At 39.6% G+C, this 72089-nt stretch overlaps 2 protein-coding genes across 6 annotated transcripts in view; one reads left to right on the forward strand and one right to left on the reverse strand.

The window, feature by feature from the left end:
* The first annotated feature begins 2079 nt into the window (after nucleotides 1-2079).
* LOC122063697 (hepatocyte growth factor-regulated tyrosine kinase substrate) lies at nucleotides 2080-60656 on the forward strand. Of its 3 annotated transcripts, none has more exons than XM_042627390.1 (10): nucleotides 2080-2289; nucleotides 5803-5859; nucleotides 5961-6028; nucleotides 40308-40503; nucleotides 40580-40680; nucleotides 56969-57044; nucleotides 57168-57227; nucleotides 57293-57343; nucleotides 57453-57531; nucleotides 58652-60089. In XM_042627390.1, exons 1-10 carry the CDS (start codon nucleotides 2209-2211, stop codon nucleotides 58675-58677), a joined length of 795 nt encoding a protein of 264 aa, XP_042483324.1. In that variant the 5' UTR covers nucleotides 2080-2208; the 3' UTR covers nucleotides 58678-60089. The 3 variants fall into 3 exon arrangements, with proteins under 3 accessions (XP_042483324.1, XP_042483323.1, XP_042483322.1); XM_042627389.1 differs by having other exon boundaries at nucleotides 2081-2289; nucleotides 56981-57044; nucleotides 60047-60656; XM_042627388.1 differs by having other exon boundaries at nucleotides 2085-2289; nucleotides 60047-60656.
* Nucleotides 60657-70936: 10280 nt separating this feature from the next.
* The window catches only part of LOC122063700 (protein TIFY 3-like), a 30421-nt gene continuing 29268 nt past the window's right edge, over nucleotides 70937-72089 (reverse strand). For all 3 annotated transcript variants that reach the window (XM_042627394.1, XM_042627391.1, XM_042627392.1), the window contains 3 exons: nucleotides 71827-72025; nucleotides 71632-71689; nucleotides 70937-71303 (listed from right to left, as the gene is read on the reverse strand). In XM_042627394.1, coding sequence (XP_042483328.1) covers nucleotides 71141-71303; nucleotides 71632-71689; nucleotides 71827-72025 — 420 coding nt within the window. In that variant the 3' untranslated portion in view covers nucleotides 70937-71140. The remainder of the gene's footprint in view (nucleotides 71304-71631; nucleotides 71690-71826; nucleotides 72026-72089) is intronic.

Consider the following 72089-nt stretch of genomic DNA (forward strand, 5'->3'; position numbering starts at 1 on the left):
CTTCAATCTTAGATCCGTAAACGTATATACAAATAAGGTGTACGTAGTTGTCTTTCATATTACTGTATAGTGTTTTATTCCAAAATCAATACATTATATCTATATATTTCAAATCCTACGGTGCAAAAGAAATCCCTCAAAAGATACCCATATGGGGTGTCCGACCATAAAACCCAAACCCTTATTATTATTATTTGTATTATTATTATTATTATATTTCCTTATGGCAGGGAAAGGGAAATAATGGGTATGTCTCTTCTGTCGCATAAGTGGCAAATATGGATGCATGCCAAAAAGAAATGAAAAATGAATTTGCAATTGCATCCTTAAAGGAAATGAACAATGGATTTGAAATTGTATCGTTATCCACTATTTAATATTCAAGAAAAATAACCTAATTGACGCTATATTCGCATGCCAATGAGAGCAAAAATAGGGGAGCATCTTCAGCGCACGTAAGAGGCAGCGCAGCCTTTTTGTGTTTGTTTCCATACGAGCTTTTCCTACCCTAAACCAACAGGGTTCTTTTCCCCTTAGTATTTATTATCATTTGTATTATTTTATCTCCTATTTTTCTGCTCAAATATTATTTTATCATTGGGTTTTTCTTATTAACCATCTTTCTTCTTCACAACCTTTCCCCACCTCTTAATATAACTTTTTTTTTTTTTATAAAATTTCTTCTAACTTAACATTATTATCATATAAAGGTGTCATTTCACAAACAAAATGTGCGAGATATGACAACGCTTGACAATGACATTATGGTAGACAACTTTATATTAGTTTAAAATTAAAAAAAAAAAAAAATCAACATATTAGTATGGAAACTTATTTGAGAAGAGGTTGGGCATGTTCATGGGGTTGATGGGGTTCTTAGGCTCGACCTATTTCACTCTCTCCCCCTCCCTTTTGGCAATGATCCCCATGCCCCTCTAATCCTAGTACCCCGACGATTGGTTGAGTCACTAGTTTCAAAAAATCTAGTAGCATATCCAACATCTGCCCAACTTAATTTTATATTTGATTTCAATAATTATTTTGAGAAGAAGACAATATACAATGAAATTAAGATCACAAAATCTAAATATACTAGACAACGCCTCTTATCTTAACATATTGAAGTATGCCGTTTGGGAATAAGATCAACCAACTGCCCTTCCCCTAATGATTAGTGCATGAAGGGTTCGAGATCCCACCTAATAGACTCATGGGTTTCCAGTCCATCATTAGTCCTAAGTCACTGTGGTGCTTGTGCGGCTGATTTCATTAGCCTTGCCTGTTGATGTAGTAACTGAGGAGTGAGGCTTTTGTCCGCTGCACTAGTAAGTCTAGTGACCATGTGCTACATAAGCATTTCACCATGGGCAAAATCAACTGATCCAAAACTAGATCGATGGAGCCACGTACTGTTCGACAAAGACAAAAGGAAAATATTTATCTTAAAAATGAGAAGAGAACAAAATTACACAAATAATAATATGTCTTACCAAAGCTAAATTTGATTGTAAGAGAATTAAAGGAATAGGAAGTGAAAAATTTCAAACTTTATAATAAGACTTCTATAATCGTTCTCTCATGTGGAATATATGATTGTCTATGCTACTTAATTGATGATCGAAATAATGGATTCCCTAAAGATACAAGGGGATTGCAAGTAAAACGAGGGGTGTGTTCTTAAAGACTTATGATGGGAGGAGACGAGAGCCAAGTTGTCTTCCTATATTGCATATCCTCTTGTTTTTCTCTCGTTCATTAGTGGATTTGATTATTGATTTGATTCAAACCCTTATAATCGAACCAATAATCAGAGATAGAAAAGAAAAAAAGGGTGAGATTGAGAGGTAATTTAGACATTTTGAAATACAAGGGAGAAGGAGAAAGGTAATAATTTATTTCCAGACTCCACTACGTATGCACACGCTCACGCACAAAAAAGAAAAAAAAGAAAAGAAAAAAAGGGTGAGATTGAGAGGTAATTTAGACATTTTGAAATACAAGGGAGAAGGAGAAAGGTAATAATTTATTTCCAGACTCCACTACGTATGCACACGCTCACGCACAAAAAAGAGGTAAACCAGTTTACCAAAAATAAAATAAAAGCAGAAAGCAGTGCATTGGCCTTTCCCTTTTAAACTTAAAATCAGCCCTTGACCCGGTGTTGGATCGAGAGTCGAGAGCGAGAAAAAAAATCGTACCGCTGGCTTAATGTCGTCGGAACCTCCACCTTTCCAGGAAGCAGCACGCTGTGACATCTGCAAATGTAGCTTCAACACATTCAAACGACGGGTATGCCGAATTGCAATTCCTGGGTAGCAATTTTACCTTTCCTTCAATTATTTGATCTGTATTCTCAAAGTTATTGAACAACGCCGAGGGAAATTGTGCGTAAGAACAATAAAACTACTCTCCAAAGAAGAAATATCACTTTTTCGTGAAGTGTTTATGTGTCTCTTGCTTGATAGAGAGATCAATTGCCACCGTGGATCCTCTTCTCAATTGGAAAAAAGAAATGAAAATTTCAATGAATATTATTTGTTCAAAAGTTTTGATCGTATTTCACTTCACATTCTTTTGAAAATTTATGCAGGTATCTAGAATCTTGCTCTTGCACTTCCAGGATATTATTTTGCGGCTACCGTTCCCGTGATGTTTTTTTTTTTTTTGGGGGGGGTGTTTTTACTTAAATGTCTTGCAAGGTCTGAACAGATTGCGGCAGTTGGATTTTCAGGCCCTGAACCAGCACAATATGTCTATTATAATATTATGGATCCCTATCATTGTCTGAATTTACTTTCTTATATACCCCCCTAGAACTGACTCGGTCATATTTTGTTGTTAGGAAGGTGTATTTGTCCACCTACCCATCACAACCCACCGGTGTTGGAAACTGATTTAAGTTGTTAGCTATCTCTCTCAATCCTGATCTCTACATTAACTTGCTTAAACAGACACTGTAAGAAGAAAACAAAGAAGAAGAATACAGAAGAAATAGTTAATCCCAAAAACAATTCCAGAGCTTGTGCTCTTGAATTCCTTATTCCTCATGATGCTTATACATCCAGTGATTTGCAAGATCTTTACAAGCTTGCCTTCGTGATTATAATATTCAGCAGTATTGAATTGCAAATCCAATTTCTTGTTCTAATGAGCTCCTTTTCTTATGCCACTCATTCCAGCTATAAATATTATATTCCTTTCTGACATGATTACCAATGTACTTCCTCATTCTTCTTTTGGAAGTTACTGAAATGACCCTGCTCAATTGGCTTGAAATTCATACTAGCCATTATCCTGCAAGAAGTGAGGGTCTAAACCTGTGCATCTATCATTGATTAATTTCCTCAGTTAATAATTTACCAATACTTTATTGTAAATGTCCCTCCATCAAGTACTGTTGTCAGTACCCGTACGCTTTGAAATTAACTCATCACTGTTACATCTCTTTTTCAATGGAATACATATCATTGTATTTATGGGTATTCTCTATCCCGGGATTTTATCATCATTGAAGCAAATCTCAGTTCATCCAAGGCTTATGCAACCACATGGAGTCACCTATGTCAATAATTTCCTTCCATTCCACACTATCTGGGACTTCTATTCATTGTTAATGGCTTTGGGATCGATTTTCACATTAGTTTAAGCAATCTGACTCATGATGGATCTGCCGATCCAAGGGTAGAAAAATTCAGACGCCAAAAGTTTTTCATAATTGGCAATATTATTCTGACAACCATTAGATGGAGTTTATTTGAAAAAAAAAAATGTTGAGCATATATATATGGAAAAATGTTTTTTGTGGAGGATAATGGCCTGCCTTGCACCCAAACACATTGGGGGGGGGGAGTCAATGACTCTTTTGTGGATGCTTCCTCGCGTGCTCCCATTCGCCCACACTCCCCCATAGGAAATACTATTTTTTTCAAAGACCCCAGTAATATTGTACTGACAATCATCAGATAGAGTTTCCTTGGTAAAAAGAAAAAAAAACATAAATCTAAAAAGAAAGAAAAAAAAAAAAAAAAGAGAGGAAGAAAAGTAAGGCCCCAACACTATAACAGCATTAGTAAAAACAGAATTGTTAATTAAGGGTTGTGGGAGGAGGGCAGCCCTACCTATAGTGAGGCAGGAACCATCAGAGCTGGGTTGCTCGCTGCCATAAGCTGCAACGTGGAAGACCATTTGATGGAGAGTCACTCGTGGATTCATTTCCATAATAATGCATATATAGATTTGTATTAGTATCCTGTGAATGGATGTTCCTATTTTATTTATTTTTTATATTTTTGGGCTTAGATTTAACTTTTTATTATTTTATTTTGTATTTTATTATTTTTTTTAAGGAGCAACGGTTAAGTTGCACTATTGCAGCATGTTGGTCACAGGTTTGAAACTTAGAAACAGCCCCTCCCGCGAAGCAATGGGTAAAGCTTCGTACATTTGCCCCTCCTAGACTCTACAGTAGCAGGAGCCTCGTGCATTGGGTTGCCTTTTTTTTTTTTAATGGGTCAGCCCAAGCCCATAAAGTTGTTTTTATTTAATTGATGTAGGCCCATATAAAGTAGAATGAGAGTTTATTGTTGCTTTTTGTCTCAACCATAGAAACCCAATTAGATGGATGGTTGAGATTGCCTTAGTAGGTTTCTTGGGTTTCTTTTAAATCTCTGTAGTTGAGTTTAGAATTAGTTTTTTGTCTATTGATTTATGAAATCTGAAGGAGATTCTCCTTTGTTGAAAGCCTGAAGAGTTCTAATCTTTTCCAAGCCAATAAAAGCTTGCAATTGTGCCTGGAAGAGAGCACCTGTTTCCTACATTCTATCGTTGTTGGAAGAGTTCGACAGTTGTTTGCATTTTCAAAGCTGTCCCATTCTCTGCAAGAGTGGACAGCTTCCTTCGCTTCTTGGGTCCTCTGTTTTTGTACTGATTAGAGATCTGCCCATAGCTTTGCTTCTAGTAACAGAGATCGTTTTGTTTAACCCCCACAAATGTTTAAGCTTGATGTAAAACTCTAAGTCGAAGTGCCCGATCAATGACAAGCAACATGAAAGTCGTTTGAGGTGGTATGATCATGTTCAATGGAGGCCTGAGGATGCCCCAATAAGGAGGAGTGACCTAATTTAGATTGAAGGGGCTAAAAGATCTAGGGGCATGCCTAAAATGACCATAGGCGAAGTGGTAAGGAATGACATGCATAGTCTCGGTGTCGTCCCAAGTATGACCTTGGATAACCCCAGTTAGCTGAGATTCTCTTGAATTGGTGGGCTGTGCATCTTTCCTCTTACTCTCATCTTTCATCTTTCTACTCACCTCTCTTCTTTTCATCTTTTTTTTTTTGATGGATCCATGTAGCCGACCCCATTAAGTTGGGATAGGGCTGAGTTTGTTGTTGTTATAAAACTCTAGTAGAGGCTAAGGTGTTTCCACTGACATAGAATGGCCTTTCTGCTTGAGACCTTCTGAGTTCTGACTACCAGAACAATTGAACCACTAGCCGTTCAGCTTTGCATCAATAAGACTGAAGAATGTGATAGCTACCTGTAACATGGGTTAGAGAGAGATTCTTGAAAAAATGGAATATCCATGGCTTGTTCCATCTCTTTTGGAGGTCAAGAAATGACCCTAAATTCCTTCCATGAAATACAGGGTTTAAACTATTGCTTATACTACATTATCACCTCTATTAGTATTTCTTGCTATTTACTGGTATAGTTTGTATTTCATAATAGCAAGTTTCCATGTTCATGTTATTCATTTGCTGTAATATGTTTTTGAATCTCTCTCTCTCTCTCTCTTCTACAGCATCACTGCCGTTGTTGTGGTAGGACATTTTGCCATGAACATTCATCAAATCAAATGGTATGAACCTTACTGTTTCCTTTATCTACATCTTGAATTTAATATTCACTGTGGGAGAGTAATTATATGTCCATCCCATGTTTTATTCTATATTGTTTCAGGCTTTACCTCAATTTGGCATTCAGTCATGTGTCAGAGTTTGCTCCGATTGTTTCAATACCTCATCTCGGTAAACCAATTTCTGTTATTTTTTTTCTCTGTAATTTATTAAGATATATATATATATATATATATTGGATGAATAAATAAATTAATTACCAAGCAAGAGGAAATATACAGGAAAAAGGGGCGGAGGGGGGAGGGGCCCGAAGGCTACAAACCAAAAGGAGAATACCTCGGGCTAGCAGCTAAGGGGGGAACTGCTAGACAAGGGGAACAACAAGGGAGGCTAAGACAAGATAGTTAGGGGGAGACCCTAGGATACAACAATTAGCTTATTGCTTGGGATATCTCTAACATTCCTGAGCCCGATTGAGACTAATTTGGAATTGATGTCTGAGTAGATGGCCTTCCAAATCTTATCAAAAGACCTGAAATTGGAAGTCCATCTCGCAGGTTGCGTTCCATCCAAATATGATTGATGGTGGCACAAAATGCGAGCTTTCCAATAATATCACAAATGGTAACTCCTGAAAAAGTCATGTCAACCCAAATCCATTCACAGCTCAAGGGGGAGAATAATTCTTTTAGAAGGCCAGCAGTGGCTGAGAACCCTTTTCCAAATAGAGGAGGAGAAGGCACATGAGAAGAAAAGATGATCTGCATCTTCGGAGGCATTCAAACATAGGCAACAAGAGTTTATATTTATATAAGATATTTCTAGCACTAAAGTTGAAATTTGCCTAATACATCTAGGTTGTGTTCCGTTGCGACCTGAAATGATATCATTTTATTTTGATTTTTGATCACTTTAGTAGTTGGATGCATGTGTTGATACTTGATACTTAATACTTAAAAGTAAAACTGAATTAAGGTCATTTTAGATTTTTACCAAATGAACTTGTATTTATTATAGTTAAACATGGTGATATGTTATTTTTTGGGGTGAACAAATAACTCGTTACTAAAGGAGAAGAAAATACATATAGCCCCGAAAAGGGGGGGGGGAGAAGGGAAAGAGAGCACACACCATAAACCCCAGGGGGAGTCATGATTCCTGATTACAGAGCTTGGCCAAGAAGAAACAATGTGATAATTCCTTGGGGGAGGGGAACAATTGGAAGAAACTTTTGAAATCTTTGCTTTGACATCAAAGAAGATGGAGTTCCAAATCTTTCCTAACGGCCGAGAGTTGGAGGTCCATTTCCTATGATTTCTCTCCATCCATATTTGATTGATAGTTACACAGAAGGTAAGTTTTCCCACATAGTCACAAATGGTCTTCCCTTGAAATGTCATATCCATCCAGATCCACTCCCTTTAAAGAGGAAGAATTCTTCGATTAACCGGCCAGCATTTGGAGAGAACACACATCCATATAAAGGAGGAGACAGGGCAAGAAAAGAAGAGATGGTCAATGTCTTCATGCTCTGAACCACATAGATAGCATAAAGGGGAGACCTGAATCCTTCTTTGGACGAGGAAGGCTTGTGTGGGGAGGCATTTCATGAAGACTCTCCAAGCAGTGAAACTTTGTCGAGGGATATGATGCTTGAACCAAATGAGCTTGTGCCAGGGGGAGGGGGCCCATGAGATCTGATAAAGTCCCAAGCAGACTTTGCACTGAATAGGCCATTTGGAGCATGGTTCCAAAGAATAGTATCAATCTTCCTAAGACCCTGACTGTGGATGACAGGCAAGGAATTCCAAATTTCAGCAATCTGATTAGAGGCAGGGGCAGGGGCAGGGGCAGGGGCAGGGGCAGGGGGAGCCCAAGAAATAGAGGATATAATGTCGGCAACCATAGCATGCCTTGGGAGCCTTGAATTATAGATACCTTTGGCACTGAGAACTTGAGAGAGGAGCCCTTTTGGTGAGATGTTATTGAAAAGTGACAATGAAATGATTTTGTTTAACGTGGCAACCAAATGCTGTGTTACAGGCTCACAACATGGTTTTAGATACAACTTTATGACTTCCTTTCCTTTCCAGCCTTTTGAAATTCTGGTTTATAAAGTGAAACAAGATTCTTCATCATTTACTTGATGTCTTCTTCCCTTTTTCATTGTTTTAAAAGATGTGGAGGGGCACTAAGAACCCTCATTTGTTTGGGGCTTATTTTGTCTTATTGATATTCCTAGTGATGCGGATCTGAGTTCCAAAAGCTGGAATCAGATCGCTTATAGGCCAAAAAAAAAAAAAAAAAAAATCAATCTAGGCAAACCAGGGGCAATATTGTAATTTCTGGTACAATTTAGGAGCTTTTTAGAGTGAAATAATGGACTAAGGACTTAACAGGAATTAAATTCAAAGAGAAGGATCAGTTCTGAAAATAAAAATAGTAGTGGGGCTAAACTGAAATAAAAAAATCAGGATGAGGGTTATTTTGAGAATGTCAGAGAATAGAGTTTAAGTGTAAATAGGAAGAAGTATCATCTTCTACCTTAGGTCACGATGGAGAACAAACCCAGCGGCAAGAGGGAAGGCTTGCGATGGTGAGAACTTCCTCCAGGTGCATCGATTCAGCCCCAGCTCTTGGGCGAGGCTTGGATACCCTATGGCCTGTTGATTCCAACAGGAAGACACTTCGAAACAACAATCAAAGTTGAGCAGTACCTTCTGTAATCAGATCTGGTTGGTAGCTTTGGGTAGCTTGAGTTGCAGATTTCGTTTGTTCACAGCAGAGATCACTTTCAGGTCTGAGATTCAAGGCTTAGGGTCGCCCTTCAATGGTGAACTAACCCCCAAAAGTTGGTGAAGATAGAAGATGAGATGAAGGAGATCTATCGATCTCCAAGGTGCTGCAACTGCTGCCCAAATCAGGGGCTGGGAGAGAGAACCAGCAAGAAGAAGGGGAAGACAAAAGAAGAGAGGAAAAAAAAATCAGAAAGAGAGAGTCACGGCAGCCAAGGTTTCAGCCAAACAAACATACTTTCAATTTCATTCAATTCTTCAAAAAAACTGAACTCTTCACTAGAGTATTACATGGCTATATAAGAAAATTCAAAGCATAAAATTGATAGCTAATTAAAAAAGGAAACTAACCTATATAAAAACTGAAATAAAATCTGCCAAACTAATTCTAAGTCTAAAAAGGAAAGTAAATAAGGAACCGTATCAAATATATTATTTCTAAACCCATCACCCAACTGCATCACTTAGGTTGAAAATGAGAGATCGGTGAATTATGGTCTTTGAAAGTTCTCCTGAAATTTTCTCGATACGGTTCCTGACACTTCTCTTTTTATCACCAACACTATACGATACTCACTAAACTTTGGCACTGTCACTGTCACTCTATTGATCACTGCACTGTTGGCATTGGCATTACCTCACTCAGGTAGATGACGACATACCTGACATTGTCTTAAATACGACACATACACAACTGTATGCACCTCCACCTTGCAACCACCAAGTGGCCAGGTCTACCTAATGGTGCACACTCATACTACAAGGATCCACAATACTTTTATATTCACATAATTGCACAAGCATCTATAACACATTATATACATGGTTCGGTAGTGTGCTTACTCCACGGGGTAATACCCTAACCAAGGTTTCATATTATACTTGAGACATCACACACTTTTGACCACTACAATGGTCCAAAGATGTAACCACTGCTTCAATCTTTGTATTACAAAGGCAAGTTTCCAACCCTGATGATGAATTCTAGCCACTAGAATAACTTGGGAGCACCCTCCAATGCTTCAACCAATGCGATGCAATGCAAATGCAAGGGTAACATCCTCAATTTCATTGTCATAGTTGTGGAGATGTTCACTTTACCCCTATGTCTAGTTCCCTACTAGACACCCCTAACTACTATGATAAAATGGCTTATAGAATGCCCAAATACAAGCACATGTGATTGCATGCAATCACGAAACAGATCTCCCAAAAATACAAGTGTTGGTTTAGTCAATTCACCAAAAGCTTGGTATACAGTCCACGACGTGTAGCACGATGTGTAGTGTTGTAGGTGTCATCCAAGACCTCTTCTATAACATTAACGGTGGGTGGCTTGAGTTGGGGCAACCTCGCCATCTATTCTGAATCTCCATCATCTGGGTGATGTCCCATATAAAGATGAAGATCCATTACATTGAAAACATTGATTATGGTCATATCATTGGGTAACTCGAGCACATAAGCATTATGTCCTATTTATTTCAACACCTTGTAGGAATCCGTCTTCCTTGGGTGGGGTTTAGTGTTAGCACCTGTTTTAAACCACTCGGGATTGATGCAAATTGTCACCATGGGCCCGGTTTGAATTCTACATAACACTGATAGTGATCAGTTGAAGCTTTATACACATCATTGTTCAAAGCAATGCCGCAAGAATTTGTTAGCCTCAAGGCTAGTTTGAGCTTGGGGTGGTAGTAGAATATGATCAATAGGTCGCCTCGACTAAACTCCATGCAATATTTCAAAAGGAGTGCGAACTGTCATCTGGTTCACTGAACTATTATTAGTAAATTTAGCAATGTCGAGGATGGAAGGCCACGTTTTCACATAATCTCAAACCAAACATCTCAACAAATTATCCAAGCTTCTGTTCACTACCTTCGATAGTCTATGGGTAGAATATAGTTGAAAACTTCAACTTTGTATTTGTTTTCAGCCACGACGTCTTCCAAAAGTAACTCATGAACTTGACGCCATGCAGCCTATGCAGTCGCACCACTTCCTTGAAGAATAACTATGCAACTTGATATGCATAAAAAATATTACGACAAGGTAGAAAATGGGCCATCCTAGAAAAGTGACTTACTACTACCTTGATGGAGTCGTATCACTTTCTAGTAGGGGGTAGTCCATGCACAAAATCCATGCTAATATCTAGCCATGGTGCGTGAGGGATAGGTGATGGTGAGTATAAACCTGTATTTTGCTTCCCTCCTTTAGCAAGTTGACATACGTGACACCTCTTGATCATATGATCGACAGTTCATACAATATGTGGCCGATAGTATCAATTTGTCACCTTTACAATAGTCTTTTCCTTTCCAAAATGCCCTCCCAAGCCTCCTTCGTGTAACTCTATGTAATGTGATGCCGTGGAGAAGAGTTTGGAATACATAACCGTGTTTTGAAGAATAAATACCCATCATGCACTGAGTATTTAGGATGTTGTCTGCCTTGCTGTAACTTTGAATACAATGTTGAAATTTGTATCAGATGTGTACTCACCAAGAATGTGATCGCTGCTAATGGCATGTGTTGAAAATGTGTTCAACATAAGCACTTTTCGGGTAAATGCATCAGCCACTGTGTTCTCCTTTCTAGCCTTGTACTTCATGACGAACATAAACTCTTGCTAGTAAGTTACAACCGACTTTTGGGATTAAAGGTGCTTAAGTGCCTCATGATCGGTGTACAAAATATATTCCTTACCAATAAGATAGTGTCTACAGTGGCGTAACACTTGGACGACAGAGCATTGGTTGAATAAGAGCGCTTGGCATCAGTTGAGTTTTTTGCTATAGAAAGTGATAGGGTGCCCACCTTGCATTAACACGCCTACCAGACCAATGTATAAAGCATCAATCGTTACCTCAAAAACACGGTCAAAGTTTGGTAGGTGTAGTATCGGTGCCTTTGTCATCTTCTTCTTGATAAGAAGAAAGGCCTTTGTTGCCACAGGTGTCCATTCAAACTTGCCTTCATTCGACTTCATACATTTGGTGATGGGTGCCGTAATAGCACTAAAATTCCAAATGAACCTTCTGTAAAGGAAGCTAAACCATAGAAATTGCGAACTTTAGTAATGGTCTTTGTACGGGCCAATCGGTGATGTTCTTGATCTTCTCTTGATCAATATCAACACCTTTAGATGATACAATAAAGCCAATGAATATGACCTTGGACAACATAAAAGAACACTTCTTGAGATTTATGTATTTCTCGGTGCGGAGTTCCCTCAAGACTTGTATTAAGTGGTTGATATGGTCTTTTGGATGCTTGCTGTAAATTAAAATATCGTCAAAGTAAACAACCAAGAATTGACCAATAAGGGGATGAAGTACTTGAGTCATAGCTCTCACGACATATGCGACACCTCTTGTCTCTCCTGTTATAAGAACCACGATGATGCAAGCCACAATCTCTACCAAAGGAATGCTTCCGAATGGTGCAAAATGCCAAAACCATTTTAGCACCTTCATGTCCATTGGAAACTTCCATATCATCTAATACATGGTTTAAAAATGTAAAAAATGGTGCCATACTTTTCTGACAAATAAGTAATGAAGGAAAAAAAGTGGTCAATAGATTCTCGATCCTTCTTATGCATAAATGAAATATAGGGAAGAACGAACAACCTTGGATATCTGTACTGATATTCTGATACAAATCACCGGTAAGTACACTTTATGAATAATTTCTCACAAAGAGTGCTGTACATTCTGTTGTAGCATTTTAGATTTCCAGAACACCGGTGAGGAAAAGGTCTTTGGGTGTCTTATCATCATCTTCTGTAAATACAATCTTACTTTATATTTTCCATTACTGTTAAGAACTTAAGAACACAAATCCTTTTGTCCAAATGAGCCAGAGAGCGAGAGAGAGAGAGAGGCGCATCCAGAAGTAATTCAATTAGTTATCAACACTCACTCTAGTTCCTTTTCCCTAAAAACCTTTTCTAAAAGTAAAAGTGGATTCCAATTCATCCCATTTGGTGAGATTTCTTTTAAAGAATCCATCTTTTGATTTTTGGTAGTGGAAATAGTGTATACAATCTACCATATGATTGAGTCCTTAGGTTTCCAAGATAGTGTAAAAAGGAGTGCTTCGAATCATTGCTATTTGATTAGGACCTGTTCTAAAAAAGTCGAGGTATTTCAAATTGTTTGTTGACACGAACAAAGTCAGGGAAAACCTTTGAAATGATTTCAATATTGGACCTTGGAGGTCTCTAAGGGACATGACACCATCATGAATCCCTTGGAAATCTCCATCTCTGGCTATTCCCTTCATTATATTTCACCCAAGTGAGTAGTTGGATAAAAGGCATATAATGCCCTTCCAAACTGACCTTAAGGTTGGTAATTGGCAACACTGTCCCACCCATGACCCATCTTGGTCTACCCTATATTTTGATTTAATTTGTTAGTGACCTCGGATATCTGGTTCATAATATCCATTGCAACTTTGCAAGTAGAGAGGTGTTCTGACGGATATATTCCCAACTCTTAGCCTTCACTCCTTTATTGGCAAAGTCACTGTCTCCCATAAACATCTCATTCATATAATTAAGAAAAAAAAAGTAAAAAAAAAAAAAAAAGAAAAGAAGAGAAATGCGAATGATAAAAATAAAATCCACGCCTGTAAAACACGATTCCAATACCCATACCACTGATCCAAACACACTGCTTTTTTCTTAATTAATGTAGTGTTTCATTTTTTTCCTTTTGAATTTGTTTAGGACGTAAGATGATCTGTAGTTACTTGTTAAAGCATCACATGTAAATAGGGGATTTGATCTTGGGTCTGAGGTACGTGATTCTGTTGATCAGACTATTATCCCCTATGGAAGCTTAGACATAAAGCTTTGGAGGCCCACAAGGTGTTGGTGGCATCCAATGGTCTGAAAAAATGCTTTGGGTAGTGATGTTATAGGTAGGGTAATGTAGGACTAGGTTTGACAAGTCAAACTAGACCCAAACAACAGGATCTTGTAAACCAAAGAACAACCATAATGGCGGCAATCAACAGTCCAGAAGTAATCAATCAACAGTCATTGAAAACCAGAATTCTCAAATCCAGAACCTGGAATTTCTGAGCATAGAGACTACACCAACAAGTAGACTAACCAGCAATAGGAATAGAGTATTGAATAAGACAATTAGTAGCAAACACCACAGGAACAGATAAACCAAACCAGAACTCAACTCTGGACAGCAGGTTCTGAAACCTTACAGTCAATCCCAGCAGTTTTAGGAAATTCAATAACAGAATATTAAAGAGCCTGTAATCAACTCAGATTACTAATTAGAAAGGTCCAGTCCATCGGAGAATAAAGGCAGCAGTCAAATACAACATAGATTAGACAAGAAAATCTGGGCAGAACTTCAATCGGACAGAACAGGGAGACTTCCCATAAGTCTCAATCCCCTGGTCAGATCCCTCTAAATTTTGGATCGCGTCTCCCATTCAGCAAGGGCAGCACTCGACCAGAATTTCAGATCCATCTGACGGCTGGTCTCTTAGATCGGTACAGGTATGTGGGAGAATCCAGAACTCTTAAAACCCAGAAAAATTCTGCAGAAAGTTCAGATTACTTGGGAAATTGAAGAAGATAACCACAATAAGAGAACCAGAAATAATAACAGCCCACTCGGACTTCTCGCCGCAGAGTGTCGCTTGGATCAAACACCAAACCCTTCTTCTTTGATCAAACACAAAGAACCCTCATAGAGGAGAAATGCAGTAGCATCTTTTTTTTGTTCATAAAATCGTTGTTCTACAAATGAGAGCTCTCCTTTATTTATAATAATGATGGGGAGGGTTTACAAGTAATAGTAACTCAGAGTTACTAAAAATTGATTACAAGAAGTTACTAAAAACTGGAAATTAGAATCTAATGAAAATAGAAACTAGTCTAGACAGAAATTAGAAACTAACAATGACTTGAATTTAGAAACTAATTTAGGTACTGAAATTAGAAACTAAATAACCCCATCTAAAAAGGAAACTAAAGAAAAAGGAAACAAATCACTGAATCCCGTATGCAACCTTAGAACCCCTAGTTTAGACCCATAAAAGTAGCCCAATATACTCCAAACCACATGGACTGAAGGCCCAACACGTATACAACCCAACCCTAAGCTTATTCCTAATAAAACAAGCCTAGTTTGGTGAAGAATCTGCATCAACTCTCCCCGGCTTGGAAACATTCGACTCTGACGAATGGATAAGGGACATGTAGCGCTTATACAAGTCGGGATCAAGCCTCTTTAAATCATCAGCATGAATCCAAGTACAGTCACTACGGGGACGACCTTTCCACTTGACAAGAAAAGTGTGATAACCGATGCCACGGCGGGAGGTCTTGTAATTATCATCCAAAACGTCTTCAATAACTTCAGAAGTGGGTGGCTTCAGTTGAGACAACCTCAGCATTTGCTCCGAGTCTCCATCATCTGAATGATGCCCAACATAAAGGTGAAGATCAGCCACATCAAACACGTTGCTTATGGTCATGTCATCAGGCAACTCAAGCACATAAGCATTAGGTCCTATACGTTTCAGCACCTTGTCGGGACCCATCTTTCGCGGATGTAGCTTGATATTGACACCTGTCTAAAACCGTTCAGGATTTACTCGAATCATCACCATGTCCCTGGGTTTGAACTCCACATAACACCGATGACGATCAGCAGAAGCCTTATACACTTCATTGTTCAAGGCAATACGCCGTCGGACGTTGGCATGCACCTCAGTGATATGACGTAAGAACTCATCAGCTTCAATACTAACTCGAGCCTGGGGTGGAAGTGACATAAGGTCAATAGGCCGCTTAAGTTGGACTCCAAGCAAGATCTCAAAAGGAGTACGACCTGTTGTCCTATTCACTGAGCTGTTGTAGGCAAATTCTGCAATGTCAAGAATAGAAGGCCATGTCTTCTCATAGTCTCGAACCAAACACCTCAACAAGTTTCCCAAGCTATGGTTCACCACCTCTGTCTGTCTGTCTGTGGATGAAATGCAGTTGAAAAGTTCAGCTTTGTATTTGTCTTCAACCACAATGTCTTCCAAAAATAACTCATAAACTTAACGTCACGGTCAGATACAATACTAGTTGGCAGCCATGTAGTCGTACTACTTCCTTGAAGAAGAGCTTTGCAACCTGATAAGCATCAAAAGTTTTACGACAAGGTATAAAATGAGCCATCTTAGAGAAACGATCCACAACCACCATAATGGAATCATATCGTTCTCTAGTAGGGGGTTGTCTAAGAACAAAATCCATGCTAACATCAAGCCACGGTGCATGAGGAACAGGTAGTGGAGAGTATAAACCTGTGTTCTGTTTTTCCCCTTTTGCCAACTGACATACATGGCATCTCTTGATCACATGATCGACATCTTTTGCAATGTATGGCCAATAATATCGATCAGTCACCTGTGCAAGAGTCTTATCTTTCCCAAAATGTCCTCCTAATCCTCCTCCATGTAACTCTCGTATGATGTGATGACGTAGGGAAGAGTTTGGGATACAAAGCCGCGTGCCAAAGAACAAGTACCCATCATGAATAGAGTACTTTAGGTGCTGCCCACCTTATTGTAACTCCATAAAGACAGTGCTGAAATCAGAATCAGATGTATACTCACCTCGTATCTGATTTATGTTAATAACCTGTGCTGAAAATGTGTTAAGTGTGAGCACTTTCCGGTTAAGTGCATCAGCCACTGTATTCTCTTTTCCCGCCTTGTACTTCATAGCAAATACAAACTCCTACAAGTAGGCTACCCATTTGGCATGTCTGTGGCTAATCGATTTCTGTGAGTGAAGGTGCTTCAAGGCCTCATGATCAGTGTACAAAATGAACTCCTTACCAATGAGGTAGTGCCTCCAATGGCGTAGCACTTGGACGACTGCATACAACTCCAAATCATAAGTCGAATAGCGCTTCTTGGCCTCATTCAATTTTTCGCTATAAAAAGCGATGGGGTGTCCTCCTTGCATTATCACTCCTCCTAGCCCAACATGTGAAGCATCTGTAGCTACCTCAAATACTTTGTCAAAATCTGGTAGGCGTAGGATGGGTGCCTCGGTTATCTTCCTCTTCACAAGAGTGAAGGCTTTGGTCGCTGCAGCTGTCCATTCAAACTTCCCTTTACTCGACTTCATACATTCAGTGATGGGTGCCATTACTGCACTGAAGTTTCGAATAAATCTCCTATAGAAGGAAGCCAACCCATGGAAGCTACGGACTTCTGTTAGAGTCTTAGGTGTGGGCCAATCAGTGATGCTCTTGATCTTCTCCGTATCAGCTTCAACCCCCTTTGATGACACTATAAATCTAAGGAATACAACCTTGGGCAGCATGAAGGAACACTTCTTGAGATTAATGTATAACTTCTCAGCACGGAGTACTCTCAAGACTTGCCTCAAGTGATCCTTATGCTCTTCTTGGTTCTTACTGTATACCAGAATGTCATCAAAATAAACAACCAAAAAGCGACCAATGAATGGACGAAGTACCTGTGTCATCACCCTCATAAAAGTACTAGGTGCATTTGTCAGACCGAATGGCATGACTTTCCACTCATATAAGCCATCCTTGGTCTTAAAGGCGGTCTTCCACTCATCCCCAGAACGAATGCGAATCTGATGATAGCCACTCCTCAGATCTAGCTTGGAAAAGACCTTTGCCCCGGACAGCATATCCAACATATCATCTAGTCGTGGTATAGGAAACCTATACTTCACTGTTATCTTGTTGATAGCACGGCTGTCCACACACATACGCCAAGAACCATCCTTCTTTGGCATGAGTAAAGCTGGTACTGCACAAGGACTTAAGCTCTCCTCAATGAAGCCCTTCTGTAGTAACCCATCCACTTGCCGTTTCAGCTCGGCATGCTCAGTAGGACTAAGTCTGTAAGCAGGAAGGTTGGGTAAAACCGAACCAGGTACCAAGTCAATTGCATGCTGTATGTCTCTCATGGGAGGCAACTCATCTGGGAGATCATCAGGGACTAAGTCAGAAAAATCAGACAGGAGCTCTCTGATAGGTGCACTATACGTTACCTCTGGTTGGGGGGTGACTTCCCTAGTAACAAGTGCCATAACCATTCCAGTCTCATGACTTGTGCGTAAGAACTATTTATGGGAAATAGTTAGCAACTCCTTTGTGGGCAGAGCTAATACCTTCTTCTCATTGACAATGCCCTTCTGATTTGACCTTAATGATCTCTTCCGCCGTATTTCAGCCGGCACATTTACCGGATAGAAAGTTATAGGAACACCCTTCCACATGAAAGTACACAGATTCTTCTTCCCTCCAACCATGGCATCATTATCATACATCCAGGGACGACCAAGCAATACATCTGTGAGTTTCATTGGGATCACATCACACCAAACTTTCTCTTCATATCGGTAAAGTTTCAAAGGAAATGAGCACCTCTTATTCACCTCTAAGGTATTACCATTCAGCAAGGATACCTTATAAGGCTGAGGATGTGGGTCAGCTTTCAAGGTTGCTTTCTTCACAAAGGCTTCAGAAACAATGTTGACACAACTGCCACTATCAATGATAATCTGACAAGTATGCTCACCTGACTTCATACGGCTGTAGAATATGCAGTTACGTCGCCAATCCTCTCCTTTGGTTTCAGCCACCAATATGCGAGTAACAATATTTATTCCCTGGGTATCATCCTCATTAGTGTTTTCCATATCATAGTCATATCCACCATCATCATCATCATCTAATGGATAGGGATAAAGAGCTGACTCATCCTCCTCATTGGAGTCTTCAACCTCAGCTACTGCATTAACCCTCTGCTTATGCGGACAAGACTTAGCAAAATGTCCATTCTCTTGACAATGGAAACACTGTACCTTATTACTACCTGTCATGGGCGCCTTCCCTTTATGATCAGCTCGTGGAGGAAAAGTGGATTTTGGAGGTGCTGAGCTACTAGGTTTAGTGGCTGGAAAATTCTTCTTTACCTCCTCAACTTGGAAACCAAACCTTCTAACTGGCTGTGCTAGAAGCTCTTCTGCTCGTAGGGCCTTGTCAAAACAATCCCTCACTGAGTGCACTTCAACAACTCCGATACCCCTGTTGATTTCAACGTGCAATCCCAGTCGAAACCGAGATAACAGTTGCCTTTCATTCTCCCTTATGCCTGTACGAGAATAAAGTGCGTCAAACTTGTTCATGTATTCGGCAACAGTCATAGACCCTTGACGAAGAGAGTTCAACTGGTCTTGTATGCGAGCTCTGAAGTTGCGTGGCAAGTATTTATTTGATAACTCAAGCTTCATCTCTTCCCAACTAGTAGGTTCTCTACCACGGTCTTCGAACACTAGCTCATAGGTCCTCCACCACTCACGAGCAGCCCCAACTAGCTTAGCTCGAGCTAGTTTCATCTTCCGTTCCTCAGGTAACTGATAATAGTCAAAATAGTCGTCTAGTGCCACTGCCCAATCATAGAACAATTGGGGGTCATATCTCCCATCAAACTCCTCTAGATCGCGCTTGACCTTCTGTGAATCTCCAGAATACCTCTGTTGCATGGAACGCTCAGTCTCAAAATATCCTCTTACATGCTCTTCAAAAGTAGGTTGTGCTACCGGAACCCTCTGTGGTGCTCTCAGATTAGGGTTTGCTCTCCTGTTAGTCAACTGAGTAACCACATTCATTGGAGTGTCCACTCGGGTGTTGTACGTGAACTGCCAGTAGGCTGTTGGGATGGGGTCTCTTCATTCAACAACCTGGCATCCAATTCAGCCTTTATTTCAGCTCTTATATTCTGTATCAACTCCATAATAGAAGCTAAGGTGGGGGTGTTGTTCTCAGCCATCCTCTGATACCACTTAATGTAGGACTAGGTTTGACAAGTCAAACTAGACCCAAACAACAGGATCTTGTAAACCAAAGAACAACCATAATTACCCAAACATTGGTGGCAATCAACAGTCTAGAAGTAATCAATCAACAGTCATTGAAAACCAGAATTCTCAAATCTAGAACCTGGAATTTCTGAGCATAGAGACTACACCAACAAGTTGACTAACCAGCAATAGGAATAGAGTATTGAATAAGACAATTAGTAGCAAACACCACAGGAACAGATAAACCAAACCAGAACTCAACTCTGGACAGCAGGTTCTGAAACCTTACAGTCAATCCCAGCAGTTTTAGGAAATTCAATAACAGAATATTAAAGAGCCTGTAATCAACTCAGATTACTAATTAGAAAGGTCCAGTCCATCGGAGAATAAAGGCAGCAGTCAAATACAACATAGATTAGACAAGAAAATCTGGGCAGAACTTCAATCGGACAGAACAGGGAGACTTCCCATAAGTCTCAATCCCCTGGTCAGATCCCTCTAAATTTTGGATCGCGTCTCCCATTCAGCAAGGGCAGCACTCGACCAGAATTTCAGATCCATCTGACGGCTGGTCTCTTAGATCGGTACAGGTATGTGGGAGAATCCAGAACTCTTAAAACCCAGAAAAATTCTGCAGAAAGTTCAGATTACTTGGGAAATTGAAGAAGATAACCACAATAAGAGAACCAGAAATAATAACAGCCCACTCGGACTTCTCGCCGCAGAGTGTCGCTTGGATCAAACACCAAACCCTTCTTCTTTGATCAAACACAAAGAACCCTCATAGAGGAGAAACGCAGTAGCATCTTTTTTTTGTTCATAAAATCGTTGTTCTACTAATGAGAGCTCTCCTTTATTTATAATAATGATGGGGAGGGTTTACAAGTAATAGTAACTCAGAGTTACTAAAAATTGATTGCAAGAAGTTACTAAAAACTGGAAATTAGAATCTAATGAAAATAGAAACTAGTCTAGACAGAAATTAGAAACTAACAATGACTTGAATTTAGAAACTAATTTAGGTACTGAAATTAGAAACTAAATAACCCCATCTAAAAAGGAAACTAAAGAAAAAGGAAACAAATCACTGAATCCCGTATGCAACCTTAGAACCCCTAGTTTAGACCCATAAAAGTAGCCCAATATACTCCAAACCACATGGACTGAAGGCCCAATGCGTATACAACCCAACCCTAAGCTTATTCCTAATAAAACAAGCCTATTCTGCTGAAGAATCTGCATCATTGGGCCTTTTGTTTTTTTATTTCATTGTAATGAGCCTAATTTATAAGCTATAAAGTGGGGTGAAGATAGTACATAGGTGATGGAGGGCCGGTAGGGGTAGGGAAGAAATCCCTGAGAAAGGGGGGGAAAAAGAATCACACACAGTCCTCAGGCTCTCAACACTCAAAACTCAATTCATCATTCTATTCTTTAATTACTCTATCAGTTACAAGTATATTAATAGGCAAATAAAAGACTCTAACATGGAAACAAATCTTGGAAGAAGAATCACACACACAACCCTCAGGCTCTCAACACTCAAAACTGAATTCATCATTATGTTATCTAATTACTCTATCATTTACAAGCATATTAAATAGGCAAATAAAAGACTCCAACATGGAAACAAATCCTGAAACGAAACTAGGAAACCAACTCTAAATAGCAAACTAACTCAATCTAAGAAACTAAAATAAATTAAGAAACTAATATCTCCCTATGTATCCTACTTAAAATAAAAGATTACATAATATTCCCAAATAAATAAGATTTACTAAAATCCTATTAGACCAAGTAACCAAATATGGATCGGCCTCATCTTCGTCTGGATACCTAGATGGGTTTGGATCGGTCAATGGGTGTGCATCTATATCAACTCCCCCGGTGTTGAGAAAAAATCGTCCACGAGTTTTGTAGAATGGGAGAATCAACACCAGTCGATCAACATCCATCCTTGCCTGTATGAATTCACCATCAAAACCATGATTGAATGCTATGAAATCCACGACGCGAAGTTCATTGGTGAAATAGTGACTCGGGAAAATAAAATCAATTGGTTCACTGAAGAGATCAACCGATTTAAAATTTTTCACAAGTTGATCTACAACTTCCAACGGTGCCATCTTATCTTCTACCATTGGTGATTCATCTTCTGGTTTGTCTACCTGTTGTTCAATGGCTGAGATCACATAATTGAAGGTAGAGTGTACTTGGGTTTTGATAGCCGCGAGCTTCTCTATGATCAATTACATTTGTTGACGGATATCTAGTAAAAGCTCTAGATCCATCACCTAGGTTTTTGGAATCACTATGGATGGATACTCAAAGCAAGGAGTGAGTGGTAGAATGGTAAATAACTCTATTTTTTTTTTTGTTTTTGCACGGATGGCAGAACTGTAAATACTGAAATTCAATTTAAGTTCCAAAAGATGTCATGTGTGGGTGCAGGGGTATACTTGGAAAGACAAGGTAAAATATGGACTAAAAGGAATTGAAGGAGAAAGAGGAGGGTATTTCAGGAAATATATCATAACTAAAGGAAAAAGGGCACAAAATGGAGATATCGTGGGGTGGGGTAGGGTTTACCGACAAAGGAGAGACTTCTCCTTTTGGAGACGAGAGACCAGCAAGGCTGTTTCTGCTCTGTCAAAGAAGTTGAGTCGATGGTACTTCGACGCTGGTACACTTCTTTCTCTCTTCTCGGCTTCTCTTCTTCTTCTTTTTTATTTTTTTTATTTTTCAATTGCTGCTGGTGGAAAAGGAAAGAGGAGGCGGTGGGGGTTCTCCTATTTGGGAATCGAAGGGAAAAAGGAGGGATTAGGACTGGGTTTCAACAGGTATTTTTGGGATTTTTTTTTTTGGTGTTCTTAGTCATGGTAGAACCTAGATAGAGAATGGGAAGGGAAGAAGAAGATGGAAGGAAGAAGGGGAATGGGGATCTTCGGCTCTACTACCAATTGATGGAGGGCCGGTAGGGGTAGGGAAGAAATCCCTGAGAGGGGTCTCAGAGTTGCAAGGGAGAGAGAGAAATCGCACTAAGAAAGGGGGGGAAGAAGAATCACACACATAGCCCTCAGGCTCTCAACACTCAAAACTCAAGTTATCATTCTATTCTCTAATTACTCTATCAGTTATAAGCATATTAAATAGGCAAATAAAAGACTCCAACATGGAAACAAATCCTAAAACGAAACTAGAAAACCAACTCTAAATAGGAAACTAACTCAATCTAAGAAACTAAAATAAATTAAGAAACTAATATCTCCCTCTGTATCCTACTTAAAATAAAAGATTATATAATATTCCCAAATAAATAAGATTTACTAAAATCCTACTAGACCAAGTAACCAAATATGGATCGGCCTCATCTCCGTTTGGATACCCAAATGGGTTTGGATCGGTCCATGGGTGTGCATCTACATCAATAGGATTAATAGTTAAGTGTTGAGTTAGATCATCATACTTAATAGCTTTTAAGAGTTTTATTTTGACTCTATTGTGAGAGTGATTAGGAGTCGTTTTATGAGTCAGTCTAGGAAATTTTTATGCGGTCTTTATGTTGTAATACACCCCAATCAAGTAAGGAGAATTTTGATTTTGTAAAGAGTTTTGGAGCTGTTGAACTGGCATATGGGATTGGTATTCCAGATCTGATCTCCTCCTTTCCTTTTTATCCTTTTACCTCTATTATTCTTATTCTATGATATCTACTTCTATTTGCTCTCAGTTGAGAACCATAGGTTTGAGAATGGTTTGACTTGTCAGTAATGACATAGGTCTTTCTTATTTATAAGAAAATTACAACCAAATATATAAGGAAAGTAGGGTAACACTAACTAAGCGTCCCTATCTACAAGACTTGCTATGGTAATTAGTAACTAACCAAGGTAAATAGTAAACTAACTATAGTTATCTTAATGCTCCCTCTCAAGTTGGTGCAAATATATCAAACATGGTCAACTTGGAGAGAAAAGGATGAAACGCCTTACAAAGAATAGCCTTGGTAAACACATCAGCTAACTGATTCTCAGAACAAACAAAGGGTATGCAGATTGTCCCCTGTTCGAGCTTCTCTTTGATGAAGTGTCTATCAATCTCAATGATGCAGATTAATAATCAAAATGGGCTTGTTTTATTAGGAATAAGCCTAGGGTTGGGTTGTATATGTGTTGGGCCTTCAGTCCATGTGGTTTGGAATGTATTGGACCACTTTTATGGGTCTAAAAGAGGGGTTCTAAGATTGAGTACGGGATTACTAGTTATTTTCCTTTTTCTTTAATTTCCTTTTTAGATGAGGATATTTAGTTTCTAATTTTCAGTCATAAGTTAGTTTCTAATTCCAGTTGTTTTATTTCCTAGTTTACTTTTCTAGATTTAGTAACTAGATGTTGGTAATCTTTATTTCAGTTTTTTGAAGTTACTAAATTGTAATCACCCCCCATCATTATTATAAATAAAAGAGAGCTCTCATCATTAGAGCGACGATTTATGAATGAAAAAAAGAAGCTTACTGCTATGTCTCTGCTGAGACTGCTGTGTGTTTGATCACAGTGGAAGGGAGTGGTGTTTGATCCATTCGACTTCTTACGGTGGGAAGCCCGGGAGGATCTACTACAAGTGTTTTCTTCTTCTTCAAGCTATTTCTCTCATCTTTTATAAAGTATATAAGGTAATAAAGTGCTGGTTTGCTTCACAGGTATTAGATCTGATCTTTCTTAAGTTCTGGTTCTGGAATTTCCAGATTTGCTCCCATTGCCCCTTCACTGATCTGAACATTCTGCCATCTGATGACTCACACAATCTGGTTGAGTGTTATACCCATGGAGAGGATGGTTCAATCCAGTTTATAGACCAATCAGACCTGGAATTTATTGATTAAGTGAAATCTCCCTATTCTGGTCGATCTCAGTAAACCCAAATCTGCCTAGAAATTTTGGATCGACTGTTCTGAAAGTTTGTGCATTATTTTGGTCACTGTTCTCCTATGATTCAGTCCCTGATATTGGTGTATTTAGTCCTTGATTTCCTGATTATTATCCAGCTACTGAACTACTGAAATATTGAGGTCGATACATGACAGTTACAGATCTGAGTTTTTTTTATTGTCTGAATTATTTTCTGTTGTTTCCCTTGGTCTGCGGTTCATGTTGTTAGATTGAATTGGACCTAAGTGAAGCTTTGAGAGACCTATTATTAGTTCTATTCTTTGTCCATATACCCTACTGGTTTGAGATCGATTATTTACTTCAGTTCTGCCCTGCTGATTATTGTAATCTGATTTGCTATATATTAAAGTGTGGGCTGGTTCTGGTTGTTCTTTGGTTAAAAGTTCCTGCAGATTGACACTTGATTAGACCCCTAACCTAGTCTACATTAAGTGGTATTAGAGTATGGCTGAGAACAACACCCCCTCCCTAGTTTCTATTATGGAAATGCTACAGAATATGAGAACTGAACTGAAGGCTGAACAAGTTTTGTGGACTGAACTGAATGCAAGGTTGTTGACTGTGGAGACCCAACCACAACAACCTACCCGTGGCTCTCATACGCCACCTGAGGTGGAAGCTCCATTGAGCATAGCTACTCAGTTAGCTAACAAAAGACCCATCTCGAATCTGAGAGCACCACAAAGGGTTCCTGTAGAGCAACCTACTTTTGAAGAATATATGAGAGGTTACTTTGACAATGAATGACCTACATATCATAGACACTCAAGAGATTCACAGAATGTCAAGCTTGACCTCAAGGAGTATGATGGTAGGTATGACCCTCAAATGTTTTATGATTGGATAGCTGCTTTGGATAACTACTTTGACTACTATGACCTATCTGAGGAATGAAAAATTAAACTAGCTCGTGGTAAGCTAGTTGAGGCTGCTCGTGATTGGTGGAGAACCTATGAGCGTGAACTGGAAGACTGTGGTAGGGAACCTGCTACATGGGAGGTGATGAAGCAAGAACTGTTTGACAAGTACTTGCCACGTAACTTTAAGGCTCGCATACATGACTAACTGAATTCTCTTCGTCAGGGGAATATGACTGTGGCAGAGTATATGAACAAATTTGATGCACTTTATTCTCGCACCGGCATTAGGGAGAGTGAAAGGCAATTACTTGGTTTCAACTGGGATTACGAGCTGAAATTAATGGAGGAATTGGTTTTGCTGATTTACTTGCATTTGTCTGTATCCAAAGCTTATCATAGCTTTCATAAACCGGCCAAACCATGCCCTAGGAGATTGTTTAAGACCATACAATGACTTCTTCAACTTACAGACACGCCCGACAGTCGAAGGAGATGCAATACCAAGAGGAACATATAGATTTCCTCTTCAAGGTCTCCATTGAGAAACACATTCTTGACATCCAACTGTTGAAGATTCCACCACGGATTGGCTGCAACAGATATCATTGCCTTGATAGAATTTGTTGAATCATGTAATTCATGTTGAAGGGCATTTTAGGCCGTTCCCCCTCCACTGACCCTAATTAATGAGGGGCAATGGATGAGGGGCGTTGTTGTATTTTTCCTTTTGTCTTGCTTATTATAAATAAAAGCTTAAGTGATCTCATTATTCACTCAAGCATTCTACCCTAATTTGGCTGTTATCATGGTATCAAAGCCACTTTTCTGATCTAGGGTTTTTTCAGTCTTCCCCTTCTCTTCTTCCTAAATTGCAAGCCTCCATCCCTTCTCAACCTCCACCTTCTTCTCAACCTCCATCTTCTTCTCTTCCTTTGTCTCCTTAATTCCCCATAGGGTAGCACTAATAAAGTGATTCATATGAATTTAGTTGTTTTCCTACACATTACCTCAATATGTTAAACCCTAAAATCTTGCTAGTTAGCAATTGGAGCACTTTTCCCTACCCTTCGATTTTTTTTCCTCTTCTTATAGTTTGATTCTTTCTTCTGTTGAGATCAAACCTCCTCTTGAAGATCAAACACTGCACCTTGAAGAAGTATCCATCATTGCTTTTGAAGACCACACACATCTGCGATTTCAGAAATCATGGTTTTCTCCAAAACCCTGACTACATTGATTTTTTGAATTCCACTCTCGGATACAGTTGATTTTTGGAGGAGATCATCCCTGCCCTAGAGAGGAGTTCAAACCTACTTGTGGCACTATCTGCCAAATTTTGGTGTGTGATCTCTCTTCTTCTCTAAAATTAGGGTTTTCTACATCTCACTAGTCCCTTATCAAAAGTGAGTTATATTTGGAGGAGTGATTCAATATCCCTACAAGGCAACTCAATCCAACTTTGAGCACTTTATGACTGCTGGTTTTGAATATTTTGGATTTCTCCCTATCATTGTCGATTTCTCCTTGGTGCCATCATGTCACGCAAATACTACAACCTCAGGATTTGATGCTCAAGGTTGCAATTAATATATACCTTTTGGTGCTTACTCTATGAAATTGGAGGGAGCTGATTACCTCGTCTAGTCTAGATCTACCTACCTCACTACTGCTGTCAGAGATCTCACTGGACACGGCACAGACAAATCAAAGAAACCCTCTGAAGAGGGTACCACTCATGACAAATGGATCATCAATGACTCTTTGGTAATGTCTTTTTTTATCAGCTCTATTTATCAGTCTATTTCTAGAGGATTCTTCTTGTTGGAAATTGCTTCTCAAATCTAGGCTGCTGCCAAGGAAACCTATGGACAAATAGGGAATGATGCTCAAGTATTTGATCTTCGCAAGAAAGTTCGTACCACTACTCAGCAAGACCTCTCTGTGTCCAAGTAGTAAGCTGAACTTCGAACTTTGTGGTATGAGTTTGATCACTTTGCAAACTATCAACCTTCTAGTGCTGAAGACATTGCTCCCTATACAAAGTGTATGGACAAAATCAGGTTGTGTGATCTCTTGGCTGGTTTGAATGTTGAGTGTGATAAGATTCGTGTCCGAGTACTTAGCAAATCTCCCCTCTCTACTCTGGAACAGTCCTTTGTGCTAGTTCATGTGGAGGATTGTCCTTTCAACTCTATGCTTCATCCTCCCACTACTGAAAAATCAGCCCTACAAACTGGTTCCACTTCTATTTTTGAAGGTGCAAATCGAACTGGTGAAACCACTAGGAGATTGTGAAATGTGAACATTGCAACAAGCATACCATACCTAGCAACATGTTGGAAGCTTCATTGAAAACTTGCTGATTTTGAGGTAAAGCGTGCTGCGCTTGGTCGATCTAAAACCAAAGCCAATCAGGTTGAGACTATAGACACCCCACCTGCAACTGATATAGGCCTCTTGTAAGAGGAACTCCAGGCTTTTATACGTATGCTAAAGGTTTCTAATTCATCAACTCCTGCCAATTCAGTCCCTTCAGATTCCAACTTTGCTCATTCAGGCTTTTGTTTGGTCGTCATTGTCCCTTGGTTGTCTCTAGTCCCTGGATCATTGACTCTGGTGCCACTGGTCACCTGACTATTTCCTCCAGCTTATTTCACCAGTATTTTCCTACCGCTGGGAGAAATAAAGTTAAGGTAGCAGATGGCACCCTACCATCTGTCTCGGGGGAGGGTTCTATTCAGTGTTCTTCCTCTATCACTTTATCATCAGTTTTACATATTTCTAATTTTACTACTAATTTATTATCCATTAGTAGAGTTACTAGGGACCTAAACTGATAAGTAACTTTTTTTCCTTCCTATTGTATCTTTCAGGATTTGGTAATGGGGAAGACGATTGGATGTGGTATGGTGTAGGGTGGTCTTTATTTACTTGATAATGGTTGTCTTCCTATGGTTGTAGTTTTTACTACCTCTCATCAGCTACACTTTGCTTCCTTTGATTTACATCAATGGCACTATCGTTTAGGACACCCACTAATTGGGACCTTATCTCTTTTATTTTTGCATTTAGTTAAATGCTATAATAGGGATTAATTTTTTTTTGTTAGGCTTATACTTTGGCTAAACAAAATCGTTCCAATTATTTACCTTTAAATAAAAGTTCTTCAATTTTTCATTTGGTTCATTCTAATGTGTGGGGTCCGTTTCGTCGGACATCTATTTCTAGGAAACGAGGGTTTGTGTCTTTCATTGTTTGTTACTTTAGAACTACTTGGGTGTATATGATGCAACACAAAAGTGAAGTTTTCATTTGTTTCAGCGGTTCCACAAGATGGTAAGATGGTTCAGACCCAGTTTAATACCACTTTGAAGATACTTCAGAGTGATAATGGAATAAAATGCATGGAGGTCAGTTTAAAAAATACATTGTTGACTAGGGGATCCTTCAGCATACAAGCTGCGTTGGTGCTCTTGCTTAGAATGGAGTGGCTAAAAGCAAGAACAAGCATTTATTGGATATTGCCCGAGTCAGGACGTTTGCCAGACATGTTCCCTCTCAGTACCGGAGTGATGCTGTCCTCAATGCTACTTAGTCAACCACATTCCTACTCAAGTTCTAGATTCTTGGACTTCTGTCGATGTTCTTCAAGGGGACTTTTGGGTGTACCTGGTATGCTAGGGATTATCACTCACTAGGAAAATTGGGTCCTCTCTGGGTTATCCTCCTACATATAATGGATACAAGTGTTACCATCCTCCTACTTGGCATACTTTAGTAACAATGGATGTTGTGTTTAATGAATCCGTTGATTACTACTCCTCGCCACTTCTTTAGGGTTGTCTGGTATTGATAGTGAAGAGGTGACTCTGAATCTGCTTGCTCCCCACTCGTGTATCCACCATTCTTCTTTGAAGGTCCTTTTGTTCAGAAAGAGAATAGGGGACAAAGACTGGTGTTCCAGCTCAGGGAGAGATAGAGACTACTATTGCGACTTAGGGGGTCATGACTCCTTTCCGAAGAACTACTGGTGAATTTCAGAGACAGATTGATGATTCAACTTTTCAGGTCTATCGTAGGGGCCACACCAGAAATAAGCAACTTCAGACCATCACCACCACTGTAACACCTTTACACATCCCCTCGCTAGCCCTGGATCCAGAGCTGACTGAGCCTGTTACTTCAGATATATTTTTTTTCTTTTAACCAACCTATTACTCTGAGAAAAGGCACTAAGACTTGTACTCAACACCCCATAACCTATGTTGTTTCGTATGATTCCCTTTCTCCCTCCTATCGTGCTTTTATGTCTTCTCTTTCCTCTATTCGTGTTCCTCAGAATTGGCAAGAAGCTCTTGTAGATGGAAATTGGAAGGCCCCAATGGTGGAAGAAATGGATGCCTTAAAAAGGTTACTACATGGGAACTTGTGACTCTTCCTCCTGGGAAAAAACCAGTTGGTTGTAAGTGAGTGTTTGTAGTGAAGCAGAAGATATATGGCTCTGTGGATAGGTACAAGGCAAGGCTTGTGGTTAATGGGTTCACTCAGACATATGGAATTGACTACTAGGAGACATTTGCACCTTCCCCCCTCCACCACAGGTGCATTTTAGGCCTTTCCCCCTCCACCGACCCTAATTAATGAGGGGCAGTGGATTGGGGGGGCATATTTGTATTTTTCCTTCTGTCTTGCTAATTATAAATAAAGGCTTGAGTGATCTCATTATTCACTCAAATATTCTACCCTAATTTGGCTGTTAATAGAATTCATCTTTGCAACCGGGGGCAAAGGTCTCTTGGTAATAAATCCCATATGTTTGGGTGAAACCTTTAGCCACTGAGTGTGCCATGTACTGCTCAATTGTCCCATCGGCCTTTTGCTTGATTGTGAACACCCACTTGCATCCAACCATTTTTTTTCCCTCGAAGAGGATGGACGAGTTCCCAGGTACCATTTTTGTCTAATGCCAGCATTTTCTCAACCATTGCAGACTTCCACTTCGGGATCATTTATGGCTTCTTTCCAAACCTGTGGAACTCCCTGTCTAACAGCAATAGGAAGATCGTCCACTGAGGGAGCAACAAGATTAGCAGGGACAATATCAAGTATGGTAGAAATATTATTTGATATTGGCGGATCCAATGGAGTTGCTTTAGAAGGGTACGGTTGGTAACCAATGGTATCTTGTTCTTTGAATCTCCGAGTGTAACTCATGGTTTAAAGTATCTCCGATACCGATACGATACCGTCCGATACGTATCTTAAATTTAGCCGACCGATACGATACACACCGATTTGATACATTGAATTTTTAAAATCCTTTTGTATCGATATATATCCTACAATACATACCGATATGCACCGATACACACTGATACGATACGATACGCATTGATACTCTATGAAAAATATAAAATCGAGGTGAAATGTATGTTTCTGTATGTATCGGTACGTATCGGTGAGTATCAATATGTATCGGTATGTACCGATACAGTGCGCTACGGTCATATAATGGCCAAGATGGGTAATTTTTCAGAAAAACACGATTTTTTTAGGGGTTTTTGTTCTAGAGTTGCTGCCAGCCATATTTCTCTCAAACTAAAGTGGAAATCAAGGTTGGGTTCAAGGATTTTACATTTATGGGACAACTACAAATCTTGAATTCTTAGTGCAATACCCTCAATTTATTGTTTATACGTAATACATGTTATCAATAGCTTTTTTTAACAAATTTTTTATGCAAAAGTGTTTAAAAAAGTATTTCCTATCCATTTATATAGGTATCTTTAGCGTATCTTAGCGTATCTCCGATACGATACGGTTCCCTCTGGTACGTATCTTCATTTTGGCTGCCGATACGGCGACCGATACTGATACTTTAATCCTTGAGTGTAAGTGATCACATCTCTTGCAGGATGATCTGGTGGCTTCCTCCTGAACATGATATATACCCTGAATAGGAGACATATCAATAACTAAAGAGTCTCTCCCACAAGACTCTCCCCCCAGAAGAGGTGACATGAAATATGCCTTAGTCTCATGAAAAGTGATATCCATGATTACATACAAGCGGCGAGTAGGAGGATGATAACACTTGTACCTCTTTTGGGTGGCTGAGTAACCAAGAAATACACACCTCAGAGCACAAGGGTCAAGTTTGGAGCGAGAGGGAGAAGAATTATGGGCAAAACAGACACATCTAAAGACCCGGGGAGGAAGACTGGAAGCAATAGTAGGATCAGGGAGATAAGAGATAGGAGGCTTGAAATTAAGCACACTAGAAGGAACCCGATTAATTAGGTGGGCAGCAGTCAGAACGACATTGCCCTAGAGGTATTTAGGAACACCGACAGCAAACATGAGAGCCCGATCGACGTCAAGGAGATGACGGTTCTTGTGCATAGGAATCCCGTTCTGTTCAGGTGTCTAAACATAAGAATCTTGGGAGATAATGCCATGAGGGTCAAAGTATTTCTAAAAGGTACCATCTATACACTCAGTGCCATTATCACTACGAAGGACCCGATCAGTGGCATTAAACTGGGTTCGAATTATGGCATGGAAAGACAGAAAATAAGAGAAGGCATCAGGCTTACTATGCAAGAGATACACCCACGTCAGATGAGTACAATTATCAGTAAAAGTAAAACCAATGGAAGCCATTCCTATCAATTGCCTTTGAAGGACCCCACAAATTAGGATGAATAATTGAAAAATGAACATTATTTTTATTATCAGTAAGGAAGTAAGAGGTCCATATTTGTTTAGCAAACTCACATACGTCGCACTTAAGTTGTTTCAAACCACAATGTTTAACTAAAGCAAGAAACATGCGACGTAAAATATGAGAAGGGTGTCCTAAACGACGGTGCCACTGGTGGGGTTAGAGAGAGAGCTGTCCGAACGAAGAGTGTGTGCTGCCACAAGAGGAGGCACAATCGATGGAGAGTCCAAGTAGTAGAGCCCATCACGGACCTGACCATACCCAATCGTTGCACTTGTTACCAGATCCTGAAAGAGACAGTGAGTAGAGAAAAAGTGAACAAAACAATTCAACTCCATAGTTAAATGGTAAATGGAAAGCAAGTTAGCACACAATTTATGGATATGTAAAACAGACGGAAGATAAATAGTGGAGGAATAGGACACTAAACTTTTATCGGAGATAGGGGACAAGGAACCATCAGCAACACATACCTTATCCCGACCAAAACCAATATTATAAGTACGAAAGACCTCAGAGCTACTTGTTATGTGATCGGTAGTACCCGAATTAAGTAACTATAAGGGAGAAGTATAGAAAGAAACTAGGAAATTACTTGATTGAGCTAGATTAGACACAGGAGAGGGGGCAAGAGGAGTGCCTAATGGTGTCATTAGTTGTTTGAGGGCAGCCATTCGACCCGGAGAGAACGGTGCAGTAGTAGGGGCACTGTCAGCAGTTTTGGACAGATGGCCCTGAGGGCCTTGTTTCCCAGGTTTGCTCTTATGCCCACCTTTGGGACCACTATGGAGCTTCTAGCTAGTTCCTCTAGTTTGGCGAGGGTGACCAAATAATCTTGTTGAACAGTATCACGAGGAGAGATAAGCCCCTTAGAGGAGTCCTCAGTGGTTGGAGTAGCCAGTAATGCAAACTGAATAGGAACTGTGGGGGGCATTATAACACATGACGATGATTCTCATAAAGAACCAAGTTATATGAATGGAGGAGAGTCAGAAAAGTGTCACGACCCAGAATCTGCACCCTGACTTGGTCATACTTAGGATTAAGGCCTACCAGAAAGTCATATACTCGATCCATTTCATGCTCCTTTTGAAAGGTACAACATTAGCTTGGCTTACCATAGGGACAGGGCGAAAGAAATCTAGTTGTTGCCACAGAGTGCATAAGGTGGAATATAGGCAATGAGAGACAATCCCTTCAGAGTGGTGGAACGAACATTACAACGGATGCCATAGATTTGAGCATAGTTAGTCGCCCTAAGAATAGGATTGGTTGACTGCATCCTAAGTCCTTAGCAGAGTTGAACAAGTGGAAGCTAGATTTGGAAGTTAGAGATATTAGGGTTAGAGATGAGGGAGAAGGGGAGAAGAGAGTAAGGAAGGAGAGAAGTTAAGAGGAGAAAGAGATAGAAGAGGGCAAATCATGGGAGAGCAATGAGAGTTCTTCCGCCTTTAAGTTCAAACTAATTAAAGGAAATCATATAGTCCTCCTTAGGAAGTAACTGAGAAGGAGGAAAACAACTTAAGACTACATAAGGTAGAACAGTTCCTAAAGTTCCTCTATTACATAACTTCTAACACTCTCCCTCAAGCTGGAGAATAAATTTCATACATTCCCATCTTGCATAAGACGGTACTGAACTGGTGAAGATGTCTGCCAATTGATCACTTGTCTTCATAAAAGGTGTGCAAATGTTGGCATAGTCAATCTTCTGTTTGAAGAAATGCTTGTCCACTTCACTGGTTCACAATGAAATGCATGAGAAGAAGGAAAAGATGCAAATAAAGAAGGTAACTGTTTCTTCAGAACAACAAAAGAGAGATGTCCCAAACACTGATGCCAAAGCATCACAGAGTCTATAGAACTACCATCACTACGGCCACATGCATAGCATTGTGGTATAGTAAAGAAAGATGATCGTGGCTCAAGACGGTAGAGGCTGCTCTCTTCATTTCCACTACCGATAATCCTCTTCGTCATCAAATCTTGAAAAAGGCAATGAAGGAAAAAATGATACAACAATTCAAAGATTTAGCCAAAGTGCATGGATATGAAGAACGAAATAAAGTGAAGTGGAAGAGGTAACAGGAATGTTGCCTTTAGCAGAAACAAAGGAGAGAGTACCATCAGCCACCCGAACCTTATCCTTACCAGAGCAAATGGAGTAAGAATCATAATAATGGGACATACCGATCATGTGGTCAGTGGTACCAGAGTTAATGACCCACAACGAAGCAATAGAAGGTGTAGATGTGGAGACATGCATAGCGGAAGGTGATGTATTATGTGAGGTAGATGGGCTGTCAAGTTGAGACATGAGCTAGAGAAGCACTGCAATATCATCCCTAGAGAAGGTGTCGATATCTGCCTGTGAGTGGTCTTTAGGGTCAGTCTCTGTCACAGTAGCATGGGCTGTAGCCTCTCTTATGTAGCCACCTCATGTGCTAGCAGATCCACCACGAGTATTGAGGGGACGACCATGAAGAACCCAACATTGCTCACGAGTGTGCCTAGGTTTCCCATGATGATCACACTATCGGGGTCTATCTCCGCCTCCACGCCATTCTCTATGGGTAGTGAAAGAAAGAGCAGAGCGCTCAAGTGATGGTGCAGAATCCATAGCACCTCTCCTGGCCTCCTCACTCAGTATGTAGCTACACACCTCATCAAGGGATGGATGAGGTGACCAGCCCAAAATTTGTGTCCGAAGTGGCTTATAGTTTGAATTCATCCCACCTAGTAAAATTATAATACACTCCTTTTCAAGGGATCTATAGACCTTGGCGTCATCTTCAGTATTGGACAATTGAAGGTCTCAACAATGATCATACTCCTCCCAGAGTCCTATAACAGGAGTATAGTAGTCAGAAATAGTCATATTCCCTTGCTTCATGGAGAGGGCTTGCTGAAGGAGCTGGTAGACCTTAGCAGAGTCACCTACCCTGTCATAGGTCTTAGAGACACTGTCCCAAATATCTTGAGCACTTTCTTTTTGGATCAATCTCCTTCCTATCTCAGGTTTCATGGAAAAAAGCAGCCAAGTTTTAATAGTAGAGTTCGTAGTTTCCCATTTCTGGTAGCTTGGATTAACGACAACAGGAGCCTTGATAGCCCCATTAATGTACCCTAGCTTCCCTCTACTCCGCAGGGATAACTTCACAGATTGTGACCAATCCAACTATTTGGTACTATCCAACTTCATAAGAGAAATTTGAGTATTGGGATTGTCAAAGACAATCGAACTGGGGTTGGTACGACCCAGCCGATGTAGCTTCTGTAGGTTTCATGAGATCAGACATGATGTAAGGATACCTCTAAAATAACACAAATGGTCATCCAAACCAAAAGGGAAACACAAGTCCTAAATATCTTGTTAGAACCCAAAAAAAAATTCTAACAAGCTAAAAACCATGAAATCTTGATGGAAAATCAATAAAACTCACTTCTAACTCTGGAGCTTCATCCCAATAGCATACACAGGTATCATTGAGTCCCGTGCATCCATCGCAAGCAACCAAATCACATAATGCTAACCATTACAGACCAAACGATTCACATAGAAGGAAAATGGCGATACCTGGCAGCAAGGAGGAGGAGTTGTGTTCCAACAACACAACCAATCACAAAACAATACTTAGGGGGTTGGACAAGAGGCCTTGGGTGACTTACATAGGCCCGGCCCCCACCCCCAACAACCACTTGAAGAGAGAGAGAGAGAGAGAGAGAGAGAGAGAGAGAGAGAGAGAACTTGAAGTGGTGGCTGGCGATAATGCTGGGGGAGCCATTTTTATTGGTTTGAGCTTCAATTAGTACCCAATTAGTACCCCTATGGCCCTATTCACTCTCCCTCCAGGAGAGAGAGAGAGAGAGAACTCTCCCACGACTCCAAGAGTCTTCAACTTGCTTCTAGAGCTCCATCAGGTCTTCTTGTTGAATCTTTTACATAAAATAGTCTATAATCGACCCCTTTGCTTTCTAGGGTTCCAAGAGAGACTCAAAGAATAGGAAGAAGAAGCCTTAGTCAGCTCTCAAACTCCTTTTGGCTTTGATACCAAGTTGGAAGTTAGAGATATTAGGGTTAGAGATGAGGGAGAAGGAGAGAATAGAGTAAGAGAGAAGGAGAGAAGTAGAGAGGAGAAAGAGATAGAAGAGGGCAAATCGTGGGAGAGCAATGAGCTCTTTAGTAGTAGCAGGATCCATGGGTTGGCTAGTCTCCTCCAGTGAGAAGACCAAAGATTGTTCCCACGGATTGTAAGTAGGCAGGCAGGCACGAGACCACGTGAAGTAGTTTTGACCATTAAGCTTGATGGGTCCAGGGTGGGTGGAGAGAGGACTTGTTGCTTACCATCTGAGACCTTGGAGGAGACAACACTACTGGCATCATCACCCACCGTAGTCATATCTCAGAAGAGAAGGATACGTGGAGGGAAGAGCACGGCAGTAACATAGGTCTCGGAGACACCTGCGCTGAGGCGCGACAACCAAGAGGGTCACAACGAGGAGGCACTAGGCGGTTGCTGTGTAGGGATGTGCAGAGACCCGTGGCAGTGCTGGACGGCAACGGTGGCGTTGAGGGCGCTAGGCAGCAATGGAAACAATGGAGGCGCGGCGGTGGAGGTAGCAACAATGCTAGGAGGCATGGTAGAGGAGGAGCAATGCAGGAGGAGGCGTGGCGGGAGGCTCTGGTTAGGGTAGGTTAAGGGTTGCATGGAACTTTGTTTAGTCTGCTATGTTAGACTAGGAGGCCAGGGCCCCCACGGGAGGAGAAGTAAACCAAAGAGAGAAAAAAAGAATATAGGGCTTTTGGCTTTGATACCAAGTTGAGAACCAGAGGTTTGAGAATGATTTGACTTGTTAGTAATGATAGAGATCTTTCTTATTTATAAGAAGATTGCAACCACATTAATAAGGAAAGTAGGGTAACGCTGACCAAGCATTCCTATATACAAGACTTACTACAGTAATTAGTAACTAACCAAGGTAAATAGTAAAATAACTAACGGTCATCTTAACACTCTCCAAATATTGATTTCTAGTTCTGGCTACATATTTCTTGAAGCTAAATTTCTTCTTGCAAATTTGAAAATATGTAATTTATTAGATTGATCCCAGATCTGATCTGATCTGATTTCAAGATTTCTAGCTCAATTGATAATCAATTCTGTCCTTTACTTGATCCTATTGACATATTTATTAATCCTGGTTGTAGTTCTTGCTTCTAGATTTATTCTTTAACCTCGAACTGCATTAGACCTGAACCAAACCTAAGGTCTTCACCATGGAGATTAATCCACGTATCTATGACTTGCTACTTTCAATAAAAGAAGATATTCACTCAATTGAAGAAGGAATGCGAGACATGGGAGCTACTTTGGTGGAGTTTATGTCATAGGAAGGCATCTGAAGAGTTCAATAAAAAAACGTTTCCTCTTTTTCAACCAAAGTCTCTAGAGATACTCCTCAACTTCAGTCGGATGATCATTTAATTCATCTTCAACTCATAGTTGATAATTGCTGATTTTGTGAGAAGCGATAAATTGCCATTTTCCCTTACTTTAAGACTAGGGGATGATTCTCCAACACCTGGGGGGTTGGGGGGATTGATGCAGATGCATATTTGCATCAGACTATTATCCGGTATGGAAGCTTAGACATAAGCTTGGGAATTGGGATGGCCACAAGGGTGCTGGTGGCAGTCTAATAGGATGAAAACAAGCTTTGGGTAGTTATGTTGTAGGTTGGGCCTTTTTATTTTGTTAGGTTTCATTGTAATGGGCTTAATTTAGAAGTCCATAAAGTTAGGGTGAAATTATTAACAAGATTAGTAGTTAAGTGTTTTAGATTGGGATAATGGGATATTTAATTGCTTCTAAGAGTTCTGTTTTGAGTATATTTACTTTCGAGTCTGTGTGTGAGAGTGATTTGGTGTCCCTTTATGAGTCAGTTTAGGAAATTTAAAAGGTCTTTATATATGTAATACACACTCATCTAGTTAGCATATTTTGGGTAAAGAATTTCGAACTTTTTCAAGAGTTTTGGAGCTATTGAGCTGGGTGTTCAGATTTAGCATTTTATATCTGATCTCCTTTCCTCTCACTATTCTAAGATCAGGTGTGATCTTTCTGCCCTCTTCTTCTGTGTTATTCTAATTCTCTAATATCTTCTTCTAGCTCCTCTAAATTCTTCTTTGATTTTCTTCTAATTCTCCTCTCTCTCCAAATATTGATTTCTAGTTCTGGCAACACATCTACTGGAAATGGCCATCTGCTAGAACTGAATTTCTTCTTGCAAATTTGAAGTTCTGCAATTTATTAGATTGATCCCAGATCTGTTATTCTAATCTGATTTTCAAGATTTTTAGATTAAATTGATAGTCAATACTCTCCATAACCTAATCCTATCAACTTCAATATTGATCCTGGTTGTAGTGCTTGCTTCTAGATTTCTTCTAGAACCTTGAACTGCATTAGTATTGCCTCCATATTTTGAAATTTTAACAGTGAAGCAGCTGGTGTTATCTTTTCCTTTGTTGTTTGTTTGATATAGTTGTTTTTGTGGTTGCCTGATATAATTGATATCTGCTTTTTTTAGAGGATCATCTTCTAATCTGTTTTCTTCCATGCTTTGAGGTGTTGGTGTTTCTCCGTGGATCTACTTGTGATCCTTATCATCTGGTCACTTCACTGTTTTGGCAATTTGCCTGAACGTCTACTTTTCTGGATTTTGGTTATCCCTTATTCCCTTAAACAGAAGCAGCATGGATTACCCTCATTTCCTAGGGAAAACGAAAATAACTTGTATAGTTCAGAGATATGCCAATTAGAGGGTTAAGGTGTCTATATCTGTAGCTTTCGAATGTGACCCATATGAGGGTTCCTCCAAAGTTAAGCAGCCAAATTGCTGATCAGTTTCAGTTTTCCACGTGGTACAGCATAAAGAGCACTTGTGAGTTGTGATGCAGAACCCGGGTTACAAAATGGGCCCACCCAAGTGTGCCATAGCCAAATATTTAAGAATGATTGCAATTCTGTAAATAAACTGAATTTGAAAAGGGGAAATGGCAATCTGGTATATAACCAGATATTTTAAGGTTCTACTTAGTAGACAGGGGTATGAAGGGGGATGAAGATTTATTATCTGAGGGCAGACTTTGAACAAACACAAAATGTAGGACAAAACTGGATTAAGTAAAGGAGGGGCAAAAGGGGATCATCACCCTTTTAAATATAATGTTGGGGGGGGGGGTTGGAGGTTGTCTTCAACAGTTCAACCTCTTGACAACCTTACCTAACAGTACAAACAGACCTACCTTTGAATGGCAGTTCTCACACATCAAGCCACGGACTAATCTGAAATCCCAGCTAAGAAATCGCAACTCCCTGCCCTCTTGAATGCACTCACTATTAATCCCAACAATCATAGAGAAAAGGATTAGACCATTCTGCAACAGGCCCTGGTGGTAAAAGAAGAAACAGTTTGCTGGTTTTAGTCTGCAATTCCTAATCAATCAAGGTGCCGTGGCTGAAAACCTGCAGGTTGGATCACTTAAAGGAGTCATTTAAAACTCCAAGACTTGAGGCTGAATGGACAATAACTGGGAGGGATCAGAGCTCATATAGATGGGACTGTTGAGTCAGCAAAACAGAGCAGTGCTTGCTGGTTCATCAATCCGGTACCTGTGTCAATATGGGAGGGGGGAAGAGAAACAAAGAAGAAGAACAGAATAAGATAGGGAAGGGGAACCAGATAGCAGGGAAGAGGGAAAGAGGAGAGAGAGGAGAGGGAGAGAGCACGCAATTACAAGCCACGTAGGGACACCTTAATTGATTTTCTATTTCATCATATCTGTCCAGTGAGTTGGGTACTTGGGTTACAAGCATATTTATAAAAACGAAATTGAAAGTTTCCTAATTGTAGTCTAACGCTGAATTAGAAGTAAAATTTTACTTGACCCAATCTAAATCTATAATGGAATCAAACTCTAACTAAAAATGGAATGGAACTCTAGGCCAAGTAAAAGATAACAAGATAAATCCAAATAATAAATAAATAAACTAATATTAACCTACTAGACCCAAATCCCAATTTGAGCCTGGTCCAAAGAACTGCTCCTGCATCAACTTGATTTGACCACTTTAAGATCACAGAATTTTCCATTATTTCTTGAGTTGCTGCTTGCCTTTCTAACTAATTCTGTTGTACTGTTCTGTGACATTTTCTTTGGTGTCCTCTAGACCTGATGATTCACGGGCTCCAATAAATAGCATTGATGCCGTGACAGATTTGATTCCCAGAATAGACAAAGCAACTCTCAATATGAAGGATGACCAAATGATGGGGCAGGACCTTACTGTGAATAATCAGGACTGCAGGTGTGGGATGCCTTTATGCATTTGTGAAGCCCCAGTCCCGGACCCTTCTCCATTGCAGGTATGATTTAGTAAAAAAAATTCATTACCATCATGAGGGCTTTCTGGAAATCTCTCCTATTTGATTTTTGTGGCAGATGCCAACTGCTTCCACTTCCACCGCACAGTCCAACCCGAGAGTAAGGAAGTCGGACCATGTTCCAAAGAATGCCCGTTCTGTTTTGAACAGCAATCCCAGGTTTGTTAAATCTCTGGTACTGGGTGTTATACTTTATTTCAAATTATATTATATTATTGTTGTATTCAATGATAAATGACCAAGTCCGTAATAACTGTGGAGCAGCATGACCTCCTAAATCAGCTGCAAGAAGGCCAACTAGAGGACAGGGGTTGAATAGGTGCAGCAATTCTCCTAGGATGAGGATGCACCAACCTGCATCTTCTAGTTGGTCATGTGGTTGGCCTGTCTGAAGACCTGAGGCACTAATATGCTCAAACTATCTTGCTAATGTGTAAATATCATCCAGTATCAAGGTCCATGGAGGGTTGAAATAACCACTGATGCTATCACTTTTAGGAATCTCCTTCAAAGTTCAATACCCAAATGCTGTTTTTAAATTTGTGGTTGTACTAACTGCATGTTTTTTTGCAAGAGCTTTGCTAAATGCTTGCCAGAATCATCTGGGGCTTATACACCTTATTTTCTTACTCCTGTCTGTAAGAATGAAGCATCAAAGTTGAGACTTTAATGCTGGGTTTATTGATAGTGAATGTTAAACATGGGTGATTTTGTATTTTCGTTTAGTTTTTCTTTTTGTTCAAATCAGCATTGAAGCTCTCCTTGTCCAAATATGATCCATCTAACCCACTAGCATGGAGCTCATCCTTGTTAAGGTTAATCGTTGGTGGCGAAGTACCATCAAACTGGCCCATTATATATATATATATATATATTTTTTTTGGGGGGGGGGATTGTAAATAGATACCTACTAGTCTTGGATGAGTAGGGGCGGTTTTGTCTTCTTGTTATTTTTCTGGACTGTTATTCCAGTTCTACCCCTGTAACCTTAAGGTTATTATATATGTGAGTGGAGTGGGAGTTACAATACACAAGTTGTACCTCCCAACTGGTTACACATCTATCGCCTCTCTCTCCTTCTCCTTCTCTTTTTCTTGCTTCTAATATTTACAGGGATGAATAAAAATTCATTACCAAAGGGAAATAAAAAATTGTGGGGGGGGGGGGAGCAAGGGAAATACAAACAAATTACAAGGGGAGGGAAGGGCCTGGTAAGAGGGGGTAAAAACCCTGATCAACCCAAAAACAATAAAAAGGGAGAGCCTAATCACATAAGGCAACCAGACCCTACCACAAAAAAAGTGTTGAGTTTATATAAAAAGGGTACTTTAGGGTCAAGTATATTTTTATTCTTGTCACTTATTGTAGTTCCTATTTTTCCCTTTTGCCTCCCTGGGGAGGTGTATGTAATTCTTTACATCTTGTTGGTGAAGTAATATATATGTGGTAGAGAATTCTTTTCTCGACACACAACATTCCACCATTCTCTTCTCTCTTCTCCTCCTTCCTCTTCTTCTCCAATCTTCCATTCCCTTGTTCTCTTCCCATCCTTATATTCTAACTTTGTATCAGAGGCTCATGGTGTTGGTTTGAGAGTCGTGCTACAAGCTTACCACTTCCTTCTCTCCTCCTTGGAACCCTAGGTTACAAAGGGCTTCCAAGGAAGGATATCTATATGAAAATTGAAGAAATCATGAGATAGGCATGTAAGGAGACCATGGAGACGCCAAGGGAAATTTCCGTTTTTGAAGAAAGAGGCACTTTTGGAGCTTGCATCAAGCAAAACCAGGCCTAGGCAGCATTACCGCCAGCCCTGAGTTATTCTCTCTCTCTCTTTCTCTCTCTCTCATCTGGCCAGCTTTGGAGCTGGAACCAGGCCTTTTTGGATTGACTAGGGTGAATTATCACCACTCTTGGACTCGCATCAAGCTCCTTCGAGTTGTTGCTTGACAACTCATTAGTCCTTGGATTATATGGTACCGCCAGCCCTGTTTTGGGTCTTTTTTGCTTTGAAATGCTATGTATTTGTAAGGTATGAGGTTTGAGATCCTTGAGCTCTTATGTTATGATGCTACGCAAGGATTAAAGTATCGGTATTGGTCGTTGTATCGGTCGGCCAAAATTAAGATATGTATCGGAGGTTATCGTATCGTATCGTATCGGAGATACGTTAAGATATGCTAAAGATACACACAAATGGATAAGAAACAATTTTTTAAACACTTTTGCATAAAGAATTTGTTAAAAAAAACTATTGATAACATGTATTATGCATAAACACTAAATTGAGGGTATCACACTAAGAATTCATGGTTTGTAGTTGTCCTATAAATGTAAAATCCTTGTTCCCAACCTTGATTTCCACTTTAGTTAGAGAGAAATATGGCTTGTAGCAACTTTGGAACAAAAACCACTCAAAAAATCGTATTTTTCTGAAAAATTACCCATCTTGGCCATTATATGTTCGTAGCGCACTGTATCGGTATATACCGATACTCACCGATACGTACCTATACTCACCGATACGTACCAATTGATACACACCGTTACTCACTGATACGTACTGATACTCACCGATACATATCGAAACGTACATTTCACCTCGATTTTATATGTTCCATAAAGTCGTATCGGTGCATATTGTATCGTATCGATGTGTATCGGTGGTGTATTGATGCATATCGGTATGTATCGTAGGATATATATCGGTACAAAAGGATTTTTAAAATTCCATGTATCGTATCGGTATCGGAGATACTTGAAACCATAGCCTACACTATGATGCTACACCTTGAAGAATGTGGTTCGTGAGAATTTCTTTGAGTTATATGCTTGGCTTGCTTGCTGGAATTCCTTTTTTTTTTTTTTTGGGTGTTCTAAGAAGACGATTTTGGGTATTGTGTTGCCCGCTTGGTTTGGATCTCAGCTGTGTTTGTTTAAGAGTATCCATACATTATGTCTGATCTCATTGCACCTATGGAAGCTACATCGGGTGGGTCGAGTAGTGCCAACCCCAACCCGATTGTCTTTGATAATCTCAACACTCAGATTTCCCTTGTCAAGTTGGATAGCACCAACTATTTGGATTGGTTACAATCTGTGAAGTTATACTTGAGGAGTCTAAGGGAAACTTGGGTATATTACTAGGGCTCTCAAGGCTCCTGCTGTCACTGATCCAACATACCATAAATAGGAAACTGTGAATTCAACTGTTATTACTTGGCTCCTCTTTTCGATGAAACCTAAGAGCTTTTTCTCTTCCTCCCAAGGTGTTTGGTTATGTTTGTTATATGCATGTTAACAAATACTCCTGCACCAAACTCGACGCCAAGTCTCTCAAATGCCTCTTGGGTATTCTTCCACTACCAAAGGCTACAAGTGTTACCACCCTTCTTCTCGCAGGCAATTTCTTTCCAAAGATGTCACCTTTCTTGAGTTTGTGCCTTTTTTTTTTTTTTTTTGGATGAATAAATAAATTCATTACCAAGGAGGAAAGAATATACAAGGGGGGATAAGAAAGGGGGGAGGATCACAAGCTACAAAGCACTGGACAAGGGCCTGGCACGACAAGCCACATTAGGGGGAAACATCAATGGTGGGAGATAATAGAGACAGGGAGACCCTAGGACACAACAGAGAGCTTGCTCCTTAGGGTGTCGGCAACAAGGTGATGCAGATGACCGACGCAACCAAGTTTGGAGGTAACATCAAAGTAGATGGCTTTCTAAATCTTATCAAACAAGCAAGAGTTCGGAGTCCATCTACGCAGATTGCACTCCATCCAAGTATGACTGATCGTAGCACAAAAGGTGAGCTTCTCGGTTGTATCACAAATAGAGGGCCCACAGAATGTCATGTCTACCCAGATCCACTCTTTGTTCAATGAAGGCTAGGTCTGCGGGAAGGCCAGCAGAGACTGAGGACTCTCTTCCAGATGGTGGAGGAGAAGGGGCAAGAGAAGAAAAGATGGTCGACATCTTCAATGCCATTCCAATAGAGACAGCAGGCATGGGGGACCTGGATGTGACGATGGAGGAGGAAGGATTGCTTGGGGAGGCAGTAGGAGAGGGCACGCCATGCAGTGAAGCTATGCCGGGGGATGTGGCCTTTAAACCAGACGATGTTTCTCCAAGGGATGAGAGGAGCTTTGAGCAAAATGAAGTCCCAGGCAGACGCAGACGAGAACCGCCCCAAAGAGGATGGGGTCCAGAGGATAAGATCGTCTCTACCTCTATGGCCTGAGCCTCGGGGGAATGGGGGTAGGGAGGTCCAGAGATCAGCAAGAGTGGGAGAAGAGGGGGGAGTTTAAATGCCCTGAGTTAGGATGGAGGAGACTTTGGCTGACCAGTTCAGATTTGAGAAGTAGATAAGCCTTAGAGAGACCAGGGGAAGGAGGATACCAGAAGGGTGCCAAGGGTCAAGCTAGAGGGAGGTCGTGGTACCATCACCGATGGAGCAAGAGATAACGCCCATAGAAGTAGGCTTAGAGGAGAGAATTTTACGCCAGATCCAAGAGGCATCAGGAGGAGGAGAGACAGACCAGATTGAGTTGTTTTTTAAGGAGGGTGGAGTAGACCCTAGACACCCAGATACTGGTGCTCTTGGAGGCAATCTTCCAAATGAGCTTGAGAATGCTAGCATTGTTGACATCTTTAAGTCTCTTGAGGCTAGGCCCACCTTCGGATTTTGGAAAACAGAATTTGTCCCAGCTCATAGGGTGAAGGAATTTGGAGGCTTTAGGTCCTTTTCAAAGGAAGGAGCAAAGGAGATTCTCGATGGATTTGGCGACGGAGGCCGGAAGCACAAAGATATCACTTCAATAAAGATACATGGATTGGAGAACGGAGCAGATAAGAATGAGACTACCGGCATAGGAAAAGAGTTTGACCTTCTAGAGTTGGAGCCTTTTCCTTAGCTGGTCAAGGATAGGGAAGCAATGGTGGGTAGAGAGCTTGGAGGTTATAAGAGAGAGACCAAGATATTTGATAGGGAAAGAGCCAAGAGAGAATCTAGTAATCTAAAGGAGGGACTGGGTGGAATCCGAACACCTGATGGAAGGAGTATGGATTTATGCAGATTGATACGGAGGCCAGAGAGGGACTAGAAGAGATGGAGGGAGGACATGATGGAAGAGATGGAGGCGGGATCTGCGTTGGAGAAGATCATGAGATCATTGGCAAAGGTGAGGTGAGTGAGGAGGTATTTGCATTTGGGGATGGGGGAGATGAGATGAAGGTCATTGGAAGATTAGATAGAGTGGGAGAGAACCTCGAGGGCAATGGAGAAAAGGAAAGGGGAGAGGGGGGAACCTTGTCTGATACCAACCGAGGAGGGGCAAAAACTGGTCAGGTTGCCATCCTACATCACTTTATGGATGTCAATCTCAAGTAGGGCAGCAGAGGAATGGGATTTACGATCAAAACCTCTAACAAGTCTTGTGGCAAAGAATGAGATTATTAGCAATGCTCCTTCCCACGATGAAGGCAGATTGATTGGGACTGACAAGGGAGTCAATGACTCTTTGGTTCCTATTGGCCAAAATTTCAAGAGATTGCAAAGAGAGATGGGCCTGAAGTTAGACAGGGATTCAACCCCCTATTTCTTGGGGATGACGAAGAGGAAGGTGTGGTTGATCCTCATAATCTAGTTGGGGTTGAGAAAGAAGCTTATGATGGCAAGGATGAGGTCAGAACGGATGATGTTCCAGCAGGCGGAGAAGAATCTCATGCTGAAGCCATCTGGCCCAGGGCTTTGTTGGGTTTGTGGGAGAGGACAACAACTAGGATTTCTTCATTGGGAGGAATGGCCTGAAGGGAGGGGAGGGGAGGAGATCTGGGGGGACAAATTTATTGAGGACGTTGGGGGGATGGGAGGAGTAGGGCTTAAGGAAGAGGGGTGTGGAAGATTGGAAAAGAATGAGGCAACCTCATCTTTAATATTTTAGGGTGGAGGGGGTTCCATCTCTGAAGATGATCTTGGTGATGGAATTTGCATTCGTCCTGGCTTTGAGGGACCTATAGAAGAAAGAAGAATTGGAGTTACCAAGCTCTAGCCATTTGACATGGGATTTTTGCCTAAGGAAGCTTCTTTTTAGGCCAAAAGAATATAAAGCTCTTCAGAAGTATCTTTTTCCTCTTAAAAAAGGGAGACATTGAGGAGATCCTAATGAAGGTGAGATTGGGTAACATCCAGCTTGTCTCTACAGGAGGAGAATCTAGAAATGATGTCTCCAGATGAATTGGAGTTCCAGATCTGGAGGGCCTATTTGACATTTTAAGCTTTCTCGCGAAGGCAACAAGGGGCAAGGAGAAAGCACGAGGATTGCCTAAGCATCCTGGACAATAGGGAGGAAGCCATCATTAGGGTCCACATGTTAAAGAATTTGAAGGGCTTAGGACCAAACGAGGAAAGGGGTTAAAACATAAAGATATATGGGGGAGTGATCAGAGATACCAAGAAGGTTGCGACAAGCATGGCATGAGGGAAAGGAGTGAAGCCAAGCCTCATTTACAAGCACCCGTTCAAGCTTACAAGAAAATCTAGCATATTCACTCCTTCGGTTTTGCCAAGTGAATTTGGCACCAGACCATCTAAGGTCGTTCATGGAAATATCGTTAATGCAGTCATTGAAGGAGACGACAAAAGAAAGATCTATGGGGTGATCCCCTAACCTTTTTGTGGCTAGCTTTGACAACATTGAAGTTACCTGCCAAACCCAGGGGAGGGTGGCAATGGAGGAGGCCATCGCTCAGAGGGAAGACCAGAGGGAAAGCTTGTCACGGGCATAATTATGAGCATAATTGATCGTGATGAAGAAAGGAGAGGGATTGGAGGGGAGAGGAGATGGAAAGGTGGATGGCTTGAGAAGAGGAGATGATAGAAATGTTGAGCAGGAGGGGATTCCAAAGAATCCAGATGCACCCATTGGGGAATGGGCATAGTTAGAGAGAAGACCAAAAAGGGGCTATGGAGGAGGCTATGTAGGGGCATTCGACTTGAGAACTCGGGTTTCAAGGGGATAGTGGAGGGACGTATGGGAAGAACAGAGTGAAGATCGGACGGAAGCATGTTTGGTGGGACAATTAAGACCATGCACATTCCATATAGTCCACGGGGTCATTTGGAGGGGAAGTTTGGCATAGAATGCTCCGAGGAGTGGAGACTACGGGGCTCACGGGTGGACGACTTTTTCTGCCTTTGATGATATTCCATTAGGGGGAGGACAGGAAGGAAGAGGTAGCAATCTGGGATGGTTTACTGTGTCTGGAGTTCATCAGAATTAAGGGGTAGCATCAGAGTTGGTGACAGAAACAGTGATAGTGACAGCAGCTTGGTGTGAGCCAAGAGGATCAACAACAGGGATAGGGGGCTAGCCCTTATGGTGATCAGCAGGGTTCTTAGTAGCTCTGCGGGGAGGGGTAAGAGGAGCCTACCAATTCCTATGGAGAATAGCCGGAAGGATCTCAGGAGAAGCCTGGGATGTTCTGGTCTTCGAGTGCCGAAGATTGGCAACAGAATTCTTCGATTGAGAAGCAGGCAAGTGGGTAATCTATTCCCCAGCAAAAGGCTGGGAGAACGAGCTTCATCTGGAGGAGAAACCATGCAGAGCTTGTATTCTTGCTTGAGCATGCTTCGACAAGGCCTGAGGAGGCAGGGGACGTGATGATAAGGCCTGGCAGAAGGCCATGAGTCGACAGTTCGGATAATATCAGTCGTGTTGACAAGGCCTGACAAAGGGTTATGAGGAGTGTCAACATATCGGACAACGACGAAAGTGTTGGTGCTGATGCCTTCCAAGGCTAGTACAGGCGACTAGAAGAATAATAGGGAGGGATGTAAAGAGGCGGAGATGCAGGCAGCAGTAGTAGGGTGAGGAGGGTTGGAGCTCACGCCTTACGGGGATTGACGGGGGAGGCCAAGGGAGGAGGGTTAGGGGCAACAGGACACAGGACAAGGGGGTTGTTTTAACACAGGTGAGGGCAGTCGGGTAAGGGAGATGACGAGTTAAGGTAAGGAAGAGAGGATCCGGGTCAGGGGGAGGGTCTAAGGAGGAGAAGGATGGGTCAATAGGCTGCAGGATAAGGGTCGTTAACTCTATGAGAGTTCTTTTATTTGTGGTAGCAACCAGAGATTGGAACTTATATCAGGTCGATGTGAAGAATGCCTTCCTCCATGGTAACTAAGAGGAGGAAGTGTATATGTAGCCCCCTCCTGGCTGTCTCCTAAAGAAGGCATTATATGGTCTCAAGCAATCACCAAAGGCTTGGTTTGAGAGGTTCAGGTAGGCCATTCTGAAGAATGGGTATTCCTAGAGTCAAACTGATTGCACGTTATTTACCCGGAGAGGTAATGGTACCATCACAACGTTGATTGTTTATATTTGATGATATCGTGGTGACTAGAGATGACAATGATGAGATAACTAAGCTAATAGCCTACTTTGCCAAACAATTTGAGATCAAAGACCTAGGAGACTTGAAATATTTCTTGGGAATTGAAGTGTCAGTCTAAGAAGGGAATCAATAATATGCCAAAGGAAATTTGTATTAGACCTGTTGAAAGAGACAGGGATGTTGGGGTGTAAATCGATGTTATCCTATTGAGCTAAATCATAAGTTAGGAGAAGAATGTGGTTCCTCTCTTATTGATGTAGGCAAATACAGAGGCTAGTGGGGAAGCTGATCTATCTATCTCTGACTCGCCCAGACATTACTTATGCAATGGGAGCATAGTTTTTAAGGCGGTAAGGCGACAAAGGCGTTTGAGGGTCTTTCGGAGTGCCTTAGTGATAAGGCGGGCATAAAACGTCGCCTTATTGACTAAAGCGTTCCTGTGTAATTTTTTTATATAACCAATCTATTTGGCTCAAATCCTAGTTGAATCCTATTACTCATATGTTAAATAAATATTAAAGGTTTATATTCATACCAATGTAAGATATTCATCAAGAAAACAAATCAATAAAGTGAATAAACTAAGTTCATCTTCATCAATCATCAATCATCAATCATCAATCATCAATCATCATAACATATTAACATATAATATAAATACATAATTGAAACAAAATTATAAATATAAAGAAAAAAAGACATAAAAAATACAAGTATTTATTATGCTTACCTCTATGATGCCAAAATGAGTGCCTAAGCCCTAAGGTCATCCACTATATTTGTACTCCTGTCAAAGAAGAATGAAGCTCACCGCTGCCGGAGCAAAATGGTCGCTTGGAGCAGTGGTTTTTTCTTATTCCTTGATTCCTTTTCAAAGCCCTTTCTTAAAACCCTTGACAAAATCCAAACCCTGTTTGTGAATCGTGTTTTTGTTTTGTTTGTTTTGGTTATTTTTGGTGGAGTAAAGCTGATCCCATACATCTCAAGTGTTAACAAAACCATACATCTACCAATAAAAAATCTATATTTGGAATCTTCATCAAGTAATTTTAAAATGTGTTAAAAAAAAAAAAGGCACCACTTCACATAAGTCGGAGCACTGCCTTACCATCTCTAGACCGCATCAGCGCCTTAAAAACTATGAATGGGAGTAGTGTGCTAGTTTATGCATGCTCCTAAGAGTGGGCACTTAGATGCTTTGTACCGCATCCTCAGATACTTGAAGTCCTCTTCAAGGAAAGGAATTTTTTATGTTCAGAATAAACCACTTGAGTATAGAAGGTTATTCTGATTCTGATTAGGCTGGATCCATCTATGATAGACAATCTACTTCTGGCTATTGCACATTTCTAGGCGTTAATTTGGTTACATGGAGGAGCAGGAAACAACATGTTGTGGTTAGATCTAGTGCAGAGTCAGAGTACTGGGCAATGGCTCATAGAGTTGTGAACCCATTTGGTTGCGACAGCTGGTTCTTGAGTTGGGATATGATACTAAAGGACCTATGCGTCTCTACTAAAGTCTCCTTCCATTGTGTGGAAGATGTGCCACCTCTTGAACTTGCTATCTTTGCTAGTATCCCATTTCAGGGTGGAGAGTGACACTCTTACTTCGCCTTGGTCAGAGATATGTGTTTATAGTCGTAGACGACAGACCCAAACCACTACAAATCCACCATCTACCCTAGAATGTCACTTGTCTCCTCTCGATCCTGATCTTGTCCCCTTGGACCTAGGTAATTCTCCTTCTGTTGATCCGTCTCTTGAGTTTCCTATTGCTGTTCGTAAAGAAACTAGGTCTTGTACTTTACATCCTATTGCTAAAGCTGTTTCTTGTGACTCTCTATCTCCTTCCTATTATAGTTTTATGTCTTCTCTATCCTCTGTGTGCATTCCTCAATACCTGGCAGGAAGTGAGTGCAGACTCACAATGGCAGGAAGCTATGGTTGAAGAGATGCATGCTTTAAAGAAGAATGACGATCTAGTGAGTCTTCTCTAAAAAAAGAAGACAGTTGGTTATAAGTGGGCCTTCACTGTTAAATAGAAGGATGATGGTACAGTGGATCGATATAGGGTCAGACTTGTTGCCAAGGGCTTTACTCAGACTTATGATATTGATTAACAGGAGACGTTTCCTTTAGTTCCTAAGATGAACACAATCCGTGTTATCTTAGCTTGTGCTGCGAACTTAGATTGGGATCTCCAATAGCTAGATGTGAAGAATTGTGCCGCCAACTTAGTTTGGGATCTCCAATAGCTAGATGTGAAGAATGCCTTCCTTCATAGGGAACTTGAGGAGAAAGTGTATATGGATATTCCTTTTGGGTTTACTTACTCCAAAACCCAAGGGAAGGTATCCTAGCTGAAGCGTGCATAGTATGTAGATGATATTATTGTTACTGGTGATGATCTGGCAGAGATCTCCCGCCTCAAGAGATATTTAGGCGAGGAGTTTGAGATCAAAGACCTAGGACAACTTCGATACTTCCTTGGCACTGAAGTTTCCAGGTCTTCTCATGGGATCTACTTCTCTCAATGGAAGTATGTGCTTGACCTTCTTTCCGAGACAAGCATGTAGGGGTGCAAGCCGACAGATACCCCTATTGAAGCTAATGGTCACCTGAGTAGCAAAAAAGGTGATTCTGTTGATAAGGGGAGATATCAGAGATTTGTGGGGCGCTTGATCTATCTTTCTCATACCCGCCTTGACATAGCATTTGTTGTCAGCCTGATTAGTTAGGACATGTATGATCCCTACTCGACACAGATGGAAGCTATACTGTGTATTCATCGTTACTTGAAATCTTCCTTAGGATGTGGCATCCTTTTTCTCCTCGTGATCACCTTAGGGTGGAGGCCTTCACGGATGCTGATTGGGTAGGTTTTGATGGGCAGGTCTACTACTGGTTATTGTCCCTTTGTTGGTGGCAACCTTGTTACTCGGTAAAGCAAGAAGCAATCTGTGTGTTCAAGTGCTAAAACAGAGTTCCGTGCTATGGCTCATGGCATTTGTGAGCTCCTATGGCTTCATTGTCTTCTCACAGATTTGGCTGTCCCTGCTACCTTCCTTATGAAGCTCTTTTGTGAAAACAAATCCGCCATTAGCATCTCTTATAACCCTGGCCAGCATGATCGAACCAACTATGTGGAGATCGATCGATACTCATCAAAGAGAACCTGGATATGGGTCTTATCACTATGCCTTTTGTTCCAACTAGTTAAAAATTGGCCGTGTATTTACTAAAAGCCTTAGTAGTTAGATGTTTCATCCTATGATCTGCACGTTGGGTATATGTGTTAGCTATGCACCAGCTTAAGGAGGAGTGTTGTAATAATGGGTTTTAGGGAAAGTGTTAGATTCCAAACAAGTCCTTAGGTCCTTAAGTGGTTTAATAGTCCTTGTATTAGTCTGGAATGTTCTCTCCGTTATAATAAATAAAGAAGGCTGGTGTCATATTAGGCACTAGTCATTACTCCATCCAACATTCTTAATACAAGTCATCATCTCATCCCACATTGCATTGGTGTCTCCCTCCAATCCCACTTTCATTGTTTGACCACATTATCAGTAAATGTACCTAGGGAATCTCCTTTCAATCTCCACCACCTTAGCTTAGGGTACATTGGTTCCCTCATTCTACGCTTATGTGTACTGAGGCACATATCTAGGAATACCAGTCTATGTTGGGTATGGTTCAAGATCTTGGCGAGATCTCCTTTTTTTAATTTAGCGAGATAAGATTACAAGCGAAGTGTAAAAATGACAAGATCTCGCCTCTCTTTCTACTTTTTTGAAGAAAAAACTCTAAGGAGCAAGAATTTTAGTGCTTTTGCTTGAGGATCTCCATTCCTACACTCATTGAAACTTAAAATAGTAGAGAATATTACCTCCCCATCCACATTTGGAGTTAATTTCTTCTCAAGAACCATTTTAGATAAAAAAAGGGAAAATTACATCCCCCTCCCCTTTAGTTTGCCAAAATTACGTGTAGGTCTAAGGGTTTGAGTGATTTACGCCTTAGTTTTAGATAGCAAAAGACTTTATTACCCTTTAGTGGAAAAGGATAATACCCTTTGTTGATGATGTCACCTTATATGATGTATCTTAATGCCGAAGATACCCTTATTTTAAGGTAAACTTACTAATACACCCTTCCCTTAAAACAAACAAAAGAAGGTTCTTCTTCAACCTAGCCCTTCTTCTTCAACTTAGTTCTTCTGCAAGAGGGCGATCGAGAAAAGGGGTCGGCTACTATGAAGCAACTAGAGGACGATTGAGAAAGAGAAGGTTCAATGGAGACTACTTTGTATAAGTCCCCTAAATCGGATGAAAAATTGGAGTACTGGACGAAGAACATTGGAATCATTCATCATCAAATTTTAAAGATCAAAGAAGAAGATTCACACCTAAGGGAGGAAATCCGAGAGGGACTTAGCATGAAAGAGAAGCTTGCTGTTCTTCATCTCACCTCGCAGCTGGATAGTTTTTATACTTTCAAGGCCGATCTTGCCTTCTTCCCATCAATTCTCTCTATTCCCTTCCCAACCCCGTTAGCCGTCGTAATCCGATGGTAATTTCCTCCCTGGTAAAGATGTTATCTGCGCTTCGCGATCCAAATCGAATCGACTTGTCTGATTCAAGCTGACGGCACCTTCGTTTGGTATATTTATCTAATTCTAGCTGATTATTCCATTTCATCATTTTGTTTTGTCGATTGGATTTATGTTTGAAGATTACTTCTGCTTTTAGTTTTTTTTTTTTTTTTTTTCCTTTCTTCTTCGTTTCTATTCGTATAATCTCCCTCTGATTTCGATAATTTCGGTTGGAGATCCTGTTTTCTGTTTCCGATTTGGATTTTTTTTTTCATCCTCTCTTAATCGACACCCTGACCCTCTAATTTCGTGGGAAAATTCTGTAGATGAGGTCAGTATCGTTTTGAACGCTTCAAATTTTGATCAGGAATTCGTCCTTTTCCCGTTTGGAATGATTTATGTATATCGTTTTTGTAATTCTTTCCAATGGTTCCATGTATTTCTTTTCTCTGGATAGTCCAGTCGACAGTACCGTGAGAGAACAGAACTGATTTTGGCATAAGATCCGGAGGTTACGCTTTTAAAAGAGCTGAAATCTAGTATTAACTTCCATGAGAGATCTGATTACTTTCGATTTGACGCTGAAGTATGATGACGGAGGGATTGAATAGGCCGATGGACAGATGGATTCACGGTGCCTCGCAGCTCGGGCCTTATTTTATGGTTCTCAGCATCGATAGGATCCAATAGCTACCGTGTCATTGATCAGCTCTACATCTGAGAGTCTTGCCAGATGCTCGCTGCAAGGACTCTGTGGATTTGCCGATATGATTATTGAAGCCGCTGAGTCGAAGAGACTATTTGATCTCAATCTTCTGTGCTTGACACCGGACAAATTTTGCGCCGATTTTGTCGAGATAACAGAAGACGTAGTTTTGGAGATGGAAGAGGATTTCCCTCTTTTTTTAATTTTAAGTGAAGGGTTTTTCAGTCTCTTCACTTTGTTTTGGGGGTATTTTCGGTATAGGAAATGTGACCTCACTACATAACAGATTCAAACTCACGGCTACTAACGGATTGGACTCAAATGTAAGAATCTTTCATACTTCAGGGGAGGGGGGGAGTAATTCGCTCAAACCCTTGGATCCACACGTAATTTTGGCAAACTACGGGGGAGGGGGATGTAATTTTCCTAAAAAAAAAAACCCTTCTCAAGCCCATTTTTTTCATAAAAACATCATCAATACTTGTTATTTTACATTGGTTTTTTTTGTATGTGATGCATATCACTGATCTATGGATTCATGGAGGGGAAATAATTTTTTTTGGTTTTTATTTTTTTATGTTTTTATTTTTCTATTTAAATAAATGATGCAAACTGACCTTATGTTATGTAGCTTATCTTATGTCATTTCAAATTTTCAATGTATGTAAATGTGACTCATCAATCGTCAATGTTAATTGTTAATCAATTAAGTAATTATCTATGATGTCTTTTAAATTCTTATGATTATGGTGTGTCATGTGTTGATTGTGGAATATGGATTGTAGAATAGAGCATACTAGCCTAGGGTCCGCAGAGTTGGAGATTACTTACATAGGGTATGAAATCAAAGTACCATTTTAAGTTTGACTTTTAAAAAACTGATGTTTCCATTGTGTTTAGAACTCCTAAAATAGGGTAAATACCTAGTTTCAGGGACTACATAGACTATATGGCTACCGAGACCAACCACTGAGTCGACCCCCAAAAAATACATGATCTCGGCGAGATCTCACCAGATTTCTCTTTTTTGGATCAGCGAGATGGGGGGCGAGAGCGAGATCTTAAACCTTGATGTTGGATGATTAAACTCTCCCCAGGAATAACCTAATAATCCTTACACAACATTCTATCGGCGCCTCTAGTTAGGAAAAAGTCTATTTGGCTGGTTTTTTGTAGGTAACTAAATGCTTATCTCATTTTTTAAAGAGCATGTTCACAATGGCTAAGTCATAAGCTACCACGAAGTAGATTAAGGTCCCCTCCTTATTCCTCATTCCTACTCCATAGCCTCTATGGACACCTTCATAACCTCAACGATCACTCCCAACATGTCCGTTTAGGTCACCTCCTATAATAATCAACTTATCTTAACTAAAACCTTGCACCAAATCATTCAATTTGTTCCCAAAATCGGCGGTTGCAACTTTCATCCAATCCTACTTGGGGTGTGTAAGTGCAAACTATGTTGACACTTGACAAGTATGGCAACCTCTTTCTCCAACACCAGGTTTGGTGGACACAATCCTATATCCCAATTTTTGACATCCACAATGTTATTCTTTAGGGCTTTATCCACTATTATGCCCACTCCGCTCCTATTACTTTGATCTCCCGAATACCAAAGTTTGAAGTCGCCCAACACCCTAGTTTGTTTCCCTTCCCTCTACTCTATTGGATACATGCAATATTAATCATTCTTCTCCTCTTAACATCTCTCAACTCTAGGCTCTTACTTGTTAAGGATCCAATGTTCTAGGATGCCAATCTAATCCTGTGCTTCTGGGCTGGCCGCATTCCTCTCACTTGCCATTGCCTACTTATCACTGCATCCAGGCGTCAACACGATGCGTCGCTTTCGGGGTACGCCTTAGCCACATAAGGAAGGAACGACATATAATCAAGGAATAAAAGAGAGAAAAAAAAAAAGAAAAAAGAATCCAACTCTAAATGAGTTCAAAATAACTCATCTATTCCTACATATCCTACCCAAAGCAAATAAAAGACAGAATAATTAAACTATTTCCAACCCTTAGTGGACCAAAAACCTAGGTTGGATCGGTTTTGTCTGGGTTTGGGTTTCCAAAGCCGATCGTCCTGGTCCAACCACTCAAGTGCTACTGCATCATCTAGCCATTCCATAACTAGAAAACTAACCTCCATGAATCCGGACAGATTCGTGCTTCTCCATTTCTAACATTGCTTTCTTGCATCAATCTTTTTTAGTTCAATTTACTTTGCCTCAATGCCAAGATATGCCAAGATTCTTCCTTCTATGGATACCTTCTCAGAGCCAGAAGAAGAACAAGGCAAAAATGATGCACACCGTCATGGTGACACAGAACACCTTGTGGAAATCACTCCAAGCTTCCTTCCCTTTCCCCCTTTCTTTTTGGCCTTCTCTCTCTTTTTCTCTCCCCTCCTTTCTCCTTTATTCCTGTTGCTGTAAGACCCTTTTTTCCCTTCTCCAGATATCTCGATATACATGGACATACGAATGTCTCTCCAAGTAGCCATACCTATTTTCTGTCCATGAGTGTGCACTGTGTGTGTGTTTTCCCTGAAAGTGCAAAAACTTTCCCTTCTAAAGGGTTCTAATTTAGATATGCTTTTTATGATTCATATATTGGATATTTTGAATTTGTCTTCTTGTCCTCTTGCCATCCAAGCTGAATTTATGTAGATTCAGTGCCATATTAAGTTTCTTTTTACTGTTTGTATTTCCCAACAATAACTAAACTGAGCAAGGCTTTTACAGTTCACTTTTCAGTCTAGGTCAAGTGACGAATGGTAGCTTGGAACATCCTCATATGGATTATGAAGTTAATGGTGAGGTAAAATTCTTGATGGTTTGTAGGAAATTATTTTTAAAGGTTTTGGTGTGGTTGCCAAGGCATTTTCTATGGAATGAAATAATTTATCATCTACTTCGTTGGCTGAATCAATTTGCCCTATAGGGTTTAAGAGAAGCTATTAAGAACAGAGACATTCCTGCAGTCAAGAAGCTTCTGAGTGAGGTATACAGCTCTTGAACGATCCTGTTGTTATGAATTTAAAGACTGAACTGTTTTCATGCTGACAGGGTGTGGATGCAAATTACTTTGACAAACAAGGATTATCCTTGCTACACTTGGTACGGATTAATTCCAATGCTCTGTGTGTGTGAGTTAGTTAGAGGCCTAATACCACTTCAAAGCAATTCAGGATGGTATGAATATAACAATGGGGTAAACTGGCTGCAGGCAGCGCTGTTTAATCTTACTGAGATTTCTTTTGCACTTATGGATCATGGAGCTAGAGTGGACTGCAAGAATGCACAAGGTAATTGGTTCACACATTCAAACTGAACTATTTTAACTTTGAAATTTCTTTGTTTGAAGAACTTGGTGATTAAAGTTAGTAGCAGTATGGATAGGGACACCCATATGAAATCTATGGATGGGCACCTAGTTCTGCCATGTGGCAGGTTGGATATTACTGAAACTTTGTGGACTTTGACCCCAAGGTCACCTATTTCATCTCAAGTTTCATCCCAAACATACCTGGCCATGTGGAGGGTATATGATTGACTTTGAGCCTGAAATTCAACGGTTGAGATTCCAGACCAACAACAACATCCAAAACCTTATTCCAACTTAATGGGGTCAGCTATATTGAGATTCCAAGCAAGGATGAGTGCAAGTTTCCATGCAAAAAGATTGACGGGTTATGGCTAATTATAATAAGTGCCGCCTGTCAACCTGACGCACCATTACAAATCAGCCACAGGGCTAGAACGACAGACTATATAATAAAGCAGCGGCTGTCTACCTGACGTACCATATAGATCAGTCAAGCTAAGGTGTCCTACATGCATGACATCTACCAGGACCACCACTTAGACAATCCATCACCTAACCTACTTTTATGAAAGGATGAATGAGATAAACGAATTCTTGACAGCCCCGCTAAGCAAGTACTAAAGTAACAACTCGAACACACAACACACAACTCCGCATTGAAAACTATGTAAAACATAATCTCATACTATGGAAATGGCAGCAATATTCAGATATAAAACATAATTTGTGTTTCAGAGGCATCATTTTTGTTGCATGAGAGTTCAGTTTTCAGCCACAACTTTACATAGAAGCCCTTTCCACCATGACCATTCCCTAGAATATCCATTGGTCAGAATTGCCTCATAAACATTCCACATGATAGAACTAGTTATGCCTGTCCAAAGATCCCATAAGGCTGTGCCGCTCACAAAACTTTTCATCTCAAAATTTTTATTTGATTACCTATTCTTTACCGTTGCTTCCTTTCCATTTTTTATGTCTTTTTAGCCTGTTACAACTTACAACATTGTCTCAGCAAAGAACCATTTTTTTTTTAGTATAATATTAAAGTTTACTAGGAAGTATCCACTTTATTTCTTAGCGCTTGGTTGCTTTTCAAGGGGAAGTCATTTTAGGGACAATTTGAGGAAGGCGCTTCCCACAAGGAAAGGTAAAGTCTCCAATTTATGCTTTAGCATTTGGTTGCTTTCCAAAGGAAAGTAATTTTTTGGGACATTTTAGGAATGTCCTTCCCACAAATTTGTCATAGAGAAAAGGTGGAAAGCATTGTGAAGGAAACTCTTTTCTCACTCGATCACTTCTCTTTCTGAGTCAACCAAACAGAGTTGTGTGAGAAACCAATTCTCTCACATTTCCATTGCTACACACGTTACTGGGAATGCAACCAGATACATGTTAGTATGTTACCTACACATCCCCTTTCTAATGACTTCCAATACCCTGTGACCATGACTTTGTTTTCCATATTTCAGTTTTAGCCTTATTAGGATGAAGATCTCCCAATTATTACATAATGACTCCTTTAGCTTCTAATAGTTATTACTTGTTGGGCTCACAAAGAGGGTAGGAATCATGGGATTGATAAGAGAGAGATATATATATTTTTTTGAACGGTTAAGAGCCCTAGTTAATTATTTTTAAAGCGGGGTCAAAAACAACATTCATGTGGTATTTCCCTAAATTGAACTTTTAGTATATCCCTGAACCCATATGCAAGGGCAGGGGGACTATGTCCATGGTTCTTTGTGGCATTCTCACAATTATTTTCTTCTTTTTTTCCCCCTAGATATGATTGTCAACCAATATTCAACATGAGTACTCAAAGAAGAAGAAAAAAAAAAAAAAAAAAAAAAAAAAACTGTATTCAACATAAACTTAAATGGACAAACCTAAAAAGGAGTGATCCTTTGACAGCACAGAAAAAGTTTGAAAAAAAAAAAAAAGGGCAAAACAAAAATGGGAGTATGCCCCTTTAGTCAACGGTCAGACACCCTTCCCAACCTGTAAAAAAAGGGGAAAAGGTGCCGCTGTGTAGGTTCTGATAGGGTTCTGCTACTCACCGCACCAGTTCTCATGCTCTCTACGTTTTCTTGGTGGCTTTGGTCTTATCGATGCCGGACTCATCTTAAGCTTCAGGTTTTGAGTTCCCACAATGTTGCCTCTCACACTGATCTATTTTATTTATTGGAAATTAATGCCTCTTATCTCTCCTCTGATTCTGTTAGCAGTAAACTGATGAAATCACCTTACTACACATGGCTGAGGTACTCTAAAGGGAAAAATGACCAAATCTTTAGGGAAAAAGCAGAAGCTTTCAAAATCACTGTAAACAACCAACTGATACCTTATCGTTTTCATGGCTGAAATGAAGTATTTTGCTCTTTTTCTTTCTTTCACATTGGAATGATGTGAATTAATTTTGCAACAAAGTTTAAATTAAGAGTTTGCTTATGGGTAGTGAATTATTTAATCTCAACTTATGAATCTCTTGGTAGGGGAAACACCTCTAGATTGTGCTCCTGTGATGTTGCAATACAAGATGAAGAAGAAGATAGAAGGTGGTCGTACAGATACATAGATGGAACCCACATCACACCATGTGACGTGAAAACATACTCTTCCTGGGGAAGAGTAGTTGTTAGGAAAGGGTAGTTGCATGTGCTAGTGCAAGAACGTTCCCATACTGTTGGATCCATGCATTTTAGGGGTAGTCTTTACCTTGTGGAGCCACCACAGTGCGTGTGTTTGTGCATGGCCACGTGAAAATTAGCATATCCTGTGTTGCTATTTTCCAGATTTGTGGAACACTATATTTTTCTTCTTCTCTTTTCTCTCTCTTTTTTTTTTTTTTGTTAAGAGTTTGACTGAATTTTGTGAGTCACTGGTATGTGCGAGAAGCAATGCATAAAAAAATTCTGCACTACAAAGCTACTGCAGGTCTACAAAGAGGGTGCAGACCTATACATGGGATGGTATATGAATTTGTTTTCTGTTTAATGAATTTGGATGTTATATTATTGAGGTTAAGTTTAGTAATTGACATGTGATCAATCCAAACCATATATACATAGTGGAATTGCCATAACATGCTTCCATGTGGCACAATTCGGTTTGTGGTTTAGAGATACATTGCTTAGATTTTTCATGTTTTAAATTATCTTCTTATTATTGTTCTTGCATTTTTTTTTTCTGGATAAGAAAATTAAAATTTAGAAATCATAAAAGAGAATGTACATCATGGTAAGCTATTGGGGAAGGGATTGAGATTAACTTTTTGAGAACCTAAAAAGCCAACAGTTTTAAGGAGGTAATTACATCATCATCATCATCTGGTGGTTTAAGATGGAAATTAAGTTTAGTCAGAAAAAGTTGAATATCCGAAAAAAGTGGTGATTTCATGAATAGACCAAATGTAAGTTTTTTAGTTAGTCCAAAAAACTTGGAGATCCTGTGGTCCCGTCCTTCCTCCTTCACATGCTTCACTCCCATGAGCAGCCCTTGTAAGTACGTTTCCTGGGTGGGGATATCAGAATTGCTTGTTTGAGCAGTCCAGAATCACATTGGGTTTTAGGTTTATCCTGTTTAAAAATCACAATATTACTATGGTTCCATATATAAAAACATGTAATGATGAAATATATAGAGAAATCTGATAGACTGTCGTGGTACAGATTAAAAGAAATACAACACAACCACTAAGAAAGAAGCTTCCACAAGAGCTTCAGGTCTCAGGCCCAGTGTGCTAGCTGTCCAGATCCGATTGGTAAAGTACAATGCAGAAAAATATGTATAATAGATTCTTGCTTGTCATGACATAATTCATAAGTTATATCAATGTCCTTCCTTTTGCAAGGATGTCCTTTGTAGGAATCTCTCCATATGCTAATCTTCAGAAAAATATTTTAAATTTTGGGTGAAGTTTGAGTTTTCATAGAAATCGCCACCAATGATAGTGAAGAGATAGGCATGCACACCTATTTGATAATCCAGATTTCTAAGTAGTTGTACTACTAGATAAAAAATCAACATGCAATTTGGTAGTGAAGGTCCCTGATTTGGAGAGTTTACAATGACAAACATTTTGATGAGAGAAAATTGAAATTATCTGCAATGTTCCCTCCCCATGTTGTCACCCATATTGTTCTTGCATATTAAAAGTCCATTTAGAGAGCTTTCTTCAAGTGGACCAAAATTTGCCATGTGATTGGTAAGATTTCAAAACTTTTGTGGTTATATATTGATGCACTTTTGGATAAAATTTAGCAAACAAGCATTACTCCACATGGTACAACTAGATAAGGGCAATAGATTGATGCTTGGTCATGTGGCCTTTGCATTAGCACGGGGGCCAATGAAAGCATGCACGGTGGCATTAACATGAATGGAATTTTTTAATTCACTGGGGGTGAGATGGTAATTTTATATGCCTCTGTGTCTGGGTGCGGGTCAAGTGAGTTGGTAGCTTTTTGTTTCCCATTAGCTGGGTAGTGTTGGTCAAGATTTGGATGGTTAAGCAAATATTTGTATGCATATGTGTGTGTGTGTATATATATATATATATATATATATATATATTAGACCACATGATTGATTCTAAATTTAAAACATGATAGATGGGGGCAATCTACGTTGTCCTTATTTTTTTAATGACCTACCATTTAATTGATTTTTCCGGATTTGATAGTTGAAAATTAAATGAGAGTTCTTTTTTGGTAGAAAAAAAGGGTGTTCCACGGTAGTGATCATAGTTTAGGCCAAAGCCCCCATATGGCAAGCAAGGACTAACAAGCAATAGTGGGGTGTGTTGATTCAAACCCACAATCAGTCAATTCGAGCGGTGATGAGGCAAGGGCTTCCTTCTATTATGCTACCAATCACGTTGGCAATTCATCAGAGATTGCCTTTCAAATATTATACACTTGTTATATTTAATGATATGTATAATGATGGTTCTTGAAAATGTCATGATGATAAATTACTTTTAGAAAATTTAGAATAATATTTTCTTACCTCGACTTAAATAAACTTTTGGAAATGAGTGGACAATAACAGTTTACAACTGCTCATTTCACCACCTTGGTGACAAGAAATGCAAAAAAAAAAAATCATATGTGAACTTAAACATGCGCCATATGTTTGTTCTAAGAACCTTTTTCAGATGACTAACTAAATTGCCTATCGATATAATGTGGCAACTTTGGATGTGTCCAAAGTTTGTGTTACATATTATCCACATCATCAATTAGTTAAGTGTAAAATTTCAAATCAGTTTGATTCCCCCAGATTTTATAATGGTTTCAAAATCATTTGAACGGTTTTTGTAGAGCTAATTGAACCTTGTGGGCCAATTGAAAGGCCAGAAAGCCCAATACATGGCAGTTAGTTAACTTCAGATACACCATCAAATTTGACATGTGGCATGTTCATCCACGATTAAAATGCTAAATCTTATCATCCATGAGGCAAACAGTAGTAGGCGTGTGTGAAAGAGAACCTGTAACAATTTTTTTTTCTTTTTATTTCTGTTAGATTATGTGAAAGATGAATTATATTTGTTCTAGCCACAAAAAAAAAAAAAAGATGAATTGTATCTGGTCGGTCGGACCAGCCATGTTTATTTGGTCAGCTCAATTACCAAATAACTTGTTGAATGGGGTCCCTATTTTTTGGACAGGCATACCTCAATGTCCTTTCCACACCAATCGAATTTCAACCAATTGGAATGGGCATTGGCCATAACAACAGGAGAGTGCATGCCAACAAGGAGGATTTGATCTCTTGCCTGTTTAGAGGTTGGGTAAGGGTTGCATGATAACCATTCTTTTTTTTCTATTCTTCAAATATTTTGTTTTTAGGAATAAAAAAAAAAAAAACAGAAATCCGTTTGCTAACACGGTTCATCTTTTTGTTTCTTGGAAATAAATCAAGACCAAAAAGTTATTGGGAAAAAAGGAAACAAAGAAACTTTTTGAAACTTCCCTATCTTAAAAGTACGAGGAAGAAATAGGGGGTTGGTTTTTAATGAACACATGATTAATTTAATAGATAAATAAATAATTTCATGTTAAAAATAAAACATCATCAATGCAACTTTAACCACCACTCCACCACTTCTTTCACCACCAACGCCACCACTACCATTGCACCACCACCGCTATCGCCACTGCCACTGCCACACCACCACTGCTGCTAAAAATTTAGATATTGAATGTCATTTTGTAAGTTTATATAAGTTTTGTATACAGAAATTAGTATACGCTTAACAAATGCATTTTTATTTTTTTCTAGCCCATGAATAGAAATTACTATACGTTATCAAACACGCTTTTTCCCCATAAATATAGCCCAAAAAAAAAAAAATGGTTATCAGACATGCCGTAATATGCTAGGGATTTCTAGGTTCAAATTAAGCATTAGCTAGTGTTCTTTATAGCCTATTTCACAAGTCACTCTTGTACACACAGAATTGAAGACAATATAAGTAAAGTGGTGTCTCACTTGAGAAATACGAATTAGGTGTTACTAAAATCTCTTATGGGTTAACAATAATTATCTAGTGTAGTTGGCGAGTTGTGATGCGCAAAAAGCCCATGCTCTCCAAGTGATGGGTCTAATAACAACTTGAACAACACTCTAATCAGGTGATGCTCAGCCTCTATTGAAGGCTTTTTGTCCCCATTAGCGTCTAGTTCCAATCTTAACTATTAGATTGTGTTTATTTCAGTTGTAAGGCTTCCTTTTGAAAAAATTAATGTGTAAATGGTATATGTACATATCTGTTACATATGGTGAATATAATGAATATATGTTTGTACTTTTACTTATAGAGTGGTCGTATTAAACGCGTACCATATCATTATTGTATACATTTTATTACATCGAACTTTTGAAAAATATTATAACCATCAAATCCATTTATCTGCCATATGTGTCCATATCCTTTTCATTGTTGCTCCCAAATTGCTATTAATGATCACAAGTCGTTTATTTATTTATTTGTTTTTTTAAAGTAAATAGATCCGTCTTAGATGGCCAGGAAAATTAGTCCTACGTCTTCTACAAGTTTTTTTTTTTTTTTTTTTTTTTTTTTGGCGGGGGGGGTTGGGGTGTGAAATTACCTAGATCCATTCACTAGTTACCATTTTGAAAATATTTACTTAATCCCCAAAAGTAGTTATTATTCACGTTGGTCAAGGAAAAATTTGAACTTCCTAAAATACTCCCAATTCAATTTATCTTCCCTTTTTTTTTTTTTTTTTTTTTTTTTTTTCTGTTTTTAGCTGTTTAATTCTTTTATATTTAACATATGTGGGACCCAGCTCCTCCTACTGCTCTCCTTTTCTCCCTTATTCTTCCTACGTAGGAGGCACTATCCCCGCCTGCAACCTCCTCTACCCTCCCCGTCACCCATGCCCCTACCCCGCCTTGTGTGTTCAATCCCTCTCCCCACTTCCTGGTGTTAATCGGTTTGGTTTCAATGTATATGGTATGATTCGGTTCAGTTCACATTTATTTGGTTGAAACCAAACCAACCATTTACTAAACGGTTGTAGTTTCTGAAATCGGAACCGTTTTAGATTTCACGGTTTTTAAATGGCATCGATTTCACGGTTTTAAACGGTTTTGATCGTAGTTTAATCCATACTGTTTCTAAATGGTTAGCAATCAGTTTGCTAGTTTATTCGCATGCTTACTGAAATTTGTTTTTGTTGATAACGCTTCAATCTTGTATCAAATTAAATGAGACATTGAACAAGCAAGGATTTAACTACATAACTACATAATAAGAGTAAATTATTGAATAGACTATTGGACAGCTTCTATAGTCCTTAATTCTTCCCTAAATTAAACCCATCGTGTTTTGTTAAAACAACCAAAGCAACTAAGCAAAAGAACATATTACATGGAGAAAGTGGAATACAAATAAAGCTGCTAATGAACATAACTTATCGTTAGTGTTCTAAAGTTAAAGAGCATGAGGCACTGAAAACACATCAGTTAACCCCTTATTCTATTAAATCGTTGTACGGGTTGAACGGGTCAGTTTTTACAGTGTAAACAGTTCGATTTTCATGGTGTCAATTTGATTTGAAATCGATGGGTTAAACGGTTAAAACCGAACCAACCCGTTTAGCTAACCAGTGTTAAACTTGAAACCATAACCAAACCATTTACTAAACGGTTTTACGATTTTGATGTAAACGGCTCGATTTGATTTCGGTTTCGGTTTCGGTTTTAAATTCGCATCCTTATCCCCACTGCCCCCACCCTACCCTGCCCCAAAATCTTTTGCTTCCCTGCCCTCCCATGTCACTCTTAAGTTCTTCAACACAATACTTTTCTCCTCAAAATCTAAATTATCCATGGAATTAAATGAAATTTCATGAGAAATCAGAGTGGAGAGTAATGATGAGGTGGCTCGTCTTTGTTGGTCCTATACGGTGAGAAGGGAAGCTCATCAAAGCTCCAGCGAGAATGGGGCAGAAGATGATACCTGAAGCTCAGCCCCTTGCGGCCTTAAAGAGTCACAGCGAGGCGGAAAGAATGCCTAGAGATAGGATTAATGCCCGTCCTTCTTTATCCCTCTGTTTTGGGGCGAGAGTTGATCGTTGTAGAGAGCAGTGGAATTGAAGGCTGGGGATGGTGAGCTTATGTGCTGCGGAGGAGGGCCCAATGATTAAGAAAAAAATAAAAAATGAAAGAATTGAATTAAAAAAAAAAAAGAATGAAGAGAGTTTTAAACCCATCCTGTAATTAAGGAGGGGTTTCCCTTACCAAAAATAAAAATAAAAAATTAAGGAGGGGTTTCTACCAAAAAAAAAAAAAAGAAAAATTAAGTAGGGGTAATTTAGGAGGTTTGGCTTTATTTTTTACTTGCAGCGTGAGCAATAACTAACTTTGGAATTTACGTAAATCTTTTCAAAATGGTAATTAATGGGGGATAAAACATATTTTAAACTTAATTATCTTGTACATTTTTTTCTTATCAAGTGGATCTAGGTAAATTTTCATTTTATTTTGAGGGGCGAAGGATGCTAGCGGGTTACTCAAGAATAAAGTATGCAAACATTTAATGGCCGTTGATTTTTTTTTTTAGTTTTGTTTAAACCGTTAGATTCATAATTATTATTTTAAAGCTAGGGCGAGTGGTAGCAGTACGTACGTATTGCAATCTTATTTTCACTTTATTTTAATATTAATTTTTCATTTAATATTATATTAATTTAAATCATCTATTAGTTTTTTAAATTGTAATCGATTCTTAGTTTTTAGGGTGGAGAGTTGATGGACGTAGTTATTTAACTTGTCTAACTTTTTTTTATATAAATAAAAAAATAAAAAATAAAAATCCAATATAAGCCGGCTCCTCTTTCGATTCTGTTGGGAAATCTCAATTCTCTCTCTCTCTCTCTCTCTCTTGCTTTGCTCTCAAAATAGTATGAGGTAAAAAAAATTTAACATAACTTTTTTCAGGAGCATATGAGAGACTTGGCTACACATATCCAAATATCAGAGAAGGGATTTGGATAGTAAAACTTGCATATATGGTAGAAGACAAATTTGAATTTATAAAGTAAACAAAGCTCTTGAATATCTATGATTTTATTATTACTTCCTTGGTAGATATTATTAACTTATGAGAATTTACCATGGATGCAAATCTTCAATGAGATTGGTAAACAAAACTTCAACTAGACTGGAGAGCGCTGAAAAAGGAAGAGGAAAGAAGGAATTGAAGAAGAAGCAAGGAGAGAGAGAGAGAGAGAGAGAGAGAGAGGTTTCTAAGCGGAATCAAAGGAGGAGTTTGTTTATATTGGGATAAAAAGGGCGAGTGGTAGCAAGACGTACGTATTACAATCTTATTTTCACTTTCTTTTAATATTAACCGTCCATTTTAAGTTTAGATTAATCTAAACCATCTATTAGTTTTTTATATTGTAACTGATTCATAGTTTTTAGGGTGGAGAGATGACGGATGTGGTTACTTAACTTGTCTAATATTTTTTTATATAAATAAATAAAAAAAATCTAATATAAACGGACTCCTCCTTCGATTTTGTTGGGAAATCTCAATTCTCTTTCTCTCTCTCTCTCTCTCTTTGCTTTTTCTTCAACGTTGTTCCTTCTTTCTACAGCCGCCATCATCATCATCATCTCTCTCTCTCTTTCTCTCAAAATTGGATGAGATAAGAAAAAAATCAACATAATTATTTTCAAGCACTGAGCATATGAGAGAGTTGGTCACACATATCCAAATACCATGTTTACATATTAATCATCAGGGAAGGGATTTGGACAGTAAAGTTTGCATGTATGGCAAAAGACAAACTTGAATTTATAAAGTGAACAAAGCTGTTGAATATCTAGGATTTTATTATTACTTATTGGATAGATATTATTAACCTCTGAGAATTTACCATAGATGCAAATCTTCACTGAAATTGGTAAACAAAACTTCAACTAGACTGGAGAGCGGTGAAAAAGGAAGAAGAAAGAAGGAACAACCTTAAAAAAGAAGCAAGGAGAGAGAGAAAGAGAAGATCGAGATTTCTACGCGGAATGAAAGGAAAAATCTGCTTATATTGGGATTTTTATTATCTATTTATTTAAATATTAATAATATTAAACAGAGTTGTAACTGTTTATAACTTTGTTAGTAGGATTAACATATTTAACATGTATCAATCATATCACTTACGTGAACATTCACCGAGCTCCGAGCATTTCACATTCCTATTTTTCTACACGTACCGACCATTTTGCCTAATAAATAACTATTTGAAATCTCACGCACAACTCAAATGATCCCATGTATGCGCGTAAGAATCTTATCTATGTACTTAAGTTTGTGTCCCCCCTAAATCCCATATTTCGGGCTTATAAAGAGTTCAATTACAATTAAAAATGAAAAATGGCCAATGGAATCCAATCACGTGGTAATCGCATCATCTGGGACTAATACCTGTCGTTAACACAAGTCTCTCTTTTGTTAGTGTTTTTTTATATTCTCGAACGCCCTAATTCTTTCCCTCAGTAGGTGTTCTTTTACCCCAAATTCTTAATGCGAAGTTGTGACTGAAGTTTTTGGTTTCAATGGTCTTCTAATATGTTTCCTAATCCGCCATTCATTGCTGAGTCTCCAAGGTTCAAAACAAACACCCCATCTTTATCTCAAGTTACCAAACAGACATCAGTTTCATTCTGAAAACTATAACTTAAGATGGAAACAAGTTCCCGTCTAGTGGCAACTTCCACCCCTCACTAGGACAACATTTTCCCTGTAAATTACCCCTCTGTGTGTATAAGAAATAAGTAGAAGAACGAAGGTTGGAAGTAAGCAGAGAAAAGGGTTAAATAGTACAGATTAGCTTTTAGAAGTAGCTAATCCGTTTTTGGGTGATGAGGGAGAAAAATGAGAGTCGCTCTATCTCCCCAGATTGAGGGAGAGTTGCCATCGTCAAATTGGACGACGTATGGTGAGAAGGAAGAGGAAAGAGAAGCCAGCAGAGGGAGAGAGAGGTTGCAACCAGGGTTTCAGGAATTGGGATCAGATCAGAATCCGTCGATCCATGCCATTCCTAGGGTTAGGGCAGAATCTGTCCAATCTGGATTGGAATGGATCCATATCAGATATAATCTAAAGCCCCGTTTGTTTGATGGGGTTTTCCAGGGGTGGGATTCATGGGATTTAAAGAATATCCACCTGATGAAATTTGAAGGTATTTGGCAACCTTGGGGTGGGATTTTGTTTATACAAAAAACTAAATTTCGCATTTCTTGTTGGCCAAGGTGACTGCCAATTTCTCTCACCCCACTCCTTTGCAAAGCCTTGCCGATTCAGTGAGACTTTCTTAATAAAGATGAAGGAAAACAATAGGAGACAGGTGAATGTGTCCATTGCACATCAACCACTCGCCAAAGAAAACCTATGTGCCCAGCCACTGCTCGCACCCACCTCTACTTTGACGCTACCCTGCCATTGCACCAACCTATCTGATCTCCTCCCAACTTCTATGTGAAACCCGTCTCTGCAACCAATCTCTCTGCAATACCATCTCTGTAATCGTTTGATAAGGAGAGCTAAGAAAAAAAGACGACCTAGACTACAAGATTTTTCAAAATAAAACAGAAGAAGGAAGATCGAAGGAGGCCAGTACTACACGATTAAAAAAAAAAAAAAAAAAAAAAAGGAAGATTGAAGGAGACGACCTGGACTACGAGATCAAAATAAAAAAATAAAAAATAAAAATAAAAATAAAAAAAGATCGAAGAAGAAGAATGATTTTAGGGTACTTGCGGCAATCGACAGAGTAATTGGGAGGAACAATGAAGCAATGATCTCGCAAGTGCCCTGGCACCTCTTCACTACCATCTTCTTCCAAACTTTTCCCTCCAACCTCTATAACCCACTAACCTGTGGGTCCCATTACCATTAGATTTCCACCCCAAGATCCCTGCTAAATAAAACAGTAGAAACAGACTTTTTACGTATCTGAAAACAAAAACTGATTTTTTGATGTTTGGTAAACATATTTCTCGAAATATTTTATGTAGACATAATGTCACTAAAAAACCCAATAATATCATCTGATGCCCAAAAGGAAGAGAGGGTTCCGTTGTTTTTTTTTACGTTTAAATAGTTGAGAAATTTCTCGTGCACAACAACCTTTTTTTTCTCTCACATTCATTTCTAGAAACGACGAAACAAGTCTGACTTATTTCGTCGTCAGTCATTTCTAAAATTGTAAATAGGTATAAATTTTGATTTATGTTTATAAAAACGGGTGAAACGGAACAATTTTATCGAACACTTTTTAGACTGTTTCTCCATTTTTAGGAACAAGAAAACGTAGAAACGGAACATTATCAAACGGTGCGTTAATTTGCACCCTTGGTTGCAACTTTCCGTGTGAACAGTGCAATAATCCTACTTATTATTATTATTATTATTATTATTATTATTATTATTATTTAACTTTGAAGAGGTCTGGTGGAGCTCACACCCAAATGACAGGAAACCCTTACTTGCAGGGGTAGAAATCGTCTGAAATTCTCATCTTGTACAATTCTATACAATTCCACCCTAAATGGTTGACACATGTAAATATTCTATATCTACGGTTCAGATTGTATTATGGTTGTATTATGGTTAATTAACATTGTATTATGGTTGATTAATCTGAACCGTACATATGGAATATTTACACGTGTCAGCCGTTTAGGGTGGAATTGTATGGAATTGTACGAGATGAGAATTTCAGACGATTTCTACCCTACTTGCAGAGGCTGCCTGACAAGATTCCATAAACACGCATAAAATACACTTATTCAATGGAAATCTGTTCTCACTTAACCACCCCTTTATTCCCACCCTGCAAAATCCCTGCAAGCAAACACAGAAATCACATATAAAGGCATTTTCAGAAACGACAACCTACCAAGAATGCACAAATTCTTTTGGTTCTACAAAGTCAAGTTGAGATGGTCACTTGCTTTGAGCAAGTTTGGAGTGAGATAAATAACCATAGCGACAAGCTAAGAAAGTAAACATGTTTGTGCTATATTTGTCTAGGTTTCCATTCACTAGTTCATGCAAGGTGGGTGGCAGGGCTTGGTTGGATCTCTTCCTGAGATTTGGAAGTCTCAGAGAAGCAGCCCTGCATGGACGGAGCTTCAGCACTGAGGCCACTTCCTGTGTTGTCTCCTTCTTTTGTCACTACCACAGGAGTATAAGGACTCCTGCTCACCAATCTGCAGAAAATATCAAGTTCAGGATGGTAAGTTCGATGGTTAATAGACTTCCACACCAATAGGACTTTGACACCCTTGCATGTATGGCATTTTTTTCCTTGCTATTACTATGAAAATGAGAACAGGAAAGCAAGCAAGCAAGCAGCATGAAATCTTTGCAGGAGATAGGCTGCCTCTGTACAGACCATTTTATGAGAAGGCCATCTCTTAGAGTAGGTAAGACTTAACAAAATAGTGCACCCGTGTGGGGAAATATACATTTTGAGAAGACGCAAAGCTATGCCCTCAAGGATCAAATAGATACAATGACACATTGAGGAAGGAATACCTGTCCCGTCGCTTCTCCAAGAAGCGAAGAAGGGAGTGTCTCCTTGCAATTGGAAGCTCTACCCAAAATAATTAAAACTATAATCAGTTGTATCAATAACACAAGTTGAAAAGCACAATAAAAATTAAACCCTGGCAAATGAGAAGCATATCCCATGTACTGATTATTTTGGTTAGGTTTCCCTTCTCTCTTTACCTGCTTGCAAATTGCACAGGGAGGTCTTCTGAATGGGTTGAAATTGTGATTGTTGAGAAGCCACAGCAGCTGCAGTACTCTGTAGGGAAGGAGACCTAGTGAGAACTGGTGAAGCAGCTGCAGAAGGAACCCCATTATCCTTTCTGTTTGAGTTCTTAGAAGGAGCAGCAGCAGCAGCAATCAGCATAATTGCGTGGGCCTTTTAATGGGGAACAGAAACAATCGATGTCAGGAAAAAAAAAAAGAGAACAAAATCTCAAGGA

This window comes from Macadamia integrifolia, unplaced genomic scaffold (genome assembly GCF_013358625.1).
Source record: "Macadamia integrifolia cultivar HAES 741 unplaced genomic scaffold, SCU_Mint_v3 scaffold1424, whole genome shotgun sequence".
Classification (NCBI taxonomy): Eukaryota; Viridiplantae; Streptophyta; class Magnoliopsida; order Proteales; family Proteaceae; genus Macadamia; species Macadamia integrifolia.

Bases quoted from the DNA above. Each gene is read 5' to 3' on its own strand.
- LOC122063697 (XM_042627388.1), top strand. From the start codon at position 2,209: ATGTCGTCGGAACCTCCACCTTTCCAGGAAGCAGCACGCTGTGACATC. The intron at 6,029-40,307 runs GTAAACCAATTT...GGTGTCCTCTAG, and splicing joins TGTTTCAATACCTCATCTCG to ACCTGATGATTCACGGGCTC. The intron at 57,045-57,167 runs GTAAAATTCTTG...TTTGCCCTATAG, and splicing joins ATTATGAAGTTAATGGTGAG to GGTTTAAGAGAAGCTATTAA.